This window comes from Panthera onca, chromosome D4 (assembly GCF_046562875.1).
Source record: "Panthera onca isolate mPanOnc1 chromosome D4, mPanOnc1 haplotype 2, whole genome shotgun sequence".
Taxonomy (NCBI): Eukaryota; Metazoa; Chordata; class Mammalia; order Carnivora; family Felidae; genus Panthera; species Panthera onca.
The window spans coordinates 66,589,767-66,660,742 of NC_138351.1; the positions used below are offsets into that span (position 1 = coordinate 66,589,767).

Sequence of the window (70,976 nt, forward strand, 5' to 3'; positions counted from 1 at the left end):
ACAAAGAAGGTCATTATACAATGATAAAAAGTTCAACTCATCAAGCAAATATAAAAATTGTAAATATATATGCACCTGAAATCAGAGCACCTAAACATATTATTTAAATACCAGCAGATCTGAATGGAGAGATAAACAATAACACAATACTAAGGGACTTCAATACCCCACTTTCAACAATGGATAGATCATCTAGACAGGAAATCAACAAGGATACATTGGATTTGAGACATACTTGCAATTAAAAAGACTTAACAGACATATAAGGAACATTCCATTTAAGAGCAGCAGAATACACATTCTTCTCAAGTGCACACAGAATATTCTCCGGGATAGGTGATATGAAAGGCCACAAAACATGTCTTAGCATATTTAAGAGGACTCAAGTCACACCAAATATCTTTTATCACCACAATGGTATGAAACTAGAAATCAACAAGAGGAAAGCTAGGCAATTTACACATCTGGAAACTGAACAACATACACATTTTTGATCACTTTTGAGTGATCAAAAGGTCAAAGAAAAAATTTTTAAAAGTACCTTCAGACAAATGAAAATGGAAACACCACACACCAAAATCTAGGGGAAGCTAAAAAAAACAGTAATTAGAAGGAAGTTTATAGTGATAAATGCATATATTAAGAAAAAAGAAATATCTCAAATAACTTTACTTCTCAAGGAACTAGAAAAAGAAGAACAAACTCAGCCCAGAATTAGCAATAGTAAGGAAATAACAAAAATCATAGAGGAAATAAATTAGAGACCAGAAAAAATAGAATAAATGAAAAATACAATAGAAAAGACCAACTAAATCATGAAACTCCTAGAAGAAAACATAAGGGGAACGTTCCTTGACATTGGTCTTGGCAACTATTTTTTAGACATGACACCAAAAGCACAAGCAACAAAAGCAAAAAGTCAACAAGTGGGATTACATCAAATTAAAAATCTTCCACACAGCAAAAGAAATACTCAACAAAATGAAAAGGCAACCTATGAAATGGAGAAAATATATTTGAACTATATTAATATCCAAAATATATAAAGAAGTCATACAACTCAGTAACAAAAAAAAATCTGATTTTAAAATGGGCAGTGGAACTGAACAGACATTTTTCCAAAGAAGACATACAGGTGGCCAACAGGTACATTAAAAGATGCTCGAGCTACTGGGTGGCTCAGTTGATTAAGCGTCTGACTCTTAATACTAATCTCAGGGTTTTTGAGATTGAACCCCACAACAGGCTCTGCGCTGACAGTGCAGAGCCTGCTTGGGATTCTCCCCCTCTCTCTCTGCTCCTTCCCCACTCATACATGTGTGCATGTGTGTGCTCTCTCTCAAAATAAATAAGTAAACATTTATTTTAAAAAGATGCTCAGTATCATTAATCATCAGGAAAATGCAAATTAAAATCATAGTGTGATATCCCCTTACACCTGTTAGAATGGCTACCTTCAAAAAGATAGGATAACAAGTAAAGGTGTGGATATGGAGAAAAGAGAAACTTTGCGCACCATTGGTGGGAATGTAAATTGCTTCAGCTTTCAGGAAAACAATATGGAGGTTCCTTAAATAAAGAACTACCATAAGATCCAGCTTTTCTACTTCTGGAATATATCCAAGATTTAAGAAAATATATCTGCATCCCCATGCTCATTACAGCATTATTCACAAGAGCCAAGAAACAACTTAGGTGTCTATCAAACCAATAAATGGATAAAGAAAATGTGGTACATATATAAAATGGAAAATTACTCAGCCATGAAAAAGTAGGACATCTTGCCATTTGGGACAACATGGATAGACCTTGGGGGTATTATGGTAAGTGAAATATGTTAGACATAGAAATACAAATACTGTACAATATCACTTATTTGTGGAATCTAAAAAGGCCAAACTCATAAAAACAGAGAGTAGCTGCTGGTTACCAGCAGCTGTAGGGTAGAGGAATTGGAGAAATGTTGGCCAAGCGGTATACACTTGCAGTTAGAAGATTAGTAAATTCTGGGGATCTAACGCACAGCATTGTGATCAGTTAACAAAACTGCATTATACACTTAAAAGTTGCCAAGAGACTAGATCTTGAATGTTCTCACAACACACACACACACACACACACACACACACACACACACACGCACACACGCACACACGCACAGACACACAGATAATTATGTGCTATGATGGAGGTTAGCTAACATTATGGTAGTATTCATATTATAACATAAAAGTGTATCAAATCAACTCAGTGTACATCTTCAGCTTACACAATATTATATGTCAATTAGATATCAATAAAAATGTGAATAACACATAAAACATAGATTTCAAGCTTTTCAGGCAGAAGGGACAGAGAAAGAGGTTAGGGAAAGAGGACTCAAGTTCTTCTCCTTTCAGGATCCTCTTTTTCTTAAGTGGTTCTTCAATGAAAAGTACTACTCTGAACAATAACTATAAATATTAAAGTGGCATAATTTCATAGTATACAAAATATAGAGCAGAATTGAGGAACTAAATGTTATGGTAAAATTGCCCATCTGCCTACAAGTATATATTCTAAGCATCCATCATGCTCAAGGTTCATCTTGAGATGGTGCTGTGATATTTTCTGCCATTAAGTAGTTTTCAATCCCTTTAGGGAAACTTGTTGCATACACATATCATAGGCAATAAGTAATATCTTCTTGCTCCTCACTCAATCTTTAGAATGAAAATAATAGTGTGTGTCTCATAATATTATAGTAATAATTAGATAAATTAAATACATGTAAAGTACAGAGAAAATGCCCCTCCCCTGCACTCAGTTGGCATTATCTATTATTATCTGGCAGTACATGTCAGATACCTGAACAGTATAACTTACAGGATTTAGAGTGAATTAAAGAAGAAATATGTAGTTTAAGGAGAAATTACCAATTTGAAAAAATAGGCTTATCTCAAAAGGAGTTTTCACAGAAAAACATTGAGAAATAAAGATTAATTTCTGGGACAAAAGCTGAGTCTGAATACAAACCTTGGTTATTAAAGTCAAAGAGGAATTGTTTTTGATAAAAGGTTACTTTCTGTTCCATATGCTTCAACTCGAACTTGAATCTAGAGAGAAAATAAAGCTCAGTTTCAATTTTTTATTGACATTTAACTATCAGTTTAAATTGTTTACATTCTTTTAACCTAAATTTCCTTCCTCATTGAAGAGTGGGAATAGAACACTCTAAGTCATGGTAGTATCCTGGGAAGCACATTAGATATTTGAAAATATAATGCAAATGAAGATGCTTTATGCTATTAATCATGGGAAGTTTTCATATAAGATGAGAAAAGAAAAAACAATACTTATTAAAGACTATTTTTCTGTTTTAGTCTTAAAATCTTCAAATATTGTGGTAATGTAGATGGTGAGATACAGTTCCTATTCGAGTTGCATGACAACAAGAATATACCAGTTACATGATGTAATTGGATCTAACTACATTTTCCCTGGAGTATGGGAAAGTTTTTAATCCTCCTAACATGTTTACATTCCTGACATTAGTTTGTTGCAAATATTGGACCCTTCCATAGCTTGCCCCCAAAAGAATTTAAATTGCCTTGCTGAGCTAATGGCTGGTCTTTGGGAAGATATTTCTGGAAATCAAAATGCAGAGACACACTTAGATAAGTACAAAGGCTGGCCTTAAGAATCTATGGGTCATTTTAGTTATTTTTTCTGATATTGAACTAGAAGTGGCCTGAGAGTGAGAATATTTTATAGATTTTTTTAAACGTTTTATTTATTTTTGAGACAGAGAGAGACAGAGCATGAACGGGGCAGGGGCAGAGAGAGAGGGAGACACAGAATCAGAAGCAGGCTCCAGGCTCTGAGCCATCAGCCCAGAGCCCGACGCGGGGCTCGAACTCACAGACGGCGAGATCATCACCTGAGCTGAAATCGGATGCTTAACGACTGAGCCACCCAGGCGCTCCGAGAATATTTTAAATAAACTCATCTATCAATTTTATCAGAGAATAAACTACTGGTATGTCAAAACTTGAAGAAAATAATTACAGCATCCTGTTTGCTATCTAAATCTCACTAATGTCTCCTCACTTTATCCTGAAAATTGTTACATAAACTAGTGAGCATTACTTGAGGCTGTAAAGCAAAGCAGCTATTAAGGAAGAAGACTGAACTCAGATCAAGAGAGGAAGCCACTCCTCAAGCTTAGAGGTACATATATAAATGACATTATATTCCAACTTCTCTTGTAAATATTGTTTTCAAATTATTGGTAAGATATCAATTTTATATGCTTTAACTGGATATATCTAATTTTTCCATCTGTCAAGCTTTCATCATTTAGTGTCATATGGCTTTCCATTAAATTTGAGACCATTGCTGAATAATTTTCACAACAAAGCTCTTAGGTAGGAATTGGCCTCATTTAAAGAAGGAAAAAAGGAGGTTCCAAATCTAGGCACTCTAAAATAAAATTCAGTCTTCTTTTGCCTCTTCAAAAACATTTGTTCTTCCTTCCTGCCCTTTCTTCTCCACAGCAGATAGAATGAGAACGTTAGATTCCTCCATTGGGTGTTAAGACAGCATTGCAGAACAGGTGCACTGCACCAAGCAATTTGAGTATTATTATTGGACCTATAATCTGCTGAAAAAATTATTTCTCTGTCCCAAATGTGTGGAATTTCAATGCAATTATTTGACCATCTTCCATAGTTGCTATGACTACCATATTTTAAAAAATATTTTAAAATAGTTGAGATATCATATCACCTGTATTTCAAAATAATTGTTGAATTCAAAATAATTAAGACAAAAAATATGATTCCTGGGGTGCCTGGGTGGCTCAGTCAGTTAAGCATCTGACTTTAGCTCAGGTCATAATCTCACAGCTGAGTTTGAGCCCTGCAAAGGGCTCTCTGCTGTCAGCGCAGAGACCACTTCGGATCCTCTGTCCTCCTCTATCTGCCCCTCCCCAGCTCACGTGTACTCTCCCTCACTCTCTCAAAAATGAATAAACATTTAAAAATGCATGTGATTCCTATATCTCACTCTGTATAAATAAATGTACACCACCTCTTCCATTAACCCTTTCTGGAAAATCCTTGGGTCAGGATCACTGTAATCAGCACCTCTTTATCCTAATGCCCCTAAGTCCCAACAGTGAGCTTTGACTTGAGAATAAAGTGTGTGGGCGCAAAAATCTGCCACTGCCCTTTATCTCTGTCTTGTTTTGATTACTACTGATTTGGATTAATCTTGGCAAAAAATAATGTCCCAGAAAAAAAGAATCTGAGCATCTGTTCCATCTATTCCTACACTGTGCTAAGTACTTCAATTTGTAGCAGAAATTCAGCCTGTGAATCAAATCTGTGGTTGTCATATTCTCAATGTGTCTGTCATTCTGCTTGGATTCCAAGTTTACTTAAATTAGCCTCTCTCTAATTAGCACTAAAACCAATAAGATTAACATAGAACACATTTCCGTGTCTGAGATAATACAGTGTTTCTGAGAGTCTGAGCTTTATAGCCAGACAATGCTTGCTTCCTACACATAGTTAATTAGATACAGAACACTAATTAAGTCATATACCTTCTCTCAGTATTGTTTTCCTGTTTCTAAAATGAAAAGGCAATAGCTTAGGAAAATTCTTTTGAAGCTTCAAAATTATAAAATCATAAAAGAAAAAAATTAAGTTGTTTAACAAATACTGAAATATTTTTTATAAAGAACTATCCTTTAGCTTTGCGAAAAATAGATGTTATAATGATTTCATTTGCTCACCATCATGCCATCACCACCAGCCCTAGTTATATTGCCTAGCACACACAAGGCTACTGCTATTTTTGTGTTGAATGAATTAGTGAATAAGCATTTGGATATTACATTCAGCTTGCAAAGTGCTTTCACTATATCATATCATTGGATTATCTCATTAAATGTATGAAAAAACATAGAATCTGAAAAGTAGTGTAGCACTCACCTACCTAGCATGTGAATTGGGTGTCCTAAGAATGTAATTTTGAGTCTCATTCTCTTTTAATTGCAACTAATTATGACCCAAGGAAGAATCAAATGTGTTTTAAGTTCCTACTCTATAACATAAACTTAGCACATGTGATCAGTTAAACTCAGACAATGCTGCCCCAATATATGTGAGCATACAGTTGCTGAAAGAAGTTAGAAAATTAGCATAATGTCACAGAGTTCATAAGAGATGCAGCTAAGATTTCTTTCAGCTCATGTACATTTGACTACCATTGCTTACAGTGTCCAACATATCCTGGGGCAACTAAGGGAAAACTGAAGACAAAGCGAATATGTCCTTTTTCACCCAGTGAAATACTTTAATAAATCACTTCTCTTGGAAGAGAAATTTTCTAAGGGTGGGGAAGAAATCTCTTTTTAAAAAAAGACATGAATAGCAGAAGGGACGGGTTCCTCTGACCCCCAGGAAATCAATCTTTTGACTTATTAACTGGGATGTTTTACTTTTCCTCTGGGTATCTGTTGAAGTGCCCTTCATACTCAGAAATGGAAAAAAAAAAACCAACCTGGAAAACCCAGGCAGAATGAGGCAGTTGTTATTATTTTTGTTAGTTTAATAACTAAAACAATTGGTTAAGACCTGGTTGTGAAAGACCCAACAGAGCATTGGTTTCACCTCAAAGGGAGTGTAGATACACTTTAATTTTCACAGACTATTATAGGACCAAGCTAAGAACCTGGAGGAAATGGCAGGATTGTGTTTTTGCCAAGGGAAATAAAACTTTATAATACCAACTTGACCTAAAATGAACTCTTATGTTTCTAATTCCAAAAGAAGATTTATTTTGAGTCAGGTTCTCTATAAGCTGAAGGAGAGGAGACAATCAATGATCGCCTTGAAAAACAATGATTACAAACCTACAAACCACACAGGTCACAGTTCAATATTAGTAAGAAAGTACATGATCCTGAAGAATGCCTCTAATTAAACTTTTTTTCTGTGTTTTCATCCTTAACATCCCCTGGACAAAATTCCAAAGGTTCCTAATTGCCTGGAGAATAGATTTTAATTCCTTAATGCTACATTTAATATACCACACAAAATGGCAAATCTTCCTTCCTTTTAAAAATATTTTTCTGACTACTGTACCATGATACATTGTTTTCTTGCCTAGAAGCCCCACTGACACATTTTGCCTCATCCTGTTACCTAAGACTCTTTCCCCTCGGCTCAACAAGGCCAAATTCAAGTGACAAGATATCCCTAGCTCTTTCTCAGATGATCTCCCCTTCTTTGAAATCTGTTTGTACTTTCTTTTGTCGTTTGAATAAAACATGTATAATGATTCAGGCTTCCCCCAAGGAAAACTGCTGGTTTCCTACCAACAGACCTCACTACATTGCCATACTGTGGTGGTGTGGTGTGGTGTGGTGTGGTTTTATCAAGGTCCACATTCTGTTCTTTTCCCCCGTACACTCAAAATTGATTGGTTAGAACAGGATGAGTCTGTATCTCATTCACAGGGGTTGATTCACATTAATTCACAGGTACTATTATGAAGCAGAGTACTACACTTTACAATGAGACATAGAATGGTGGGGTGCCTGGATGGCTCAGTCAGTTGAGTGTCCCACTCTTGATTTTGCCTCAGGTCATGATCCCAGAGTCGTGGAATGGAGCCTTGCGTGGGGTTGGGGGTGCTCAATGTGGAGTCTGCTTAAGATTCTCTTTCTCTCTCCCTCTGCTCCTTTTCCCAGCTAACATGTACACTCATTCTCTCTCTCTCAAATAATAATAATATTATAATAATAAAGAAATAGAATAGCCAATTCTTTTGGAGAGCAGCCACCTAATTCCTCTGCTTAGTCCACTTATTCCTTCTACACAGTGACCTGGATGCCCTGTTTCTCAGTATAATCAGAAGGGAAACACTGAGGGGCGCCTGGATGACTGTCTCATGGTTCATGAGTTTGAGCCCCCATTGGGCTCCACACTGAGTAAACCAACCAACCAACCAACCAACCAACCAACCAACCAACCAATAAATAAGCTTAACAAAAAAGAAGAGCAACACTGAACCAAATCAAGGGAGTTATTTATATGAATAGCATATTTAGTGGAATCAGGCTAATACAAACTCCACATTCATTTATCTCTACATTAAGGATAACCTTTCCAATAGGACCACAAGACTTGGAACCATTTTATGCCTGACTTTTCTTTAGCTAGATTTAAAATGTTATTTTGCAAAATGTCTGATCTAACTAAACTTTAACCCATTTTTTTCTTCTAAATGCCTTATTTTTTTCCTCCAATCCATTGTATGTTGTTTTTTATGGAGTCAGAAGTCAATTTTCCTTTGTTCTTACATTTATGATAGTCCACTATAGTAAAACTACATTAAATTTTTTTGTCTTAATTCTTTTTTGAGACAGAAAGAGGGAAAGAGGAGGGGAGAGAGGCAGAGAGAGAGAGAGAGAGAGAGAGAGAGAGAGAATCTTAAGCAGGCTCCACACCCAGCATGGAGCCCAACATGGGGCTTGATCTCATGACCATGAGATCATAACCTGAGCCATAATCAAGTCAGATGTTTAGCTGACTGAGCCACCCAGGTGCCCCTAAAACTATATTTTTATCAGAGCTCCTTCACTAGCATATGTCCTATGTTGCTCTCTATGATTTTTATGTGTTTTTATTTGTTTCCTTTTAAACTTAGACTTTAGTTACTCATACTCCTTTGTATTTATTTTATATTCCTCCGTACATTATTTCCAGTCTTTACAAAGCCTCCTACATCTCCCATAATCACTGATTCTACTAAGCACTTATGTGTTTGATTTGTCCCTAAAAATACATGTACCTTGTAAGGTACGTATTTTAAATTTCTATGTAAATTTTATTGTGTTATAAGTCACAGTATTGCTTACTTTTTAAACACTTCTTCCAGGATCTATTTATGTTGCTGTATGGACGTCTAGTTAATTTGCTTCTCATTTCTGCAAAGTGCTCCATATGGCATGCTCTCATGTGGTAGAATCATTACTCTGATGATGGGCGTCCAGTTTGCCTCCAAACTCCTTTTGTCACAAACCATGCAATGCTGAGCATCGTCATGCTTGTGTCCTTATAGTCCTGGGCAAAAACGTATCTGGGTCATCTTCCCAGGACTAGAATCACTGAGTCCTACCCTATTTTAATAGAACCAGAGAGTTTTCAGTATACCAGTGTACACTCCCATCAGAATTCTACCTCCCCACCTCTTGCCAACTTTTAGTATCATCTACTTTGGTAATGAACATGAACGATATTGCATGGCTGTTTTAATGAGCATTTTTCAGATTTGTGAAGCATGAGATTTCTCCATATATTCATCAGTCACTTAGGAAATCTCTTCCATAAATGACTAATTCATGTCATTTCACCAATTTTCCATTGGTTTAAAGCTTTATCTTTTGGGTTAACAAAAGAGGTTTTTATTTTTGTGTTTTTTTCTTTTTTTCCCCTTTTTGTATATTCCATCAAGAGGGTTACTTGTCAGACAAGTTAGTAGTGTATTCAGTTAGATAGCGTAACTATCTTCTGCAGTCTGTTAACTTTATCTCTGAGGTCCTTCATTGGATTAAGTCTACCAAGTTTTGCTTCATAGTTTATGCTACTTGGATTTTGTTTTAAAAGTGTTTTTCCTCCACTATAAGTTTACAAAGATTCTCTATATTTGCCTTTTATTAATTTTGTAATTTCCCTTTTTCACATTTAAATTGTTAATTCATCTGGTTTCCACTTTTACATATGGTAATCCCAGGATCTAATTTTTATCTTTTATCCATATCTAAAGGTATTTCCCTAATATGATCTACTAAGCCATCCCTTCTTGACTACTTTGGGTTGACAGTTTTATGATTTATCAAATTCCCATATACTAGTGTCTGTATCTGAGATTTCTTTTCCAACGGACTACTTAAATGTCCTTGATCCATTATCATAATATTTTTATTACTGTACCTTTGCAGTATGTTTCAAATATGGACGCTCCCCTTATTTTTCGTTATAAAATGAACTGTGTTTTTATTCTTCCATATAAATTTTAGGATGAATACTCCCATTCCTCAAAAAATTTCAAATACAAATTTCAAAAATTTTGTATATATTTAATTGAGTGTAGAGACTAATTTGGGAGAAAATGGCAGCCTTAAATTTTTATTCCATATATTAACATGCTATACTTTTTCAATTACTTACATCTGTTATGCTCTTTATTATAATTTTTAGATCATTTCTGTAAAGGTCCTGTGCATGCTTTATTAGGTCAAAACCCAGATGTTTTATATTTTTTGTTAATCTTATTATATTTATTTTTATTATATTTGCTAATCATTCATTATTACCATAAAGAGTACTACTAATTTTTCCATTGATCTTACTTTCAGAAGTCTAATTTTTCTCATTAGTTCTTATAAATTTTTTAGTATCATTTTGTTGCTACTTCTTTTTTTAATTTAATTTATTTATTTTGAGAGAGAGGGCAGGGGAGGATCAGAGAGAGAGGGTGAAAGTGAATCCCAAGCAGGCTCCTCACTGTCAGGGCAGAGCTGGACATGGGACTCGAACTCGCAAACTGTGAGATCATGAGCTGAGCAGAAATCAAGGATGGGATGCTTAACTGACTGAGCCACTCAGGCACTCCTTTTTGTTGCTACTTCTGCTATTTTCTTGCCTTACTATTTTGACTAGGACTATCAAGTCCATGTAAGAGTGGGAATCTTTTATCTTATTACAGATAATGAAAATGTATAATAAACTGCCTTAATTTTTTTTTTTTAATTTTTTTTTTTCAACGTTTTTTATTTATTTTTGCGACAGAGAGAGACAGAGCATGAACGGGGGAGGGGCAGAGAGAGAGGGAGACACAGAATCTGAAACAGGCTCCAGGCTCCGAGCCATCAGCCCAGAGCCCGACGCGGGGCTCGAACTCACGGACCGCGAGATCGTGACCTGGCTGAAGTCGGACGCTTAACCGACTGCGCCACCCAGGCGCCCCTGCCTTAATTATTAGTGACTAATTTTTATAGGTTCTTGGCATATAGTTTTCTTTCAAGATTAAGAAGTTATCCTATGTTTGTGGAACTTCAAATAGTTAATATGAAATTATGAATTGACCTCCACCAAATTTATTTCCTGCATCTCTTGAAATAATTAATTTTAATTTTCTTTCATCTATTTATATCATGATTTACTTGTGATGTTTACCAAATGTTTAAGGAAGGAAAATCTATATATCATACAATAATAATCCCTCCTTCCATGGATTGTTATGAATAAAAGCATTTAGATATGTATCTGACATTGAGTAATCAATACATAAATTCCTATTTTATTATTATCATTTCTAATAAAACTATTAAATGCAGATTATTATTATATCTAAGTCATTACATAGGTGATTTTAAAACTATGCCCTTTGGAATCCTCTTAAATTTTTTTTTCTTTAATGTTTAGTTTTGAGAGAGACAGAGAAAGAGAGAGAGAGACAGAGTGTGAGTGGGGGAACAGCAGAGAGAGAGGGAGACACAGAATCCGAAGCAGGCTCCAGGCTCTGAGCTGTCAGAACAGTTCAAACCCCAAACCATGAGATCATGACCTAATGAGGGGCTTGAACCCACCAACCGTGAGATCATGACATGAGCCGAAGTCGGTTGCTTAACTAACTGAGCCACCCAGGTGCCCCTGGAATCCTCTTAAGCCAAACTGAAGGAAGAAATGTAGATAAGGAACTAAATGAATAGTACTCTGTCTTCTCTGGCAAACCAGTATAACTTCAATTAGAGAAAATTTCTTGTTTGCTTTACATATTATGCTTCTGTATAAATTTGATTTGCTAAAAAATAATGGCTACGTATCACTGGTTTAGTTAAATGTGCACATTTTGAATGAAAGCACTATTATTACAGTTGATCCCTAAGTGATAGTCCTTGCATGAGGTGAAAATAAACAAATTAAGAGGAATCTACAATCTACATTATATTTACTCATGATAAAAATGGCTTTGTAAGCACTTTTAATTTCTCTTTCTTTAAGAAATTTTTTAAATATTTATTTTATTTTTAGGAGAGAGAGAGCAGGGGAGGGCCAGAGGGAGAGTAAGACAGAGGTTTTGGAGCAGGTTCTGTGTGGACAGCAGAGAGCCGGATGTGGGGCTTGAATTCATGAACTGTGAGATCATGACCTGAACTGAATTTGAATGCTTAACCGACTGAGCGACCCAGTCGCCCTCAATTTCTTTCTATTAAAGAAAACCATTTATTTAAACACATACTTCATTATCATATTAAGGTAGATACTGTAGCAATATAAAGATACGTCCCTCCAATGAGACGGCTGTGCTCAAGGAGGCTATGTGCAGATAGGTAATACTACTTATTACCACCAGCAGCCAAAATGAGGTCTAAAAAGGGATATGATTATATAGGACCACATTATGACTTTGACTGGCCCTTTCTTCCATGAAATAATATTAAAAATTGTATTTTACATCTGCTTTCATATAAAGATAAATATACTAATATTATGTACTAAAGCTTAAAAACTCAGTTTTATTCAGATTTTAAAAGAAATAAAAACATTTTCATAGGCTTCTAACAGTATGATAGGCCTACTATGCCTACCGGATACATTGGTCCTGCAGCCATGAGTCAAGAATTCAAATACATATACAATCCCATCAGGTATTATAAGTGGTTAAGATCAACTGAGAATAACATATTTACTGGCAACTAATATTCACCTCCAGTGACAAGCAGGTAAGGGAGATAGGAGGGTAATCTGGTGTCATGGAGAACATGCTTCAAATAAGAATGGGCAAGTTGTAATTGAGCTCCATCATGGTAATAGGTGTAATGTTTTTAAATATTATAATTTATTTGAAGACAGGCTGAAAATGTAGATTTTTTTATACCATATCTTCTGCATGTAAAATATTGACCTCTAATTCAAAACTTAAAACACTGCAGAAAAGACTGTCAATCAAACTACATCTCTCTACTGCATCCAGACTATAGACACTAAATTGGTGTGCAGTCAGTATGTTAAGAGGCAGAACTAGTTGGAACAGCCATAAACTGGTTTGGGATCCAAATGTCCTATAATCAAATGTACTCTCTCTTAACCCTGAGATGATCAGGTTAGGATTCTGCTCTAGTGGCCTGAGTTTAGAGTGAGAAAGCTGCCCCAGAGTTATATTGTTATACCCAAATATAGAACTGCAGTGACACAGAATATGATTCTTAAAAGAGGTAGCTCTTGCAGATACTATATTAACAAATTTCTATCCTATCATCCATAGAGTGCTATTGGAGAAGGGATATATGTAATATGGAAAGGACCAATGATTCCATGCTGACAGAATTTGTCCTTGTTGGGCTTTCTGCCCACCCAAAGCTCCAGACAGTTTTCTTTGTGCTAGTTTTGTGGATGTACCTGATGATCCTTCTGGGAAATGGAATCCTTATCTCAGTAATCATCTGTGATTCTCATTTGCACACCCCCATGTATTTCTTCCTCTGTAATCTTTCCTTCCTGGACATTTGTTACACAAGCTCCTCTGTCCCACTAATTCTTGACAGTTTTCTGACAGGAAGGAAAAGGGTTTCCTTCTCTGGGTGCATGGTGCAAATGTTTCTCTCCTTTGCCATGGGGGCCACAGAGTGTGTGCTTCTAGGCATGATGGCACTCGACCGCTATGTAGCCATCTGCTACCCACTGAGATACTCTGTCATCATGAGTAAAAATGCCTACCTGCCCATGGCAGCTGGATCCTGGGTCACTGGGCTTGTGGACTCAGTGGTGCAGACATCTCTCGCAATGCAGTTACCATTCTGTACTAGTAATGTCATTAACCATTTTGTCTGTGAAATTCTAGCTATCCTAAAACTGGCTTGTGCTGATATTTCAACCAATGTGATCAGCATGGCAGGGTCAAATCTGATTGTTCTGGTTATTCCACTGCTAGTAATTTCTATCTCTTACATTTTTATTGTCACCACTATATTGAGGATCCCCTCCACCGAAGGAAAACGTAAGGCCTTCTCCACCTGCTCCGCCCACCTAACAGTAGTGATTATATTCTATGGAACTATCTTCTTCATGTACGCAAAGCCCAAGTCTAAAAGTTCTGTTGATGCTGATAATCAAGACATCATTGAGGCCCTCATCTCTCTCTTCTATGGAGTAATGGCCCCCATGCTCAATCCTCTCATCTATAGTCTGAGGAACAAGGATGTAAAGGCTGCAGTGAAGAACATGGTGGGTAGAAAAAACTCTGATGGAATCTGAGTACAGATTTACACTATGTGACTCAGTACCCAAAGCTGCTGCAGACACAAAATTTGAAAAGAGAACATTACTATGTGAAAACAAATTTACCATGTGGCATTCAAAATCATCTGACAGAAATATTTTGGTGGATGTTGTTACTATTAGCTTTTCGTTTTAACTGCAGAAATAAAACATGCTTGTGGTTTTAAAAAATACTATTATGTAAATGCAAAATGCGAAAATCTCTTAGGAATCTCCAGCAAAATACAGTCACTCTTAAATGTTTAGAAAATAACACAGGCAAAAGGTAGACTAAAATCGCTTGACATTAATATAACACTGTGTTAACTAACTGGAATTAAAGTAAAAAATTAAAGAAAAAACAATACTGAAACAGAAATATGTAATAAAGAAGTAAACATTCAGTAAAAAAAAAAAGCGTACTAAAAATATTCTGTAACCTAAAATAAGTACACTTTTAATAATTATGCAAAAGGAATATTAATTGGCACATGGCATATTATATATTGATTTTTAATTTACTCATTTGTTACTGTCTGTGTCCATTATATAAGCTCACTGAGAGTAAAAACTTGTCTGTTTATTACCCCGTAGCCTCCCAAAGACCAGAATAGAGCCTGGCACATAACAGATGCCCAATATATACAGTTACTTATTTTAATAAATAAATGAACTGTATCTTGTGTAAGAGTAGAAATGTGTATCTGTCATATCTGACGTAACAAAGGTTATTCAAAAATGAAGCTGATTCAATGTAATATTTTCTAAATAAACTATATTGGCTTTGTTAAAATATTACCTTTTATTTTCTATGTGATGTGTATTATAATGTAGAGGAAGAGGTTTTTTTAACTAGCTACCATAACTTTTCTGGATTTGGTACATAATGAGTCTAAAGTAACTAATAGAGTCCCTTGGGAATGCATCCTAAGTTTTAACAGAATAAAATAGAGGTGATGTAGTAGCATAGTTCCTCTTGGACTTTGATAAGAGACCAGGTTGCAATGAGAACTTCTTTCCTACTCTGCATTGGATCACATAGTTCCCAAGCAGTAGGAGAACTAGACAGAACTGGTAATTAACAAAAGTTTCAATAAAAAGATAAGACATAGCAAAAGGAAAGGAGTCAAGTCGCTCAACAAAAGTTTCAATAAAAAGATAAGACATAGCAAAAGGAAAGGAGTTAAGTCGCTCAATAAACTACAGAGCTATAGAGTTTTGGTGTTGAAAAGACAAAGACGGCCCAAAACTGAGATGATCTCTATTGACTGAAGAGTGCAGCCATGTGGGGCAGTGCCAGTGTGAGTACAGAAGCCCCATTTCCATTGAAGCAATTGAGTGAGATATGTCAATAGAAGAAAGCACTCCTTTTATCTAGTCCTTTGAAGAGTCTATGGGATTTGAAATATAGAACACAAATCTAAAGTAAGACTATAGCTACTTTTAAATTCTGAGAGTAAGCCCATAATGTCTTCCTTTCCTGTTAATGGGTAATTAATGTTACTTCAGAAGATTAATTCATTCATAGTGCTAAATAGTGCCTGGAATATCCTAAACATCCAACAAGCATTAGTTGTTTTATTATTACTAGTGTTGAGTGAACTTTAATAGGTCAGAAAGCTTTGAGCAAGTGCAAATTTTTCATCCTTATTTTTTATGGAGGAATTTTAATGCCATTAAACCATTGTCTCTCAACTTCAAATCCACTTTTCTATGCTCTGTTTTGTGAATTAGGACTGGGTCACTGAAAATCACTTTCTCCTCTGCTAGCTAGCTTTTTTTTTTCTTTTTACATAGGCTCCACGCTGAGCATGGAGACCAATGCAAGGATTGAATTCACAACCCTGAGATCAAGACCTGAGCTGAACTAAAGAGTCCGATGCTTAACTGACTGAGCCAACCCAGAGCCCCTGCTAGCTAGTTTCTGTTAAATTCTTGCTAAAGAGTTACTGGAGAATGGGAGGCTGGCTGATGATAAGGGCCTTGAGTTTCCCTACTCTTTTCTTCTTCCTGTCAGCATCATTCCAGATAGGGTTCTTCACCATGACAATGGCAGCTCCTTAGCTGCTTCCAATATTGGTTTCAGTTTTCATTTCTTCTCTATAACCCAGAATCAGCAGCCTACGAGTGCCACCTCCTCAGAGGTTTGAATCTGTCACTCAGCTTTTACTTTCAGTAAATGAATACTCATGAGTGAAGTGTTCAGCCTAGGTATCTTTAAGAGCAGTAAAATATGCAATTCTCTGATTGAGAAATGTAGTGAATTAGAGCATAAATAGTGTATTTGGTCAGACTATGATTCCCATACACAAATAAATAACAGAAGGTACTGGGCAAGACATTTGTATTTCTTCTGCAGTTGCTTTCTTGTTTCTAAAATGTAGATTACTATGAAGGTCTCTTTAGTATATTCTAAAATAACATAGTAAAAGTCATATACTCATATGAAAGGAGAACATTGAGTGGTTCACCAACCCTAAATACTTGTGAGAAAGGATAAACTTAGAACTTTGAGAAAAATAAAAGTATAACTTTTTTTTCCCCACTAATACATATCTAGCACCCATCTAAGCTTTATGTCTGGCATAGTACACTATTTCTATAAACTTATTAAATTAATGCAGAAGTAAGTAAATATCAGAATGAAAAAAAAACAATTTCAAGAGGACACATATAGTTTCCAAATTCTTTATCAAGATCATACTATTGGGTCCTCAGGATAACTCTTTAATGATCTAATATTTCTCCAACTGTACAGAAGAAAGATATTAGATCCAGAAATGTAGAAATATCTGCAGCCACAACCAGAATGTGAGAGAGAAGTCTTTGATTTGAACAACTGAATTAACAAGCCTAACAAGCCACCTACAATGGCATACACATTCTTCTAAAGCACATATAGAACATATACAAAATTTGATATTTTATTAGACCAAAAGTAAAAATCAACAAATTTCAAAGAAATTATATTGAAAAGTCTATATTCTGGAAAGACCCCAAATCTGTATCAACTAATGAATGGATAAATAAGATATATATATATATATATATATATATATATATATATATATATATATATATAAAATATAAATATATATAATGGAATACTACCCAGCCATCAGAAAGAATAAAATTTTGCCATTTGCAACAACATGGATGCAACTAGAGTGTATTATGCTAAGTGAAATAAGTCAGTCAGAAAGAAAAACATGATTTCACTCATATGTGGAATTTAAGAAACAAAATAAATGAGCAAAGGGGAAAGTAAGAGAGGCAAAACCTCTTCCACCTCGCCCACAGCAACTTCTTATTCAACACGTCTCCGGAGGCAAGGGAAACAAAAGCAAAAATGAACTACTGGGACCTCATCAAAATAAAAAGCTTCCACACAGCGAAGGAAACAATCAGCAACACTAAAAGGCAACCGACAGAATGGGAGAAGATATTTGCAAATGACATAACAGATAAAGGGTTAGTATCCAAAATCTGTAAAGAACTTATCAAACTCAACACCCAAAACAACAAATAATCCAGTGACGAAATGGGCAAAAGACATGAATAGACACTTCTCCAAAGAAGACATCCAGATGGCCAACCAACACATGAAAAAATGCTCCACATCACTCATCATCAGGGAAATACAAATCAAAACCATAATCAGATACCACCTTACACCTGTCAGAATGGCTAACATTAACAACTCAGGCAACAACAAGTGTTGGCGAAGATGCAGAGAAAGAGGATCTCTTTTGCATTGTTGGTGGGAATGGAAGCTCGTGCAGCCACTCTGGAAAAGAGTATGGAAGTTCCTCAAAAAACTAAAAATGGAACTACCCTACGACCCAGCAATTGCACTACTAGGCATTTATCCACGGATACAGGTGTGCTGTTTCGAAGGGACAAATGCACCCCCATGTTTATAGCAGCACTATCAACAATAATCAAAGTAAGGAAAGAGCCCAAGTGTCCATCGATGGATGAATGGATAAAGAAGATGTGGTGTATATATATATACATGGAGTATTTCTCGGCAATCAAAAAGAATGAAATCTTGCCATTTGCAACTACGTGGGTGGAACTGGAGGGTATTATGCTAAGTGAAATTAGTCAGTCAGAGAAAGACAAAAATCATATGACTTCACTCATATGAGGACTTTAAGAGACAAAACAGATGAACATAAGGGAAGGGAAACAAAAATAATATAAAAGCAGGGAGGGAGACAAAACAGAAGAGACTCATAAATATGGAGAACAAAATGAGGGTTACTGGTGGGGGGGTTGTGGAGGGGGGATGGGCTAAATGGGTAAGGGGCACTAAGGAATCTACTCCTGAAATCATTGTTGCACTATATGCTAACTAATTTGGATGTACATTTTAAAAAATAAAAAATAAAATAAATAATAAAATAAAATTTATCAGATATAAAAAGAGCAGGTTTTTTGAGGGAAAGGTTTATACTTAAATTCTTATAGGAAACTTGGCTAGAGAAAGTAGGAAACAAAAAGAAAAGGAAGATAAGGACATGGAACAATGTAAGCAATTTTTAATGCAAAGTCAATGTGCAAGGCATTGTGCTATATATCCACAGGTTATTATTTCTTACTAAATATTCACAATAATCTTGAAAGATATATCTTCTTGCTCTTAATTTATAGATGAAAAGACTAAGACACACAGAAGTTAAGATCATACAGATGCGAAGTGGGAAAACTAGTTTTCAACCACAGTCTCGATTATAAAGACATATATTTTCTTATTTCCTACTAGTCATAAGGGAAATATCTTGAAGTTCAGTTGCTTCTGAATGAGGAAAATTAATTCAAAGATATTAGAGAGCAAGAAGGGTAAGATATTCTAATTGGATTTAGCCTTAGAATTTCCCCAAAGTTGTTAGCTGTATATATAGGTGAATTCAGCAGGTTATGGTGATCAAGCTTTTGATGATTGTGCCAAAGGCAATGAATAAGAGTGGATAATATTTTGACTTTGTCTTGAGCCCAGTATTGCATCATCCTCCTTAGGAACTCAATGATCCCCATACTTACAGGTAACAGATGATATCACCAGGAACCAAGTGTATTAACCAACCAGAAAACTGCTGAAGAAACCTAAGGTCATGAGTTTTCAGTGTGATGCACTTCAGGGAAGATGAATTTTTAGGGCGTAAGAATTTTCAGTTTATCAAAAGAGGAAGAAACTAATAGACAGCATATGGAATATGCAAACTATTTAGCTTGGAATCTCACCTCCACATCCACCTTACTAATCCTTTAGCCTATGCAAGTAGTTTAACTTCTCTGAACCTCAGTGTCTTTCATTTGTCTTAAAGATTAAACGTACCAGCTTATTTACCCACATTTTACAGAGCTTTCTCACTCTAGAAAAAAGGGTCTTAGTTTGAAAAACCAAGGAGCCAGAGGAATAGGGAGAAGTTCAACTATAACCAGGAATGTGTAGTCCAAGAAAAATTACACAAATTTCCTAGGTCATATAGCTCGGAAGTGGCACAGTGGGGATTAGAGCACAGCTAAACAGACCACAAATTTCATACATTTTTCATCACTCCATCATGTATCTCAGTGTTTCTGGCTGCCAGAAGACCTTCCTATCTATCTCTTTAGAAAATACCAAAGGACACAATTTCCAGCACTATATGACCTCTAATTATGCAAAACATGGGGGATCCAAAGAGGCCAACCGACCTAGGAAGACCTTGTTTCTGTTTTACTTGTTATCTCATAGCCTGGTAATCTCTTCCCATGGGAATATAAAACACAGTCTGATATTTACACCTGAGCAAGAAACTACATCTCAGAGGACATCATTAAGAGTTGACTGACCTACTTCTATCTTATATCAAGGTACAAATAGGTTACATAGGGATGGGATCCCATGTGTTTGCAACAGTCTAAAGTCAAGCTTGTTAAAGTAAGCTTGCAACTTTTTAACAACACTCTTCTGTCCACAGGTTTTCTGGAGGGAATCTGGGACTGTTCCTAGGAGATTCATTTCTCCTCTTTAGTTACAACTAAACAGTAAAGAAAAGAGTATATGAGATCATCATGTGGAAAATTCTAAAAGTGGATTCATCTTATTCGGTGAAGAGAAAGCAGTTCTCTTTGCACTGCCATCAAGAAATCATCAATAAAATATAAGTAAACAAGGTAAAGAATACATATTCTGATAAAAACATTGAATAGAGAGTCAGAAGTGATAAACTTCTAGTAGGAAGGGGATATTAAAGCAGATGCTTTTTGTTTAGTCACATAGAATTAAGGAGATTTGCCACAGTCTTCACTCCCTCATATAGCTTTAGACCCCACTTGCTTTACTCAAGTACAATCATTGCAAAGCCATGAAGAAATTTGAGTTTGTGACTCCCGAGAGACATGAAATCATATACATAGTTCACTTTCATCCTGGTAAATTAAGGGCCCATATTATTAATGTTATGATTTTTTTAATATGAAATTTATTGTCAAATTGGTTTCCATACAACACCCAGTGCTCATCCCAACAGGTGCCCTCCTCAATACCCATCACCCACCCACCTCTCCCTCCCACCCCCATCAACCCTCAGTTTGTTCTCAGTTTTTTTTAAATTTTTTTTAACGTTTATTTATTTTTGAGACAGAGAGAGACAGAGCATGAACGGGGGAGGGGCAGAGAGAGAGGGAGACACAGAATCAGAAGCAGGCTCCAGGCTCTGAGCCATCAGCCCAGAGCCCGACCCGGGGCTCGAACTCACGGACCGCGAGATTGTGACCTGAGCTGAAGTCAGACGCTTAACCGACTGAGCCACCCAGGCGCCCCATCAGTTTTTAAGAGAATACCATGGGGGAGGGGAAGGAAAAAAAAGAAGAAAAAAAAAAAGGTTAGAGAGGGAGGGAGCCAAAACATAAGGAACTCTTAATGTTATGATTTTAAAATAGAATGATCTAACTTTTGAAACAAAGAGTACTTTTTCAGAGTCACATAAATCCAGGAAAACCATAGGACAGGGCACTAAAATAGAGAATCTTGAAGCACCTAAAGTAGGATTCAGTAAGTATTAAGAATTTTTTCTAACTCAGAATTTATATAATCTATAATAACATTTAAATATAGCAGAAGTTAAGTGCTCAGCTCAGAACCAGTAAGATGATAAATGGCAAATAAACAAAGAATGATAAATAAAAAACCATACTAATCAGCACAACTTTGTAACAGGACTGCTCATCACATCAATTCAGAATCACTGAGAAACAATCATGACCACCCCCAAAGAGCAACCTGTTCCCTTAGTGTTCTTTTGGGAGTTACAAAAACAAACTAGTTGTTCATCTGCAACTAGATATGTGAAATCTATTATAGAAATTTTAATATGCAGAATACATTTTTTAAAGATTTTTAATATGCAGAATCCAAGATTTTTAAGAGTAGCTATATGACAGATATCGGTGAGATCATCCACTGACAGAATATTTGTACTGAATATAACACAACTGTATTAATATTACATAGTACCCAACAAATAAAAATATATCAGCATCTGTCTTTTTGGTATCTGGTAGCCCTGGACACAGGAATCTGCAGTGAGAAGAGAATTGGCCATGCTCACCTGCCAACTCTTGTGCTCCAGTCATACCCTGCTCTCACCCACTCCCACTACACACAAAGCTCCAGAAGGAATAAAATGTGCTACCTGGCTACAATTGGAGCACTCAAATATGAACATGGGAATGACAGCCCTGACCCTTGAACGTATGAGTCCTACTTCTTCCAAATGTCTTACATGTAATTTTACAGGAAACCGTGCTGCATGTGAAAGTAGAGAATGTGTAGTCAGATTTTAAGATCTTCTGTCTTTTTGAGACAAATCTCACTGTCTAGAAACTAGTCCTCACAAGATATCCAGTTGTGGCCATTTCAAAGTTTGAGAATGAATGTAAAACTAAGCCCTGAAAAGAGATGATACTCATTAAAAATATTTAATAAGTAAGGAAGGCATAGGCAACAATTAATCAGAACAGAAATCCAGCTGGAATGTATATTAAGCTATAAGAAGAGTGGAAGTTTGATGTGCATCACATTTTAAGAAGATCCACCATGCTATCTGGAAAATATGTTGAAGAAAGGCAGAGTGAAAGCTGCAAGGCCAGTTAGGAACCGTGGCAGAAATGTCATTTTAAGCAGGAGGTCATGACTTGTCTGAGCTCTACATTACTCATATTTGTGTCTCCCACAGCTTTTTCATCTGCCAATGTGCCTGTTGAGTTAAATTGACTTGAATACACTTATCAAGAAAAATATGCCTCCTCTAATTTAGATGAAGTTATCAGAAATCATTTGTCAAGATTTTGTGTAATCAAATTCAATAAGTTATACAATTTTGTCTCACACAAGCAATCTGTATTTTCCCCAACTCATCAAAAAATAGACTCCATTCTTTGGTGGCAGTGATTCACTTTGATGCTCTAGCTTCATATTGAAGCAGAATGATTACATGCCTGTTTTATTTACGAAAACCAATAGAGAGTGACTACTTGTAGCATCAACATTTGGCAAACTATACTCAGATTCACCAACTCATAATCAAACACAAGTTAACTATCTTCTATGGAGTATCTATTAAATACCAAAAAACATGATATGTAGTTTTTATCACATAACAGCCTTACAAGGTAGTTATAATACTCACTTTACAATTCAAGTTATCTTACTCAAGGTCAACAAAGTACAAGCCAGGAAACTGAGGTCCTAACACATATGTATCCAACTCCAGAGCAAAATGCTTTCTATAATAGAAAAATTCATATTTAAATATTCAACATAATTTAAATAGCAAGCACTTTTATTGAGTACCTACTATGCATCCATAACTATGTTAAATTCTTCAAATGCATTGACTCACTAATTCTCAGAATAACAACATTCTGAGAGTTTTAACTCCTAACAATATTAGGAGTTTTTAAGATCCTCATTGTACAGACATGGAACATAGGGCTAGAGAGGTATAGCAACCTCACTAGGGTCATTGAGGTAGTGCTTAACAAACTGGACTGTCCATAACTCCAGAATCCAGTGTTCTCAAGCACTTTACTCTGTCTCCTAAATGACATAAAAAATGACATAAAATGCTTTGCTCCTACAGAGTCAGCCAAAACCAGTAACCAGAACATAATACATTAGAGATACCTTTATTTACCACAAAGAGCCTCATAATCCTAAAATAATCTCTTTAGTACTACATGTTCTTAAGTATTTTATTTTTTTTTTTTCAACTTTTTTTTATTTATTTTTGGGACAGAGAGAGACAGAGCATGAACGGGGGAGGGGCAGAGAGAGAGGGAGACACAGAATCGGAAGCAGGCTCCAGGCTCTGAGCCGTCAGCCCAGAGCCCGACGCGGGGCTCGAACTCGCGGACCGCGAGATCGTGACCTGGCTGAAGTCGGACGCTTAACCGACTGCGCCACCCAGGCGCCCCTGTTCTTAAGTATTTTAATCAAACACACAGGGAATGGCTGAAGGAAGGAACAAAGAATTGTAACCTGGTGCAAGAAAGACTCAGAGGGAGGCAGCTCAAGATGGTGGCATAGGAAGATCCTGAACTCATCTCCTCCCATGGACACTAAAAACCTATAACTACATATGAAATAACTCCCTCTGAAAAAGACCTGAAAGCTGAAAACTGAAAACTGAATATCTTTTCCACAACAAAGAATAAAAGGTTAAATCAAGATTGGAGAGACAGAGATGTAGTGGCACCAAAAATCTCACCACCACCCTGTCCCTGTGTTAATGACCCACAATCAGGAGGGATATTACAAAGTTTCTCCCTGAGAAGCAAGGGGTTTGTGCCTCACATCAGGCACCTTAACTCTTGGTACCTGCAAAAGAGAAATGAGCCCCCACAACATCTGGCCTTGAAAACAAGTGGGGCTTACATCCAGGGGTACCATAGGGCCATATAGGGAACTGATACTGCTCTTAAAAAGCTTATCCACAGACTCATTCACCCCAGGACCCAGCACAAAAGCAACAGCTAGAAAATTACCTAGACCATATGTGAAGGAGATTCATTTACTAATCTTAAAGTGTCTGCCAGAGGGGCAGGAGCCTGTTAGAACTCACTCAGGAACAATGGCACTAGTGGGCATATTTTTGCATTCCCCCTCTACCATGCTAGCACTAGTCTTACAGGTACAATTTTTGTGCTTTCCCTCTACCCAGCTAGTGCTGGTGGGTGGGCTCTGCCCCTAGGCCAGCCCAATGCCGGGCCAGAGAAGAAAACCAAGTACTTGTCTCCCATGCTTCCTCCCACAGCTCTAATAAAACCAGTGGATGTGCATAGCCCACAGAGGGAACACCCTTTCTGTGCCTGACTCTGGTGACACAGGATTGCATTTCTGGGCCCCATGGGTCTGAAACAACTGGAGAGACAGTTCTTGGCAGGTTATCACCTCCAGAGCACTGCACAGACAGAATACCAAAACACATTCCCAATCTTCCTGTGGAAAAAAAAGGCCCATTTACTTGTCCTGAAGCTTCAGCCTAAAGAGAAGGCTTCAGGATGACCACATATCTAGAGGGTACAGAAGTACTCTCAGGGAACATAGGCCAGGGAATTCCATCTTTGCATTCTCCCTTGGCCTCACTATAGCTTGCCAGTACCTCCCAGAAAAGAGCTCATATACCTGTCTGGAAACTGTCTCCAGATTACCTGGTCTGAAGGCCAGCAGAGTTTATAAATTTTGTTTCATAGTACTGTATTTATTGCTACCTGTGGGTCTAGATTTAAATCAGCCTGAAACTAGTTGCTGACTGAGATCTTTCCCTCTGGAACAATAAGAGGACTTAGCACTCAGCAAGAATATCTATCAAGAATAAATCACTTTGCTTAGACATTCACAAAAGTTTGAGAGTCAACCAAAGCTAGGGCAAGGTTACACAATGTTTCACCTCCTATACATGGCCACTCCTTTAAAACTGGGAGAGATAGCTATTTTGCCTAATCCATAGAAACAAAGAGAGTCAAGCAAGATGAGGAGAGAGAGGAATATGTTCCAAATGAAAAAGCAAGATAAAACCCCAGAAACAAACTGTAATGAAATAGAGATAAGTAATTACTTGATAAAGAATTCAAAATAATGATCATAAAGATGATCACCAAACTCAGAGAATGGATGAACATGATGAGAACTTCAACAAAGAGACAGAGAATCTAAGAAAGTACCAAACAGAAGTCACAGAGCCTAAAGAATGCAATAACTGAACTGAAAAATACACTGGAGATTTTCAACACCAGACTAGATAAAGGAGAAGAAGGAATCAGTGATCTAGAAGACAAGGAAGTGGAACTACCTCAAAAAAGCAGAAAAAGAAAAAGGTTCTAAGAAGTAAACATGGGTCAACATCGAACAGAATATCATTCTCATTACAGAGGTACCAAAAGGAGAAGGGGGGAAGAAAATGTATTTGAAGAAATAATTCTGAAAACTTCCCTAATTCGAGAAGGAAACAGATATCCAGATCCAAGAAGCCCAGAGAGTTCCAAACAAACATAAATCCAAAGAGACCCACACCAAAACACATAATTAAATGTGAAGATTTAAAGATAAAGAGAGAATCTTAAAAAAAGGAAGAGAAAAACAACTTGTTACATACAAGGGAATCCCCATTACAGTATCACCATATTTCTCAACAGAAACTTTGAGGGCCAGAAGGGAGTGGCATGATGTATTCAAAGTGCTGAAGGGGAAAAAAATCCAACCAAGAATACTGTACCTATCAAGGTACAGTAGAATGTACCTGGTACAGAATACTGTACCTATCAAGGTTATCATTCAGAATTTAGGGAAAGACAAAGTGCTTTCCAGACAAACAAAAGCTAAAGCAGTTTATCACCACTAAACTGGGCCAACAAGAATTGTGACAGGCATTCCTTTAAGCTGTAAAGAAAGGAAACTAATGCCACATGGTAACCACAAAGTAAAAGCAACAGTAGATACACAAAAGGAATGAGACAGGTCTCTTATCATCACACTATAGAAAATCCTCAAACCAAAAGGGAAGAAAACAAGAAAAGAAAAGCACAGAGAAGAATGACAAAACACTAGAATGTTAACAAAATGGCAAGAAGTACATACCTAACAAAAATTAAATGTGAATAATTTAAATGTAAAGTTAAATTCTCCAATCAAAAAAGGTAAATTGGATGAATGATTAAATAAATAAGACCTGTCTATATGCTGCCTATAAGATACTCATTTCAGATATAATGGTACACACACACTGGAAGTGAAGGGATGGAAAAAGATGTTTCATGCAAATGGAAGCCAGTGGAAAGCTGAGATAACTCTGCTTATATCAGATAAAACAGACTTTAAAAAATTTTTTTTATTCTTTATTTATTTTTGAGAAAGAGAGAGACAGAGTGGAAACAGGAGAGGAACAGAGGGGTCGGTGGGGGGGGACACAGAATCTGAAGCAGGCTCCAGGCTCCGAGCTGTCAGCACAGAACCCAGCACAGGGCTTGAATTCACGAACTGCGAGATCACGACTTGAGCCAAAGTCAGACACTTAACTGATTGAGCCACCCAGGCACCCCAGATAAAATAGACTTTTAATACAAAGACTAATAAAAGACAAAAATAGGCATTATATAATGATAATGGGGTCAATCCAGCAAGAATATATAGCATTTGTAAATATCTATGTACCCAACATAGGAACACCTAAATATAAAAAGCAAATATTAAGAGACCTAATGGGAGAGATTGACAGTAATAGAAAAAATAATACTAAAATTTGTGTGGAACCACAAAAGATTCCAAATAGCCAAAGCAATCTTAAGAAATAACAAAGGTGGAGGCATCATGCACCTTAATTTCAAACTGTACTACTAAACTGTAGTAATCAAAAAACTATGTTATTGGCATAAAAACTGGCATGCAGATCAATGGAACAAGTATAGAAAGCCCAAAATTAAACCCACACATATATGGTCAATTAGTTCACAACAAAGGTGGCAAGAATACACAATGGGGAACGGACAGTCCTTTTAATTAACGGTGTTGGGAAAATTAGAAAGCTAAATGCAAAAGAATAAAAATAGACCACTATCTTACACCATACACAAAAATCAATTCAAAATAGATTAAGGACTTGAGTGAAAGGCCAGAAACCATGAAACTCCTAGAAGCAAACATATGCAGTAAGCTCCTTGACATTGATCTTGGTAATATATACTTTTTAATCTGACTCCAAAGGAAATGGCAACAAAAGCAAAATTAAACAAATGGGACTACATCAAACTAAAAAGCTTCTGCACAGTGAAGAAAACCATCAACAAAATTAAAAGGCAACCTACTGAATGGGAGAGGATATTTGCTTCTCCAATATATCCAATAAATAATATAACCAATAAGGGATTAACATCCAAAATATTTTTAAAAACTCATACAACTCAATATCAAAATAACATCTAATAAAAAATGGGCAGAGGACTTGAATAGACATTTTTCCAAAGAAGACATACAGATGAACAACAGGTACATGAAAAATGCTCAACATCACTAATCATCAGAAAAATGCAAGTGAAAACCACAATGAGATATTATCTTACACCTGTGAGAATGGCTATCATCAAAAGGACAAGAAATGACAAATGTTAAGTGAGGATATGGAGAGAAGGAAATCTTGTGCACAGTTGGTGCAGCCACTATGGCAAACAGTATCGAAGTTCCTCAAAAAATTAATAGAACTACCATATATATGATAAGGCAATTCCACTTCTGGGTACTTATCCAAAGAAAACAAAACCTCTAATTCACAATGATATATGCACCTCTAGTTTCAGTGAAGCATTATTTACAACAGTCAACCTATATCAATAGAAGAATGAATAAAGATACATATACACACATATACACACAAATATACATACAATAGTATACTACTCAGCCATAAAAAAATGAAATTTTGCCATTTGTGACAGCATGAATGGACCTTGAGGGTTTTATGCTAAGTGAAATAAATCAGACAAAGAAAGGCAAATACTGCATAATTTCACTTCTATGTGGAATCCAAAAACAAAACAAAACAAATGAACAAACAAAACAATATTCATAGATACATAAATCATATTGAGTGATGCCAGAGGGATGGGGAGAAGGGGGTGAAATAAGTGGAGATCAAGAGGTACAAAATTCAAGTTACAAAATAAACAAGTCATGGGGATGTAATGTACAGTATGGTGGCTACAGCCAATAACATTGTATTGAAATTTTGAAAGATGCTAAGAAAGTAAATCTTAAAAGTTCCCTTCACAAGGAAAAAAGAACTAACTTTGTATGATGTGAGCTAGTAACTAGATTTATTGTGGTAATAATTTTGCATTGTATACAAATGTCAAATAATTATGGGGTTTTTTTTGCCTGAAAATAATGTTTATGTCAATTACACTTCAATAAAGAGAAAAAGACTCAGAAATAGCAATCTAAAAAAAAAAATTAAAAAGCTGTCATGAAAAAGAAGCATATGCTTTTTGTAGTTCCACTAGGAAAGATGAGAGTTTATTACAGAGAGTTATATATACAGTTAAATGTAAAGAAATTTCTGATGATGAGGACTGCCCCAAAACAAGCTGTGTGGCATCATAAAATGCTCTAACCATCACCGGGTTTGGGGGTAGAAGATGATTATCAACCATACTGTACATGTGTCTTTGTCATCTCATATGGCTTAGAACTAAGTTAATGTAAAGATGATTTCCAGTTCTATGATCCAATTCTAAATGAATTTTACTGTTTCTCTAGAATGACTGTATTAGAGTAGCATTTAATTATCTTTACCTCCCCTTTCATAATTCATTAATCATAATTCACCATGAAAGTTATTGAGATTAATCTAAAAATTAATAAAATATAAGCATTCCTTTTGGAATGTTACAATTATTATTGTGGCATTGTTTATAGAAGTAAAAATGAAACCAAGAAAAATGCCCATTATTTGAGAATAGATTAAGTAAATCTTGAAATGTAAATATAACAGACTACTATGTAGCCATTATAAAACATGTTACCCAATGTTAAGCATAAGAGGATGTAAATTACAGATAAAGGCAGAAACTTTAAGATATATAATATGCTTCTCATGTTTATCTTTGAAATGTTTGAACCTATATTTCTGAACCTATATTTTTCTATCAGCTATGTCCAAGTTCATCTCAATGTTGTTATAGTGCCAGGTCCATAATAGGTGCCCAGAAAATACTTCATGAGTGAATTAGGAGGGGAAAGGTATGAGAAATTTTTAATATTCTGGAAAAATAATATTTAAAAAATATAAATATTTTCCATGCATTAAACATAAATAACATAGTTATATAAATAAGACAAAAAAATGAAGTCATAGAAGAAAATTTCATTCATATTTTTTTAGGGATCATATGAAAATCTTACCTCAGTGAAAATTAAAATAAGAAGTCAAAAATAAGAAGGAAAACCACAAGTTCGAAAAAATTTGCAAAAAATGTAAAGAAGAAAATGTTAATCTTAAGTGTTCATAGTTAAGAGGTAAGCTATCAAAATACCAACATAGTTAAGAAAATTGTGTGGATGGACAACAAAAGAGAAAATATAAGCAATAAATAAACATAAAAGAAATGCTCAATCTAACTGGCAATCACAAAAATGAGAAGCTAAAAGTCATGTTTTATACAAGCAGAAAAGAATAAACACCTTCTCTGGTTCTATAAAATACACAAAAAATTATCTGTGCAAATACTTCAGTGGCATTTTTGGCATATGCACTAAAAATTCTCTCAATTCTCACACTTTCATTCTATAGTCTTAATCTCTAGAGATGTAACATAAATTCTGAGTTTTCAGTAGAAGGAAAAATAGACTAGATAGCCTAATACATAGACATCAGTGGTCATTACATCAAGATCTCATAAAATATGAGACAAATTAAAATATTCAATACTATTAAAACTGTACCTATATTATAGTAATTCCACTTAATTATTCTTCAAATCTAATAAAGGAATATTGCAGAGACTATGAAAAATCACAAAAATATTGCTATAAAGTGGCAAAAACTAAAATGTATACTATGATTATACTGGTATAAAGAAAAAATGTGTAGTGCAAGGTCTAGAACTAACAAAAATCTGAAAATAAAAAATGTTTAAAGAGGTGGAATGACTATATAGGAGTCTATTAAGATTGACCTCGTATTATTTGTGGAATAAAATGAAAAACAAATTCTTGGGTAAAGGTGAACTCTTCTGAGATATTTTGGACATATTCTGATTCCAACCTCAGCTTCTGTAGAAGCCATCAAATACAGCCATATTCAATGAATATTCCAAGAAATGTATGGTTGGGAAAGTTTTTTTTTTAAGTGAAGATAATTGGGTCTTTAGAATGTGCAGAAGTCTGGGACCTTCATCTCTAGAGAATCCTAAAATACTGATTCACAACCTGAGGGATTAAATAGTTTATAAAAATAAGTGCTAAATTGACTTCCAAGAGAAGCTGAATCTCTCGAGTAAGCATCAACTTTAGGACAAATACTGGGAAACCAGAGTTGCATCATGGATCCTTATTTTTAATATGTTTTCTTTCCTTGATATGTTCTTATTAAAATTCATGTACAGATGAATTGTTTGATTGTAGCATTCTTCTCACATTTCTTTTTAGGAAGGAGAACAACCAACTTTCAAAGTGAGAATCTTCTGGTCTAATCTGAAAAATGCAAATGGAATTCAAATTCCTGGAAATGTTTTCTATTACGAATGGAATGGTGAGATGACTTTAAAACACAGTTGGGAGGTAAAATAAAAAGTTCTGCTAAAATCATTTCCAAATGAAAACATTCTATCAATAAATATAAGGATTTTTTTGTTGTTGAGGTGATCATTGCTGGTGGGACTTTGAAAATATGTATATATATGTAACGGAAAAAAATTAATTCAGGCATCATCTTCAAGAGCAGGATATTATTTAAATTTCTTTAAAAATCCCAAAATAGCACATAGATAAGACTAGTGAAGAAGAAAAAGTTTCCTGTAATGTAACAGACCCTTATAAATAATGGGTGAAAAGCTACTGTATTCAAGTATATAGTTCACTAAAATCTTAAGTAAAAATTATCTGGAGAAAGAGCACATAATAATTTATATATTAATCACACATAAACTATGCTCAATAAGGGTTTGAGGAAACTTGTAATTAAAGGTGTTTATGGTAAAAACAGGATTAGAAACAAAACGTATGTAACATGGTGTTGTAGTAATTATAAGTGTTAATTTGAACTTGTAGGGGTCCAAGACAAAAGAATATTAATTTTTCCCCATTTATGTAACAAATAAATTCTACCACCCTAGACCTTAATTGTCCACACCAGACAAGTAGAAAGGAATTTTTGGTTGTTTATTTTTCATTTTAATTCATTTTTGTGGTTAGTGTCTTCATAAGTGGAAGACAATAAATAGCCTTCAATGTTTTCCAAAGATGCCAATATATTTTTATGTGTATTTTTATCAGTTGGATGTTTGAAAGTCAAGTGCATCATATTAAATAGTGGTTTTATAAGAAGAAATTTTATCAATAAGTGAATGTAGTATAGTGCTAAAAATGGGCTACCATAAAGATGAAGCTTTAAATCATAGTTCTGGTATTTACCAACTATATGATATTGAAAACCAGGTGTTGTATGGAAGTATTGAATCACTAAATTATACACCCGACACTAATATTACACTGTTAACTAACCAGAATTTAAATAAAAACTTTATTTTTTTAAATGCTTATTTATTTTTGAGAGAAAGAGAGAGCACAAACAGGGGAGGGGCAGAGAGAGAAGGAGACAAAGGATCCCAAGCAAGCTCCAGGATCTGAGCTGTCAGCACAGAGGGCTTGAACTCACAGACTGCAAGATCATGACCTGAGCTGAAATCAGATGTTCAACCGACTGAACAATGCAGACACCCTTTAGGTAAAAACTTCTAAAAAAAGATAGTAATCATTGAACTTAACCTTTGAAATTTCAAAGTAATTTCCTCATTGGTAAAATTCATAATAACGTGTGGGTTATTTGGAAGATTAAATGATAAAAATTGTATGAAGTGTCTCATACTAGGACATCACATGCCAATTTCTTTTCTCTTTGTAAGTAAAAGTAATACATCTTTCCTTGTGGCATATTAGTTGAAGATTAGCATTTATAAAATCTATAAATTGAGAGTTAGCAGGCCCATTCATTTTTGTACAGTATCAACTCTCTAAATTGATATCTTTAGAAGAGCTGGAGAAGATTATAGGATTAGTTCCTCTAGTGAGAATTTACAGTACAGATAGTATGTGTTTTTCATTGAAAAATCTTAGTACTTTAACTATTAGATCTTCAAGTAGCTAAGTCAGTAAAACAAAATAAAAGATTATAGAAAGTTAGAAATTTTCCTTCTAGAAAGTTAGAGAGCTTAACTTCTGGCTTGGATAAAAAGTCAGACTTTCCTTAGGTCTATTACAACACTAATACAGTGCCCAGATGTAGTCCCAGGGCATTGAACCACAGAGTGGTTAATTTTTATAAAACACCAGGAGTTGGGAGAGGGGGATTAGAGGTTGGCTAGGATCCAGGCCAGTTCAGATTCTTTTCAAATAGGAATGTCAACTTCTAGACAATAATTCTGTGCTAGGCATCAGTAGCCTGTAATCTCCTTTGATAACACATGATTAAGTCAAGAACTCAAGTCCCTTATCTTGGTGTACCTCCTAAAAACAAACAAACAAAAACCACTGTTATTTGGAAGCTTTTGAGAGTAGGGATTATAAATGCTTTCTGTTCACGAGAAACAGTGGGTTCCTACCAATAACTGGATAGGACACATCAGTACAGCTCAGCTTCAATGTGTGGTTTCTAGACATTTAATACCTGTACTACCTAAATTATTTTAACATTCTTTATTCTGAGTTAGTTTTCTAAAATAACTGGACACCTGCTTTAGTGTTTTTCTCTTATTTAATAATATGCTTTCTTTATGTATATCTATTTTAAAAATTTGAGTAATTCAGAAAAGTAGAAGAAAGAACTCTAAGGTAACCATTAATGTTTTGGGTAGTTCTTTCTAGTCTTTCTATTCTGTCTACGCTATCTTGGTTTAGGTTTTAGTTTTGAAAATAAAAAAGCCGTTGTTTTCTTTCTGTTTCACTTAATCATTTTAATATAATTTAAACATTACTTTTACTTTAATACGAATTTGTCACAAATGTTAAATTGATAAGTGCATAATAAGTGCATCAAATTAGTATACGATAATTATTTAACAATTCCCTTAGCATAAGTTAAGAATGAAAAACTGTCTCAAAAGATAGTTTCCAAAAAGCAAAGATTTAGTAAAAATGGAATTATCTAATATGCATTTTGCATGGAAAGTGATTTATTAGAAATTATCAAGAATCTTAAAATTTTTCATTCACTTGTTCCCAGGAATCCATTTTTGTGAAGTAAGCTAAAATGAAGAAAAGGTTTGTCACAATGCTATTAAACAAGTGTTTATTGATTGCTTTCTAAAAGTTACACTAGCATTACAACAGTAATGAAAGTAATTTCCTCTATACTGTCCATTATCCTTCCCACCACCCCCATTTGAAAGCATTAAACCAAATTGGTGGTTTGTCTTATAAATGTTTGCAAGTGAAAAATTTTTTATAGCACCTATCTCTGAACTGTCAGGACACCAGATGCATACCATCATTATTTGATACAAGTAATTTCCAAATGGAATCAACTTTTAGGAGATGTTCCTAGAAAAGAAAAGAGAGGGTATTTGACCTAATTCACATCTTTCCTGAAACAACAGACCCTAGATAAATGATGTTCCTCTATCAGAATTTTATTTTCAGATTCAGAGTAGGTTGATACTATGTATCTACAGTCAATCACATTCCAATCGTAATACTAAATAGAAATATATCCTTCCTGACCCAACCCTTCTTACCCTCTTTGTAATGTATGTCTGCAAATTATGGTACAGCTTGAATTGGATGAGAACCTCTTTTCCATAGCCAATAGACGTATAAACACTGTATTATGCTAATATGTTTCACTATTGTAAACTGAAGTTGCTATAGAAAGCAGCATAGCCTGTTGGCAAATGATTATCACAGAAATGGCAGAGCCTATATCAGAAACAGGTTCTTGTTTAATTTTTTTAATGTTTATTTATTTTGACAGAGAGAAAGTATGGGGGAAGGGGCAGAGAGAGAGGAGAGACAGGATCCCAAACAGGCTCTTCGCTGTCAGCACAGAGCCTGACACAGGGCTCGATGTCACGAACTGTGAGATCATGACCAGAGCTGAAACCAAGAGAGGGCACTTAACTAAGAGACACTAAGGCACCCCACACAGCCTTGTTTAAAAACACTAACTAAAGGGGCACCTGGGTGGCTCAGTCAGTTGAGACTCAGACTCTTGATGTTGGCTCAGGTCATTATCTCATGATTCATAGATGGAGCCCCATGTCAGGCTCTGTGCTAATAGTGTAGAGGGTGCTTGGGATTCTCTCTCTCTCTGTCTCTCTGCCCCTATGTCACTTATCCCCCTCCCGCCCCGCCCATCACTCAAAAAAAAAAAAAAAAAAAAAAAAAGCCCTAACTAGAAACTCATCCATTGGATCAGTCTTTTCTTTTCCTCTAGGGATGTTTTCAAGTTAGGTAGAATACCTTAAGAATGAAAGGTGTTGTCAAAATTATCTTATTTGATTTAATTACTATAAAAAAGTCAGCTACTAATATCTACTCTTTACATTTTTTTCAAATTAAAGTTATTTGCTCCATGCTCTATGATGCACAACTAAGATGCGTGAGCTGATCTCAAATTCATATTTTGGAAAATATTGACCCTAATTTCAAATTCAACAAATGGAAGAGAAAGTACTTTAACATGGACAGAAACAAAACAAAACAAAACAAAACAAAAGTAGGAACTTCTGCTCACAATTTGGTTGCTTGTATATATAAAATCTAAAAAACATAAAACTAATTTCAAAACACTCACACAGAAGCCTCAACTCCAAGTCTCACAGAATGGTCAGTTTTGCATTGTCTACTATTTAATTACAATCCAACATACAACAGAGGCATTAGTGGCACTCTGCAATAGCATTGGAGAGAAATGGTCTAAAAGGCTTACTATTCATGTGAGTTCTGCAGACAGCAGCGGCAGCAGCATCTGGGAACATGTTAATAAATGCAGATCTTAGAATCCAATTCAGACCCACTGATTTAGAATCCTTTAAGAGACTGTCCCATGTGATTTGTCTGTATACTAAAATTTGGAGGCACTCCACTAGACAGGTGGTTTTCTACCATACTGAATATTAGGATAATCTAAAGAACATATTTAAAAAGATGCCTGAGGGGCGCCTGGGTGGCTCAGTCGGTTGAGCGTCCGACTTCGTCTCAGGTCATGATCTCGCCATCCGTGAGTTTGAGCCCCGCATCTGGCCCTGTGCTAACCGCTCAGAGCCTGGAGCCTGTTTCAGATTCTGTGTCTCCCTCTCTCTCTGACCCTCCCCCATTCATGCTCTGTCTCTCTCTGTCTCAAAAATAAATAAACGTTAAAAAATTGTTTAAAAAAATAAAAAATAAAAAGATGCCTGATTCTCACTCCTTAGGAAATTCACATAATTTGGAGAGGGCAACAGCATGCTGTTCAGAAAGGGCAGGTGAGGGGCACCTGGATGGCTGAGTTGGTTAAGCTTCTGAGTTCGGCTCAGGTCATGATCTCACAGCTTGTGTGTTTGAGCCCCCAGTCTGGCTCTTTCCTGTTACCACAAAGCCCACTTTGGATCCTCTGTCTCCTTCTCTCTGAGAGTACTTCTCTGCTAGTGCTTTGTGTCTCTCAAAAATAAATAAACATTAAAAAAATAAAAATAAAAGGGGTGGGTGATATAAAGTCAGAAAATGCAGACTGGAATAGTGGCTCACACTGTGTTTTATATATATTTTACCTCTATGAATTTCACTTTCCTCACATTATTATAGTGATGATGAAATGAGTAATATGTGTAAGTGTATTTGTAAATTACAAGACTCTAAACCAATGTTATTGTTAATGACTGCTATGAAATAAAATCAAGTACATAGTTATTTTGAACAGGTTAAGCACACTGTCTCCAAAATGATGATATTCAAAGTGGGGTCTGTGGGTCCAAAGAACAGGAAGTAACAGATGTTTGTTAGATGCAAATAATTCTTTCCTGCCTCAGAACTGTGTATCATAATCCCAGCAAATGGAATACAAAAGCCTATAATTTTTAATAAGCTATCAATGTGATTTTTACACATCTTCAATCCCTTCCCTTAAGAGCCAGAAGAGAAATTCAAACAGCTAACCTCAGAGTTCTTAGCACCACTCCAGCTATTGTGGGCACACACTTGGTGCCCCTCCTCCAGTGATCTCTCACTGCACATGGTAATATGCACTGATGCGTTATGCTCACATGAAGTTTTCTCTTCTGGATTACTCCAGGTATAAAAAAGTAAAATGGACAGGATGAACTGGACAGAGATTGAGTTCATTCTGCAGGGACTTTCTGAGTACCCCAAAGTGGAAAAACTCCTTTTCGTCATGTGCTTGATGATGTACCTGGTGATCCTGCTAGGGAACAGCACCTTGATCATACTAACTCTCCTAGATTCCCGCCTCCATATGCCCATGTACTTCTTCCTTGGTAATCTTTCCTTCCTAAATATTTGTTACACGCCCTCCTTTATCCCCTTAATGTTAATTCACTTCCTATCACAGAAGAAAACCATCTCCTTCCTTAGATGTGTTGTTCAGATGTCTGTCTCCTACACTATGGGGTCCACCGAGTGTGTGCTTCTAGCAGTGATGGCATATGACCGTTACGTGGCCATCTGTAACCCTCTGAGATACCCCATCATCATGAGCAAGGCACTTTGTATTCAGATGGCAGCCCTCTCCTGGGGACTGGGCTTTCTCAATTCACTGACAGAAACTATACTTGCAATACAGTTGCCCTTCTGTGGAAAAAATGCCATTAACCACTTTGTGAAATATTGGCCTTTGTCAAGCTGGCTTGTGCACATAATACTTTGATTGAGATTGCTATAATGTTAGGCAATGTAATATTTTTGTTTATTCCATTATTGTAAATTTGTATCCCCTACATTTTCATCCTTTCTACTGTACTAAGAATCAATTCAGCAGAAGGAAGAAAAAAGGCCTTCTGTACCTGTTCAGCCCACTTAACAGTAGTGACCTTGTTTTATGGGACAATCCTCTTCATATACATGAAGCCAAAGTCCAAAGACTCTGCTGTTGACAAATTGATTGCTCTATGGAGTAGTCACTCCCATGCCAATGATATGCCTATCATCTATAGCCTGGGGAACACAGAGGTGTTGGAGCTGTGAGAAAAATGATGAGTAGACAGTGGCTCTGGAGGAAAGGATGAAAAACTTACATCTTTGAGTTCATGCACAAAATAAGCTCATAGATTTGAGGCAAAAGTTTTTCATATAAACAAAACAAAAGAAATAAAGATTGTAGGTAGAATTACAGAATTTAGGAGTTGGAAAGCAATTTCAAGACAATAATATAACTTTACCTTTCATGAAAATGTTGTTACAAAATGTAAAGACAACCAGTATAAGAAGTGAGCGTAAACTTTGAGAAATAAGAAAAAAATGATATTAAGCTTTTCCAAGAAAATCTAGTACAGATCATCTTTTTTTTTTTTTTTTAATTTTTTTTCAACGTTTTTTATTTATTTTTGGGACAGAGAGAGACAGAGCATGAACGGGGGAGGGGCAGAGAGAGAGGGAGACACAGAATCAGAAGCAAGCTCCAGGCTCCGAGCCATCAGCCCAGAGCCTGACGCGGGGCTCGAACTCAGGGACCGCGAGATCGTGACCTGGCTGAAGTCGGACGCTTAACCGACTGCGCCACCCAGGCGCCCCCAGATCATCTTTAATTGATGGTGTTATATCCTAATAAACCCATTGAAAGTTGAGAATATCACAAGCCAACAAAGCCTTTAATACACCTAATCTACTGAACATCAGAGCTTAGCCTAGCCTAACTTGAATATGCTCAGAACACTTACATTAGCCTATAATTGGTCAAAAATATCTCATACAAAGCCTGTTGACAATAGAGTATTGAATACTTCATATAACTTATTGAGTACTGTACTGAAACTGAAAAACAGAATGGTTGTTTGGGTACGGGATGGTTTGAGTGTTATCAGCTCTTTACTCTCATGATCATGTGTCTCAGACTGGAAGCTGGGGTCACTGCCATTTCCTAGCGCAACAAAAGAGTAGCATACCACATGTTACTAGCCCACAAAAAGATCACAATTCAAATTTTAAAGTAAGGTTTCTACTGAATGCATATAATTTTCACATCATTGTGAAGTCGACATATCCTAAGTCAAACCATTTTAATGTATGGACCACCTGTATGTATGTCTACTGAACAAGTAAAACATGTATTTTTCAGTTCCCTTTCAAGAGAACTACTTGATTTTCCTGTTTGTTTGTCTGTTTGTTTATTACTGATTTTTGTTTTACCCAAGGATTTGACCTGAGTCTAACCTAATCTTTCAGGTACATATTTCCCCTTCTTCTTTCCCTCCTTTTTCTCCCATGTTTGCACATGCTGTGCTACATTCACTATTACCTCTCCAATTATATCATGTTCTTTCACACCTAAAGACAACAGCTACTTCATCCCCATCATCACATTTCTCTTTCTATGGTAACAGCCCAGAAATCTCATTAAACACAACTCAAGTGTTAGATCTTCTACAAATCCTTCCAAAGTTTACTGGGCTAGTTATTCCATTCTCTATGCTGCGCTGAGTTTTATCTCTGTTATGGCTATTTTCCTTTTATACTATAAACATTTGTTAAATTCTGAAATCCCCCCATGTCAGAACTCACTGTTCTCTGTATAAAGTTGAATGTCAAATATATTTAAAACAGTAGGCACGGGGTGCCTGAGTGGCTCAGTCATTTAAGCGTGCAACTGTTGGTTTCGGCTCAGGCCAAGATCTCGTGGTTCTTGAGTCAAGCCCCACATTTGGTTCTGTGTTGATGGTGTGTACAGAGATTCTCTCTCTCTCTCTCTTTCTCTCTCTATGTCTGCTCCTTCTCTCTCTCTCTCTCTCAAAATAAATAAATAAAACATGTAATAAAAATTACTTTAAAATGTCTTTAAAATAAAACAGTAGCCAGTATTTAACTACTGAATTAACATTTCTTTTAAAATGTTTGTTTGTTTGTTTGTTTACTTACAGAAGGAGCAGGGGAGGGGCAGAGAAAAGGAGAGAAATATTTCCAAGAAGGCTCTATGCTGTCAGCAGAGTCTGACCTGTGGCTCAGTCCATAAACCATAATATCATGACTTAAGCAAAGATCAAAAGTCAGACGCTTAACTGATGGAGGCACCCAGGGTCCCCAACATTTTCAAAGAAGAATAAAATATAGTCCAAGTCCTTGATATAATACAGAAAGATAAGAGAACTTGAATTTATGCATTATTTCATTGACTAAACAACATATCCAACAGCTTTGGGTAAAATATCAGCTAATATTAAATGTATGGACAGGGGGTTCCGGAAGATGGCGGCGTAGGAGGACTCGGGGCTCACAGCACGTCCTGCCGATCACTTAGATTCCACCTACTCCTGCCTAAAGAACCCAGAAAACCGCCAGAGGATTAGCAGAAGGGAGTCTCCGAAGTCAAGCGCAGACTAGAGGCCCACGGAAGAGGGTAGGAAGGGCGGCGAGGCGGTGCGCGCTCCACGGACTGGCGGGAGGGAGCCGGGGCGGAGGGGCGGCTCGCCGGCCAAGCAGAGCCCCCGAGTCTGGCTGGCAAAAGCGGAGGGGCCGGACAGACTGTGTTCCGACAGCAAGCGCGACTTAGCGTCTGGGAGGTCATAAGTGAACAGCTCTGCTCGGAAAGCGGGAAGGCTGGAGGACAAAGGGAGGGAGAGCTGCTGAGCCCCTGGACGGCAGAGCTCAGCTTGGCGGGGAACAAAGGCGCCAGCGCCATCTCCCCCGCCCATCCCCCAGCCAAAATCCCAAAGGGAACCAGTTCCTGCCAGGGAACTTGCTCTCGCAGCGCAAACACCCAACTCTGTGCTTCTGCGGAGCCAAACCTCCGGCAGCGGATCTGACTCCCTCCCGCTGCCACAGGGCCCCTCCTGAAGTGGATCACCTAAGGAGAAGCGAGCTAAGCCTACCCCTCCAGCCCCCGTGCACCTTGCCTACCCACCCCAGCTAATACGCCAGATCCCCAGCAACACAAGCCTGGCAGTGTGCAAGTAGCCCAGACGGGACACGCCACCCCACAGTGAATCCCGCCCCTAGGAGAGGGGAAGAGAAGGCACACACCAGTCTGACTGTGGCCCCAGCAGTGGGCTGGGGGCAGACATCGGGTGGGACTGCGGCCCCGCCCACTAACTCCAGTTATACACCACAGCACAGGGGAAGTGCACTGCAGGTCCTCACCACGCCAGGGACTCTCCAAAATGACCAAACGGAAGAATTCCCCTCAGAAGAATCTCCAGGAAATAACAACAGCTAATGAACTGATCAAAAAGGATTTAAATAATATAACAGAAAGTGAATTTAGAATAATAGTCATAAAATTAATCGCTGGGCTTGAAAACAGTATACAGGACAGCAGAGAATCTCTTGCCACAAAGATCGAGGGACTAAGGAACAGCCACGAGGAGCTGAAAAACGCTTTAAACGAAATGCAAAACAAAATGGAAACCACGATGGCTCGGCTTGAAGAGGCAGAGGAGAGAATAGGTGAACTAGAAGATAAAGTTATGGAGAAAGAGGAAGCTGAAAGAAAGAGAGATAAAAAAAATCCAGGAGTATGAGGGGAAAATTAGAGAACTAAGTGATACACTAAAAAAAAATAATATACGCATAATTGGTATCCCAGAGGAGGAAGAGAGAGGGAAAGGTGCTGAAGGTGTACTTGAAGAAGTCATAGCTGAGAACTTCCCTGATCTGGGGAAGGAAAAAGGCATTGAAATCCAAGAGGTACAGAGAACTCCCTTCAGACGTAACTTGAATCGATCTTCTGCACGACATATCATAGTGAAACTGGCAAAATACAAGGATAAAGAGAAAATTCTGAAAGCAGCAAGGGATAAACGTGCCCTCACATATAAAGGGAGACCTATAAGACTCGTGACTGATCTCTCCTTTGAAACTTGGCAGGCCAGAAAGGCTTGGCACGATATCTACAGTGTGCTAAACAGAAAAAATATGCAGCCGAGAATCCTTTATCCAGCAAGTCTGTCATTTAGAATAGAAGGAGAGATAAAGGTCTTCCCAAACAAACAAAAACTGAAGGAATTTGTCACCACGAAACAGCCCTACAAGAGATCCTAAGGGGGATCCTGTGAGACAAAGTACCAGAGACATCACTACAAGCATAAAACATACAGACATCACAATGACTCTAAACCCATATCTTTCTATAATAACACTGAATGTAAATGGATTAAATGCGCCAACTAAAAGACATAGGGTATCAGAATGGATAAAAAAACAAGACCCATCTATTTGCTGTCTACAAGAGACTCATTTTAGATCTGAGGACACCTTTAGATTGAGAGTGAGGGGATGGAGAACTATTTATCATGCTCCCGGAAGCCAAAAGAAAGCTGGAGTAGCCATACTTATATCAGACAAACTAGACTTTAAATTAAAGGCTGTAACAAGAGATGAAGAAGGGCATTATATAATAATCACAGGGTCTATCCACCAGGAAGAGCTAACTATTATAAATGTCTATGCGCCAAATACCCGAGCCCCCAGATATATAAAACAATTACTCATAAACATAAGCAACCTCATTGATAAGAATGTGGTCATTGCAGGGGACTTTAACACCCCACTTACAGAAATGGATAGATCATCTAGACACACAGTCAATAAAGAAACAAGGGCCCTGAATGATACATTGGATCAGATGGACTTGACAGATATATTTAGAACTCTGCATCCCAAAGCAACAGAATATACTTTCTTCTCGAGTGCACATGGAACATTCTCCAAGATAGATCATATACTGGGTCACAAAACAGCCCTTCATAAGTTTACAAGAATTGAAATTATACCATGCATACTTTCAGACCACAATGCTATGAAGCTTGAAATCAACCACAGGAAAAAGTCTGGAAAACCTCCAAAAGCATGGAGGTTAAAGAACACCCTACTAACGAATGAGTGGGTCAACCAGGCAATTAGAGAAGAAATTAAAACATATATGGAAACAAACGAAAATGAAAATACAACAATCCAAACGCTCTGGGATGCAGCGAAGGCAGTCCTGAGAGGAAAATACATTGCAATCCAGGCCTATCTCAAGAAACAAGAAAAATCCCAAATACAAAATCTAACAGCACACCTAAAGGAAATAGAAGCAGAACAGCAAAGGCAGCCTAAACCCAGCAGAAGAAGAGAAATCATAAAGATCAGAGCAGAAATAAACAATATAGAATCTAAAAAAACTGTAGAGCAGATCAACGAAACCAAGAGTTGGTTTTTTGAAAAAATAAACAAAATTGACAAACCTCTAGCCAGGCTTCTCAAAAAGAAAAGGGAGATGACCCAAATAGATAAAATCATGAATGGAAATGGAATGATTACAACCAATCCCTCAGAGATACAAACAATTATCAGGGAATACTATGAAAAATTATATGCCAGCAAATTGGACAACCTGGAAGAAATGGACAAATTTCTAAACACCCACACTCTTCCAAAACTCAATCAGGAGGAAATAGAAAGCTTGAACAGACCCATAACCAGCGAAGAAATTGAATCGGTTATCAAAAATCTCCCAACAAATAAGAGTCCAGGACCAGATGGCTTCCCAGGGGAGTTCTACCAGACATTTAAAGCAGAGATAATACCTATCCTTCTCAAGCTATTCCAAGAAATAGAAAGGGAAGGAAAACTTCCAGACTCATTCTATGAAGCCAGTATTACTTTGATTCCTAAACCAGACAGAGACCCAGTAAAAAAAGAGAACTACAGGCCAATATCCCTGATGAATATGGATGCAAAAATTCTTAATAAGATACTAGCAAATCGAATTCAACAGCATATAAAAAGAATTATTCACCATGATCAAGTGGGATTCATTCCTGGGATGCAGGGCTGGTTCAACATTCGCAAATCGATCAACGTGATACATCACATTAACAAAAAAAAAGAGAAGAACCATATGATCCTGTCAATCGATGCAGAAAAGGCCTTTGACAAAATCCAGCACCCTTTCTTAATAAAAACCCTTGAGAAAGTCGGGATAGAAGGAACATACTTAAAGATCATAAAGGCCATTTATGAAAAGCCCACAGCTAACATCATCCTCAACGGGGAAAAACTGAGAGCTTTTTCCCTGAGATCAGGAACACGACAGGGATGCCCACTGTCACCGCTGCTGTTTAATATAGTGCTGGAAGTTCTAGCATCAGCAATCAGACAACAAAAGGAAATCAAAGGCATCAAAATTGGCAAAGATGAAGTCAAGCTTTCGCTTTTTGCAGATGACATGATATTATACATGGAAAATCCGATAGACTCCACCAAAAGTCTGCTAGAACTGATACATGAATTCAGCAAAGTTGCAGGATACAAAATCAATGTGCAGAAATCAGTTGCATTCTTATACACTAACAATGAAGCAACAGAAAGACAAATGAAGAAACTGATCCCATTCACAATTGCACCAAGAAGCATAAAATACCTAGGAATAAATCTAACCAAAGATGTAAAAGATCTGTATGCTGAAAACTATAGAAAGCTTATGCAGGTAATTGAAGAAGATATAAAGAAATGGAAAGACATTCCCTGCTCATGGATTGGAAGAATAAATATTGTCAAAATGTCAATACTACCCAAAGCTATCTACACATTCAATGCAATCCCAATCCAAATTGCACCAGCATTCTTCTCGAAACTAGAACAAGCAATCCTAAAATTCATATGGAACCACAAAAGGCCCCGAATAGCCAAAGTAATTTTGAAGAAGAAGACCAAAGCAGGAGGCATCACAATCCCAGACTTTAGCCTCTACTACAAAGCTGTCATCATCAAGACAGCATGGTATTGGCACAAAAACAGACACATAGACCAATGGAATAGAATAGAAACCCCAGAACTAGACCCACAAACGTATGGCCAACTCATCTTTGACAAAGCAGGAAAGAACATCCAATGGAAAAAAGACAGTCTCTTTAACAAATGGTGCTGGGAGAACTGGACAGCAACATGCAGAAGGTTGAAACTAGACCACTTTCTCACACCATTCACAAAAATAAACTCAAAATGGATAAAGGACCTGAATGTGAGACAGGAAACCATCAAAACCTTAGAGGAGAAAGCAGGAAAAGACCTCTCTGACCTCAGCCGTAGCAATCTCTTACTCGGCACATCCCCAAAGGCAAGGGAATTAAAAGCAAAAGTGAATTACTGGGACCTTATGAAGATAAAAAGCTTCTGCACAGCAAAGGAAACAACCAACAAAACTAAAAGGCAACCAACGGAATGGGAAAAGATATTTGCAAATGACACATCGGACAAAGGGCTAGTATCCAAAATCTATAAAGAGCTCATCAAACTCCACACCCGAAAAACAAATAACCCAGTGAAGAAATGGGCAGAAAACATGAATAGACACTTCTCTAAAGAAGACATCCGGATGGCCAACAGGCACATGAAAAGATGTTCAACGTCGCTCCTTATCAGGGAAATACAAATCAAAACCACACTCAGATACCACCTCACGCCAGTCAGAGTGGCCAAAATGAAGAAATCAGGAGACTATAGATGCTGGAGAGGATGTGGAGAAACAGGAACCCTCTTGCACTGTTGGTGGGAATGCAAATTGGTGCAGCCGCTCTGGAAAGCAGTGTGGAGGTTCCTCAGAAAATTAAAAATAGACCTACCCTATGACCCAGCAATAGCACTGCTAGGAATTTATCCAAGGGATACAGGAGTACTGATGCATAGGGGCACCTGTACCCCAATGTTTATAGCGGCACTCTCAACAATAGCCAAATTATGGAAAGAGCCTAAATGTCCATCAACTGATGAATGGATAAAGAAATTGTGGTTTATATACACAATGGAATACTACGTGGCAATGAGAAAAAATGAAATATGGCCTTTTGTAGCAACATGGATGGAACTGGAGAGTGTGATGCTAAGTGAAATAAGCCATACAGAGAAAGACAGATACCATATGGTTTCACTCTTATGTGGATCCTGAGAAACATAACAGAAACCCATGGGGGAGGGGAAGGAAGAAAAAAAAAAAAAAAAAAAAAAAAAAAGAGGTTAGAGTGGGAGAGAGCCAAAGCATAAGAGACTGTTAAAAACTGAGAACAAACTGAGGGTTGATGGGGGGTGGGAGGGAGGGCAGGGTGGGTGATGGGTATTGAGGAGGGCACCTTTTGGGATGAGCACTGGGTGTTGTATGGAAACCAATTTGACAGTAAATTTCATATATTAAAAAATAAAAAAATAAATAAAAAATAAAAAATAAAAAAAAAAAGAAAGTAGAAAAGAATGATACTTGAATACCTCATAGGTAGAGATGAGCAAACAGTTATAAAAATAATATTATACTAGAACCAAAAAGTTTATTATGCGGCTACCTAGACAGAGGACAATCGCCATTACATATTTAAATAGACTCCAAGTAAACTATTCTTAAGTAATATTTTTTCTTATTCATCTCACAGGGCGTTTTCCTATATTACAGATCTCTCAAAAACTGAAAGAAGGCTTTTGGATAGACTTATCCTTTCCACTTTTTTTCCCTGTTTTATGAACTTTAGTTTTGCTGGTAAATTTTTTCAAGCTCATTTGGGTTTTCTAATTTCATGAAATAAGACTTAATTCCTTAATATTTCACCTTTTTCTCTATTGCTAGCTCTAATTAATGCTCTTAAAATACTTTGTTTCCTAAAAACTTAGATTTTGATATGAAATGTTCTTTTCATTGCCTTCTAAGTAATTATTTTGCCTTTTCCCCTTTAAACCATGAGTTTCCCAGGTGTATACTTCTTGAATAACTAATCATTAGATATATGTAGTAGAATGTTGCTATTTCCAATTTTATTTTATTATGATACAAGAACATACCTATAATTCTCTAGTTATGGAGACTTTGGCAGCCAATTACTTGATCCATGTTGTAAATGTTAACAAAAAAAAAAACATAAAATCTCTTTGAGAGAGACATATAGATTTATACAGATATAATTATATAGTTTTATATAGATACACAATACATGCACACATGTATACATATAATCAAGTTTATTTAATATATTATTCAAACCTTTGAAATAATTATATCCTGTCATCCATAATTAATCAATTCTATATAAATAATTGTAAGCATGTTCTGCCTATATATGTAAGATTTTTATATACTTAACTTTTGTGTTGTTTATGGCAGATGATGTTTATAAATTGTGAATATTATTAATCAACCTGTCTTTCCCATGTTTTGTACTTTAAATTCCAGCTTTATGATATTGCTATTACATGCTTTTGCCTGGTATTTGTGCATCCCTTTTTCTCAACTTTTCTTTCTCACTTTGTTAAGTATACTATTTATAAGTAATGTATATCTGGGTTTAATTTTTTTATATTTTATTTTTTTATTTTGATATATAATATTTGGATCAATAAAAGATAACCCAGATAGGAATTCAGGAATAAATTTATTTATTTTTTTAATGTTATTTATTGTCAAGTTAGCAAACATACAGTGTATACACTGTACTCTCGGCTTCAGGAGTAGACTCCCATGATTCATCGTTTACATACAACACCCAGTGCTCATCCCTTCACCCATTTTCCCCTCCCCTCACTTCCCCCATGGACCCTCTGTTTGTTCTCTGTATTTAAGAGTCTCTTATGGTTTGACTCCCTCTCGTTTGTAACTACTTTTTAATCTCCTTTTACAGTTTCTGTCTTTTATGAGAGTATCCAGTCCATTCACTTTAAAATACAATTTTTAATGTACTTCATTTTTTCTTTCCATATACTTTGTTTTCATAACCTACTTATTTTACATTATTGTGTCCTCTTTTTTTCCCACTTCCTTATTTTTGCTGGTTATCATTCACTATTTGTTTTCATTAACTTGAACACTCTACTCACTTCTGCCCTTCCATAAGTGGATACCTTCTCTTTCTCTGCTGTCATAATTTGACTTAGAGGATCCAATCATTTGCTCATAATGATTATTTTTTTCCATTAGAGTGCTATCTAATCTCCTAAGCTATCCCTCAAACACTAAATGAAGACAGAACTACAAGAATACTTTTATTCCTCCATTCCTCTCCTCAAATTCCCAAATGCCAATGTGATAACGTAGAAGTGTTTATAATTTCCTTACAATGTGCCTTTTTGAGAATTTTTCCTCAGCCCTTCCATTATACGTACTGGACAGTCTTCATCAATGTATTTACCTCTCTATATCCACTCATTGATCATCATTGGTTCCTCTCTCTTCTATTTCTCTTCTATTCTCTTCAGGACCACATTTTAATTTATATTTGGGTTTGGTTAAGGTGTATTTGCAGAATTTTCCTCAGATGAGAATGTGAATAATAGATTACCTAAATTTTTATAGATTATCAAAGATCTTCATTTTTTAAATTGCAAACAAAAATGCATGATTTTTTACGAAATTCTACATTTCAGAATATACTCTAAAAATAATATAATTATAAAATAAATAATATAAATATACAACAAATATATGTATAACATGTAATATATATCTTTAAAAAATATATATTAGTAATATACATACACATGGAGAGATAAACTGTGGTTGCTGTTAATTGACATCTTTATGTTATTTGGTACAATAAAGTCTATATATAATAATAATTATATATATAAATATAAATATACAAACATTACATAAATATTAAATAAATATAAATAAATATACACTGAAAAAAGTTTTTAAGAAACTCAGTGACCAAAATCACAGAGAGCTTACAGAGAATTTTCCTAATATCTCTCACCATGACCCGTTCTTTTGCTGTCTGATATCTCATAGGGACAAGGCTTGGTTTCATCTCTAATGACTTGACTCCTAAAGGCAGAGAGACAGGAACTCCTATATTCTCAGGGTACACACTAATTAGCACATCCTCTGTAGAGGACAATTTGGCAATATTTATCAAAATCACAAAAGCATACATGTAACCTTTGACTGCAAATTTACTTTTATCACCAGTTATGTTGGCACATGTGTAAACTGATTTACAGACAAATTGATTCATTAATATACTATCTGTATTAGCAGATGCGGAAACAATTAACATTTCTAGGCAAAGGGGACATAGAAATAATGGAATACTATTCTGCTGTCAAAAAGAATATGGAGCTTTTTGTGCATTGATGTGGAAATATCTAAGAAATATCAATGGGAAAAGTAATGTTCATAATGGTATATATGACCCATTGATATTTGTGTAAAAAATATTATACATCTATGTGTGATATATATACACATACATTTTCTCTAGAAAAAGAAGAGTAGTTATCTGCAGAAAAGGAAATGGATAGTTTATTAACAGGAGTGGAAGATAGGCTACTTACTGTCCATCTGGCAGTACTTTAAAAAATTTTCACTTTATAAATATATTGCTTATTCATAAAATAAACACAGTTAAGCTTTTAGATTCACAGCCTCTCTCACTTTTCTGAAGGTATACTACATCAAACCACCCAATGCCATAGGACAAAACCCTGTAGGTTTGAAAATTGTTCTAACTTGTTCAGCATTACACACTAAATCATAATGGAAGACTAATAGGTACTTTAAATTTAATCATATTTCAATACTCAAGACACTTTACATAGTTTCATTAGGATTTTCAGGCCCATAACTGTCTCATGTTCCACTATCAAGGTGTAAACTATTCTTTGACAAGGTTAAGGGTCTATCCTTCTATCCTATGTCATTTCCTTTCCACTAATTGCATAATTGCTTTTATGAGCCAGTAAAATTCCTGGACCAAAATTACAGCTCAATAAATGCCGGCTGTTTTTCTTGTTCCATTCTCAGGTCTTTTGTCCACCTAACCTTATGAGGTACTTTGCTCTGAATCAAGGGTCCATCTTCTCATTTTCAGGCCATAATTAATCTCCTTGGGATCACCCAAAGCCAAATCTGATTTTCTTGTCCTAAACTCCTATTTGCCCTACCTTTTAATATTCTTTAACTTTTTATAAAATTTGTATCTTATAGAATTTTTCATATTTTATGGGTTAGGTTTCAAACCACTTGAGACCCCCAAAGGGTAATAGGTACATCAGATTTTTCCATTTTTCCAATTCTCAATTAATCAGGATTTTGTGATTTGGAAAACATAAATTTCCTGAAAATTTTGGGAAGGAATTACTATACAAAAACACTTCTATACTATCATTTAACAAAAGTTAGTGAAATACCTTCTTTCCATCCAGTGTATTCTAATATTTGTAACTAATCCCTGATTGCTACATAAGGCATATGAGGCTCTCTACACTTAGGTCTGTTTGGTTTCATGTTCCACCAACCCCCATATGCCTCCCTATTTATATTCTTGTGGTGCTGTGTTATTTTTATTTTTATGCCTTCATCATGCCATTTCTTGTTTCATACCATGGTGTTATTTTTTCTTCTTCCTGGATGTCCTTCCTCATATTACTTACCTCTCAAAATGTCACTCACAAATTAAGAATCAGTTCATATATCACCTCTCTTAGCAGGTACGCCTTGATCCTGAGTTACTTGTCACTTATACTTCCATAGCACACTAAGCCATCATTTTAATTAACTAATTAATTAATTAATTAATTAATTAATTTTTTGAGGGAGAGAGTAGGGGAGGAGTAAAGGGAAAGGGAGATAGAGAAGCTCAAGCAGGTCCCATGCCCAGCACAGTGCCACCAAGCACCCCTAAACTACCTAGGTTACGATGCATGGCAGATTGTTTTGCCTAATCTTCTATTTGCAGCCAATTGTACAAAATTTTCCATGAGGTTGATGAGTATCTGAAGGTATCACCACTGAGGAACAATAATGTCACAGGCCTTGTGGTCTGGAAAATATTGATGGCAAAGGTACTATTTCAAATGGTTTCAAAAACTTCTATACAGTACAGACAAATATGATTGATTACCAAGGGAATGTATTTTGTATGTGCTAGTTCAAAAGAAAGATAAAAATAAATATTTGAGACCATGGAAGATTTCATTTGCCCTTCAAGCCAAGGTGAAAACACTGCCCTAAGATGAAGACCCAGGAAATTATCTAAAGAATTTTCTCCAGGCTCAGGAAGGCAATTTAAATATTTCTTGCTCTAAAGGACTTATACACTTTTCTAAGCCATAGCTTTAAATTGCTTCAGGAGAAAGACATTCAAAACTTTTGAAAACTTCAAGAATAATCCCCTAAAGGCTTAATTATATTACATTTATACTGTATTACAAATAGCCAATCCAGAGTCTTGAGGATGTGTCTTATCCCATTCTTTTTATCATATACTGCTGAAATGCTTAATCCAAATATATCCCAGGGGCCTTGTCCATACCTCTGTTCAACCTACCATATCTTACTGATAATATAGTAGAAAGACCTCTTGGTAATGTATAGCTACATTACCTCTTGGTTATTAACAGTAAAAGTAAAAACTTATAAATTTCTAGGCACTGTTAAAAGAATTGTGTATGTATTAATTCGCATTTATTAAATCAGTGAGAGAAGAGAAAAAGTGTTTATTGTACAAAATAATCTAAAACTTACTGAAGCTGAAAATCAGAATTTACTCATACATATGTGAATATGAATGGCATTTTGAAATTCACAAGAAATGCAGAAATTCTGCAAGCATACAGTGAAACCTGGAAGCCATCAAGCTATTCAGTTTTCTTACTGTAACCCTACCATCTAATTTGTAACTCAATCCCACTCTGTACTGTAAGCATCTCCAAAGAATTCACCTGAACAGATATACCTATTCCCCAACTAATTGGCATAAAACCACCACCTATCTAACTTAAACAATTAGGAGGTAATGGTGAAAATATGTATAGAATTCCAGGTGCTCTCAGCCAACTTCTACTTCTGAAGACACTGCTCTCCTTTCCTCGAACTGCTTCACCCAAACAATGAATACAATTTGTTCACCACAAAACCACTAGCCCAGGTAAAACAGACTTTGACTACAGTTGTAATCACAAGGGGGAAAATCACAGAACTGAACAGTAAAAAAGTTAAAACTGAGAATCCAACATCATTGTTTCTGAAGTTCATTGACCTGACCACAAGGAATTCTTGGACGTATCTTCATATTTGTCTGCCACCATGTGACTGAGCTTCCTTCCCTAAAAGCTGAGCTCTTGACCCATTTTTTCCTTTCTTCTCCTCAAATCATAATGGATCCTCACAATCCCATATCCAACATTACTTAATTGAAGCACCAAAGTAAGTCATCTCAGAACAATGTTTCAAGCAAACAGTGTTGTTCTTTTACATTTTGTAACAGAAAGGGTTATTTACTATCTTTTTAATCTATCTCATTAAAGCTAGGACATGGGTCATAATTTTATAAACCCAAATGGCTCAATAAAGTGCCACCCACAAAAAATATTTAAAAAAATGAAACTATACTTATCTTTTCTGTCATCACCTAGAAGGTACAAAACTTCCTAATGAGTGGGCTTGCAGGGCAACTCAGCCTCAATGTGTAATCTCCATTCCTAAAGAAATTGCTTTAATTATTTAAATAGAGATTTTATTTTTTACTATCCATTAAATTTTCTAACATAATTTTAAGCATACCTCAATTTTTTCCTCTTTTTAAAATTATATTTTCGGTTTTACATATGTATCCATAGTTATTTGAGAAACTAGAACAATTAGGAAAAAGTACCTTGGTTAATTTTTCAAATGTACCTTTCCAGAGTCTATCACACATAAGTTTTCCTAGTTAGGTTTTGGCTTTGCAATGAAAAAAACTAGTTTTTGTTTTTCTTTCATGTAACAATGTTAACATAACGATTTTTGCACTAATACAAATTCTTCAAAAATATTATTTAATGGTTGTACAATAGTCCATCAAATGATGTACTATGATGACTTCATAATTCCCCCTCATCAAAATAGAAAAGTATGGAAAACTACTACAAAAGGTAGCAGGCAGGAAGATGGCAGTATAGTAGGAGGACACTAGACCCATCTCATCCCACAAACACAACTAGATAACTATCAAATCATCCTAAATAACCCAGAATCAACCTAAACACTGCCAGAACAATCTCCACAACTAAAAGGAGAGAAGAGGCCACCTCAAAGAAGGTAGCAAGTAGAGAGACCTGGTTTGGGGGAGAAAAGGATCCAGGGTGTTGCAGAGGGGAGGGAGCCATCCTCATGGAGAAAGGCTAGAGAGAGAAAAGCACACAGGGAAACACGTAAGGAGAAAGTTTCCCCAAAGACATTGGCTGGGAAAACTAGAGGGGCCGAATTTCATGAGTTCTTACATCCAATGGGCCTTAAAGCCTAGAGTTTGAAGGTCAGCAGGCTTGGCTAGGATAGAGCCCAGAGGGTACTGCAATGCTCCTGGAGAGAAGGCAGGAAAACAATCCAGGAACAGATGGCATGGAAACAGCAATCTGAACAAAGTCTGGCACACACAGTGAGGAGATTATTCACTCTTCTAGGAGTGTGTCCCTGAGTGGCTGTGTTCATGATGATACCTGCTTTTCAGAAGAAGGAAAAGCAGATTAGTTAGCCTAATACATAGATACCAATGGTCATTATACCAAAATCTCATGAATTTGAGACAAATTAAACTATCCAATACTATTAAAATTATAGGCTAGATTACACTAATTCCACTTGATTAAAGACTCTTCAAATGTTAAAAAGGAATATTATAAAGACTAAAAAAATCACAAAAACATTGCTATAAAGTGGCAAATACTAATTAAACATATACTATGATTATACTGGTATAAAGAAAAAATGTGTAGTGCATGGTCTAGAACTAACAAAAATATGAAAGATAAAAAGACTTTAAAGAGGTGGAATGACTATTTAGGAGTATTTTAGGATTGACCTGGTATTATCTGTGGAATAAAAAAAATTTTTTTGGTGAAAGGTTAACTCTTCTGAGACCTTTTGGACATATTCTGATTCCAACCCCAGCTTCTGTAGAAGCCATCAAATACAGTCATATTCAATGAATACTCCAAGAAATGTATGGCTGGGGAAGATTCTCTTTAAGTGAAGATAATTGGGTCTTTAGAATGTGCGGGTGTCAGGGATTTTGATCTCTAGAGAATCCTGTTTCTGATTCACAACCACAGGGATTGAAGAAGTTTGTAAAAATAAGTGCTAAATTAACTTCCAAGTGAAACTGAATCTCTCGAGTAAGCATCAACTTTAGCACAAATACTGGGAAACCAGAGTTGCATCATGGGTCCTTATTTTTAATATGTTTTCTTTCCTTGACACGTTCTTGGGAAAATTCATGTGCAGACCAATTGCCTGCTTGTAGCAATTCTTTCTCACATTTCTTTTTAGGAAGGAGAACAAACATCTTTTAAAGTGTGAATACTCTGCTCTCATCTGAAATGCAAATGGAATTCAAATCCCTGGAAATGTTTTCTATTACTTAATAGAATGGAATGGTGAGAATGACTTTTAAACACAGTCAGAAGGTAAGATAAAGAGAAAAGCTTTACTAAAATCATTTCCAAATGAAAACATCGATAAATGTGAGGATTTTTTTTGTTATTGAGGTGATCATTGCTGTTGGGATTTTGAAAATATGAATATATATATATATATATACATACACATATATATATATATATATATATATATATATGTATATATGTAAAGGAAAAAATACAAAAATCTAAGCATCATTTTTAAGAGCAGGATATTATTTAAATTTCTCTAAAAATCCCAAAATAACACACAGAAGAGATGGGTGAGGAAGAAAAAGTTTCCTGTAATACAATAGACCCTCATAAATAATGGGTGAAAAGCTACTGTATTCAGGTATATAGTTCACTAAAATCTTAAGTAAAAATTATATGGAGAAAGAGCCCACAATAATTTATATATTAATCATAAACTATGCTCAATAAGGGTTTGAAGAAACTGGTAATTAAAGGTGTTTATAGTAAAAACAGGTTTACAAACAAAACATGTATAACAGGGGGCTGAAGTAATTATAGGTGTTAATTTGGCTATAGGGGTCCAAGGCAAAAGAAGAAATATTAATTCTTTTTATTTCCCATTTATGTAACAAATCAATTCTACCACCCTACATCTTAATTGTCCACACTAGACCATTAGAAAGGATTTTTGGCTATTTTTTTTAAATTTTAATTCATTTTTGTGGATAGTGTCTTCATAAGTGGAAGACAATAAATTCCTTCAATGCTTTCCAAGGATTGCGATATATTTTATGTGTATTTTTATCATTTGGATGCTTGAAAGTTAAGTATGTCACATTAAACAGTGATTTTATAAGAAGAAATTTTATCAATAAGTAAATGTACTATAGTGCTAAAAATGGGCTTGGGAATCATGAAGATAAGGATTTAAATCATACTTCTGGTATTTAACAACTATAAGATATTGAAAACAGGGTGCTGTATGGAAGTATTGAATACCTAAATTGCACAGCCAAAACTAGTATTATACTATATGTTAACTCACTAGAATTTAAATAAGAACTTTAAAAGAAGACAATGATCATGGTACTTAACCTTTGAAATTTCAAACTAATTTCCTCATTGGTAAAATCCATAATAACATTTGGCTTATTTTGAAGATTAAATGATAAAAATTATATGAAGGGCCTCATACTAGGACATCACAGGCAACTTCTCTTCTCTGTAAGCTAAAATAATATATCTTTCACGTGGCATATTAGTTGAATATTAGAGTTTATAAAATCTATATTGAGAGTTAGCAGGTCCATTCATTTTTGCACAGTATCAGTTGTCTTAGTTGATATCTTTAGAAGAGCTGGAGAGGATGATGGGATTGTTTCCTCTAATGAGAATTTAGAGTACAGATAGTATGTGTTTTTCATTGAAAAATCTTAGTACTTTAACTATTAGGTCTTCAAGTAGCTAAGTCAATAAAACAAAATGAAAAAAAATTATAGAAAGTTAAAAAGTTTCCTTCTAGAAAGTTAGAGGGCTTGACTTCTGGCTTGGATAAAAAGTCACAGACTTTCCTTAGGTCTCTTACAACACTAAAATAGTGCCCAGATGAAGTCCAAAGGCATTGAACCACAGAGTGGTTAATTCTTATAAAACACCAGGAGTTGGGAGAGGGGGATTAGAGGTTGGCTAGGATCCAGGCCAGTTCAGATCCTTTTCAAATAGGAATGTCATCTTCTAAACAGTAATTCTGTGCTAGGCATCAACAGCCTGCACTCTCCTTTGATAACACATGATTAAGTCAAGAACTCAAGTCCCTTATCTTGGTGTAGCTCCTAAAAACACAAAACACTCTTCTTTGGAAGCTTTTGAGAGTAGGGATTATAAATGCTCTCTGTCTACCAGTAACAGTGGGTTCCTTCTAATAATCTTATAGGACACACCAGTACAGCTCAGCCTCAATGTGTAGTTTCTAGGCACTTGAGGCAATAATTGTACTACTTAAATTATTTTAACATTCTTTATTCTGAGTTAGTCTTCCTAAAATAACTGGACACTTGCTTTAGTGTTTTTCTCTTTTTTAATAATATGCCTTCTTTATCTTTATCTATTTTAAAAACTGGGGTAATTCAGAAGAATATGAGAAAGGTCTCTAAGGTAACCATTAATGTTTTTGGTATTCCTTTCCAATCTTTCTATGGTGTCTAGGCTATCTTGGTTTAGGTTTTAGTTTTACAAAAAAGAAGAAAAATGCTGTAGTTTTGTTTCTGTTTCCAACTTAATCATTTGCACATAATTTAAACATCCTTTTTGTTGTAATACAAAGTTGTCACATTGTCATATTAATAAGTTCATAATGGACCATCAAATTAGTGCGCCATGATTATTTAACAATTCCCCTGCCATGAGCTAAGAATGAAAAACTGTTTCAAAAATAATATACAGTAATGGCAAAGATTTAGTAAAAAAGGAATTATTTATTATACATTTAGCATGGAAAGTGATTTGCTAAAAACTATCCAGAATCTGGGGCACCTGGGTGGCTCAGTCGGTTAAGGGGCCGACTTCAGCTCAGGTCATGATCTCGCGGTCTGTGAGTTCGAGCCCTGCGTCGGGCTCTGGGCTGATGGCTCAGAGCCTGCAGCCTGCTTCCAATTCTGTGTCTCCCTCTCTCTCTGCCCCTCCCCCGTTCATGCTCTGTCTCACTCTGTCTCAAAAATAAAAATAAAACGTTAAAAAAATTAAAAAGAAAAAAACTATCCAGAATCTTAAAAGTTTTCATTCACTTATTCCCAGGAAACTATTTTAGTGAAGTAAGCTAAAATGAAGAAAAGATTTGTCACAATGCTATTAAACAAGAGTGTTTGTCGATTGCTTCCTAAAAGTTACACTAGCATTACAAGAGTAATGAAAGTAATTTCCTCTATACAGTCTATTATCCTCCTCCCCCGACCATTTGAAAGCATTAAAGCACAGTGTTGGTTTCTCTTATGTTTGTAAGTGAAAATTTTTTTACAGCAACCATCTCTGAACTGTCAGGATACCAGATGTATACCATCATTATTTGCTACAAGTAATTTCCAAATAGAAATCAACTTTTAGGAGATGTTCCTAGAAAAGAAAGGAGAGGGTATTTGATGTGATTCACATGTCCCCTGAAGTAACAGATCCCAGACAACTGATACTCCTTCAAAGCCTCTATCAAAATTTTATTTTCAGATTAAGAGTAGGGTGATATATGCATCTACAATCATATTCCAGTCTTAATACCAAATAGAAGTATATCCTATCTTACCCAACCCTTCCTACCCTCTTTGTAATGTATGCCTGCAAAGCCTGGTCAGCTTGAAATGGATGAGAACCCTCTTTTCCATAGCTAATAGATGTATAAACATCGTATTATGCTGATGAATATGTTTCACCATTGTATACTGGAGTTGTCATAGAAAGCAACATAACCTGTTGTCAAATGACTATCACAGAGAGAAATGCCAAAACCTATATCAGAAACAAAACCTTGTTTAATTTTTTAATGTTTATTTATTTTGAGAGAGAAAGAATGGGGGGGGGGAAGGGAAGAGAGAGAGGAGAGAGAGAATCCCAAACAGGATCTCTGCTAACAGTGCAGATGGACGCAGGGCTCAATCCCAGGAACTGTAAGATCATGACCAGAGCCAAAAGCAAGAGGAAGGCGCTTGACCAACCGAGACACTCAGGTGCCCCATACAGGCTTGTTTAAAGATATTAACTAGAAGAGCACCTAGGTGGCTCAGCTGGTTGAGCCTCCAACTCTTGATTTCGGCTCATTATCTCACAGGTCATGAGATCGAGCCCCTGATCATGCACTGCGCTCTCTCTCTCTCACCCAAAATAAATAAAAAAAAACATTAAAAAAAAAAAAACTAACTACAAACTCATCCATTGGATCAGTCTTTTTCTTTTCCTCAGGGTGTTTTTAAGTTAGGTAAAACCCTTGAGAATGAAGAGGTGTTTTCAAAATTATGTTCTTTGATTTAATAACTATAAAAAGGTCAGCTACTAATATCTACTCTTTAAATTTTTTCAAATTAAAGTTATTTGCCCCATGCTCTATGATGCACAACTCAGATGCTTGAGCTGATCTCAAATTCCTTTTTTGGAAAATATTGGCCCTAATCGTAAATTCCACAAATGGAAGAGAAAGGACTTTAATATGGACAGAAACAAACAACAGGCTCTTCTGTATGTAGTTTGACTGCTTGTATATCTAAAATCTAAAGAACACAAAACTGAGTGCAATACACTCACACAGATGTCTCAACTCCAAGTGTCACAGAATGTTCAGTTTTGCATTGTCTACTATTTGATTACAGTCCTACATACAAGGGAAGCAGTAGTGGCATTCTGCAATAGCATTGGAGAGAAATGGTCTAAAAGGCCTTGCTATTCATGTGAGTTCTAGAGACAGCAACAGCAGCAGCATCTGAGAACAAGTTAATAAATTCAGATCTTAGAATCAATTCAGACCCACTGAGTTAGAATCCTTTACAAATTTCCCCCATGTGATTTGTCTGTATATTAAAATTTGGAGGTACTCCACTAGACAGGCGGTTTTCTTCCACATTGAACATAAGCATCATCTGCAGAACATTATTTAAAAAGATGTCTGATCACCACTCTTTAGACAATTTACATAATTCTGAGAGGGCAAGAGCATGTTGTTTAAAAAGGGCAGGTGAGTGGTGCCATGGTGACTCAGTCTTTTAAGCATCTGACTTCGGCTCTGGTCATCATCTCCTGGTTCCTGGATTCAAGACCCACATCTGGCTCTCTGCTGTCAGCACAGAGCCGCTTTGGATCCTCCAAATCCCTCTCTCTCTCTGCCCCTCCCCACAAGTGCTGTCTCTCAAAAATAAATAAAATTTTAAGAAATTAAAAATAAACAAAAAGGGCGGGTGAAATACAGTCAGTAAATGCAGACTGAATAGTGGCTCACCACTGTGTTTTTGTATACATTTTACCTCTATGAATTTCACTTTCCTCAGAGAATTATAGTGATGATAAAATGAGTAATATGTGTAAATATATGTAAATTATAAAACCATAAACCAATGGGATTGTTAATGACTGCCATGAAATAAAATCAAATAGACAGTTATTTTTAACAGATTAAGCATAAGCTTTCCAAAATGATGATATGCCAAGTGGGTCCAAAGAACAGGAAATAATAGATGTTTGTTAAAGATGCAAATAGTTCTTCCCTGCCTCAGAACTGTGTATCACAAATTCAGGAAATGGAATACAAAAGCCTATATTTTTAAAGAGCTGTCAATGTAATTATTACACATCTTCAATCCCTTCCCTTATGAGCCAGAAGAGAAATTCAAACAGCTAACCTCAGAGCTCTTAGCACCACTCCAGCTATTGTGGGCACACACTTGGTGCCCCTCCTCCAGTGATATCTGCACATGGTAATATGCACTGACGCATAATGCTCACATGGAGTTTTCTCTTCTGGATTACTCCAGGTATAAAAAAGTAAAATGGACAGGACGAACTGGACAGAGATTGAGTTCATTCTGCAGGGACTTTCTGAGTACCCCAAAGTGGAAAAACTCCTTTTCGTCATGTGCTTGATGATGTACCTGGTGATCCTGCTGGGGAACAGCCCTTTGATCATACTAACTCTCCTGGACTCCCACCTCCATACGCCCATGTACTTCTTCCTTGGTAATCTTTCCTTCCTAGATATTTGTTACACATCCTCCTTTATCCCCTCAATGTTGATTCACTTCCTATCACAGAAAAAAACCATCTCCTTCCTTAGATGTGTTGTTCAGATGTCTGTCTCCTACACTATGGGGTCCACCGAGTGCGTACTTCTAGCAGTGATGGCATATGACCGTTACGTGGCCATCTGTAACCCTCTGAGATACCCCATCATCATGAGCAAGGCACTTTGCATTCAGATGGCAGCCCTCTCCTGGGGACTGGGCTTTCTCAATTCACTGACAGAAACTATACTTGCAATACAGTTGCCCTTCTGTGGAAAAAATGTCATTAACCACTTTGTTTGTGAAATATTGGCCTTTGTCCAACTGGCTTGCGCAGATATTTCCTTGAATGAGATTGCTATAATGTTGGGCAATGTAATATTTTTGTATATTCCATTATTGTTAATTTGTATCTCCTACATTTTCATCCTTTCTACTGTACTAAGAATCAATTCAGCAGAAGGAAGAAAAAAGGCCTTTTCTACCTGTTCAGCCCACTTAACAGTAGTGACTGTGTTTTATGGGACAATCCTCTTCATGTATATGAAGCCAAAGTCCAAAGACTCTGCTGTTGACAAACTGATTGCTCTGTTCTATGGAGTAGTCACTCCCATGCTCAATCCTATCATCTATAGCCTGAGGAATACAGAGGTGCTTGGAGCTATGAGAAAATTGATGAGGAGACACTGGTTCTGGAGAAAAGGATGAAAAACTTATACCTTTGAGTTCATGCACAAAATAAGCTCATAGATTTGAGACAAAAGTTTTTCATATAAAGAGAACAATAATGATTGTATGTCAAATTACAGAATTTAGGAGTTGGAAGAAATTTGAAGACAATAACTTCACCTTTTATGAAAATGACTGTTATAAAAATGTAGACACTACTGGCATAAGAAGTGAGTAAACTTTAAGAAATAAGAAAAAAATGAAATTAAGCTTTTCCAAGAAAATCCAGTATGTCTTCTTCAACTGATGGGGTTATATCCAGATAAACCCATTGAAAGTTGAAAATATCATAAGTCAAAAATGCCTGTAGGGGTGCCTGGGTGTTTCCATTAATTGAGCGTCTGATTCGGCTCAGGTCATGATCTCATGGCTCGTGAGTCTGAGCCTTGCATCAGATTCCATGCTGATAGCTCAGACCCAGAAGCCTGCTTCAGATTCTTTGTCTCCCTCTCTCTCTGCCCCTTCCCCACTCATGTTCTCTCTCTCTCTCTGTGTCTCTCTCTGTGGCTTTCTCTCCTCTTCCTTCTCTCTCTCTCTCAAAAACATTTAAAAAATTAGAAAAAGAAATGCATTTAATTTACTAATCTACTGGACATCAGAGCTTATCCTAGCTTAACTTGAACATGCTCAGAACACTTACATTACCCTATAATTGGTCAAAACTATCTCATACAAAGCCTGTTTACAATAAAACGTTGAATGTTTCATTTAATTTATTGAGTACTGTACTGTATGCAACTGAGAAACAGAACTCTTACGATCATGTTGCTCAGACGGGAAGCTGAGCCACTGCTTACCACAGAAGAATATCATACCACATCTTACTAGCCCAGGAAAAGATCACAATTCAAATTTTAAAGTATGGTTTCTACTAATGCATATCATTTTCACATCATTGCAAAGTCAACATATCCTAAGTCAAACCATTTTAATGTATGACCATCTGTATGTATGTCTATTGAACAAGTAAAACACGTATTTTTCAGTTCCCTTTCAAGAGAACTACTTGAGTTTTTCTGTTTGTCTGTTTGTTTATTCCTGATTTTTGTTTTACCCAAGGACTTGACCTGGCCCCAACCTAACCTGGCCCCTACGTATTTCCCCTTCTTCCCTCCCTCCTCATATTTCTCCCATGTTTGAACAAGCTGTGCTACATTCACTGTTACTTCTTCAATTATATATCATGTTGTTTACACCTAAAGACAACAGCATATGCTACTTCATCTCCAGCATCACATTTCTCTTTCTATGGTAACAGCTTGCAATCTCATTAAACACAATTCAAGTGTTAGATCTTCTACAAATCCTTTGAAACTTTACTGGGTTAGTTATTCCCTCCTGTATGCTGTCCTGAATTTTATCTCTGTTACGGCTATTTTCCTTTTATACTATAATCATTTGTTCGTTTCTGAAATTTACCCAATGGCAGAACTCACTGTTCTCTGTATGAAGTCTAATGTAAAATAAATTCTAATAGTAGGCAGTAATTAATTACTGAATTAACATTTTTAAAGAATAGTAAAATGTAGTCCAAGTAGTTGATATAATACAGGGAGATAAGAGAACTTGAATTTATGTATTATTTCATTGAACTAAACAACATATCCAAAAGCTTTGGGTAAAATAGCAGCTAATATTAAATGTATGGACATACAAGGGCAGATAAAAGAATGATAAATATACTGAAGGGTCATTTTGGCTGGGTAAGGCAGAAATAATATCAGTGTATAATTATTCTGTAATAAGCAATTGCTGGGAAAAATATATCAATTGGATAAACCCTTCTTAAGGAATACTGACAATTTCACTCTTTCAGAAGCAATAGTCATTTTAAATATTTCCTTTCAAAGAAATCCCCTTGAAATTGCTAGCAAATAATAATTGTACTTTTATTTTTTATGTGATTACCTAACATCTATTTGTACGTAATACAGGTGAGCTGCCTGGTACAGTCCCACAGCCTGAGATGGATGAGGAGAGTGGCTCTGCTCAAGGGCCACCCACTTCAACAACCCAAAAGAGTTCAGAAAGGAATCCCTGCTTGTTCTGCCCAGCAGGATGTTTGGGGGTCTGATGGAACAAGTAAAAGGTCAACATGAAAGGGAGGCCCAGTTCAGGTAGTCAGAACCCAGTAGAATCAAGAGGACACCCATACAGGGAATGATTCAGCTCAGACTGTCAGAGAAAAAGTGAAAGGCAGAAAAAGAGATAACTTGGGGTATTTTATGCTTATATCCCTAGATATAATGATATATATGGTTATAGCCCTAGATATCCCTAGATACCACCAAAGTGATAGGCTAGACTTGTAACAACTCATAGATGTTTCTCAAACATTGAAATCACAGAAAAATTCAAAAAAATTTTAATGTTTACTTATCTCATACAAAGAGAGAGAGAGAGAAGGAAGAGAAGAGAGGGAGCAAGTAGGGGAGGAGCAGAGAGAAAGAGGGAGACACAGAATCCAAAGCAGGCTCAAGGCTCTGAGCTGTCAGCACAAAGCCTGACACAGGGCTCGAACTCACAAACCAGAGATCATGACCTGAGCCAAAGTTGGGTGTTTCACTGTCTGAGTCACCCAGGTACACCAAAATCACAGCAAATTCAAACTACCTGGAGCTAGAATCTACCCAGACAAAAAAAAAAAAAAAAAGATCAAAAACTAACTCTATCAAAGGATAGAGTCCATCATCCTAGCTGATTGACAAGCGGTCTTTTGGAATTAGCCAGTATGAACTTTTAAATAATTATTATAAGTATATCAAATAAACTATTCCCATTTCATAGACAAGGAAATTAGATTCGATGTTTAAGAAATTGCCTAAATTCAGGATGCCTGGATGGCTCCATTGGCTAAACGTCCAACTTCTGATTTCAGCTCAGGTTCATGGGTCAATCCCCACACATCCTGGCCTGGGCGGGGTGGCGGGGGCGGGGAGACTGTCAGTACAAAGCCTGCTTGTGATTCTCTCTCTCTCCCTGGCTCTTTGCTCCTCACCTGATCACGCGGTGTTCACACACACTCTCAAAATAAATAAACATTAAACAAAAATGAAATTGGCTAAGATCACTAAGTTTATATACAAACCAAAAAAAATGTAATTCTTTTTTTTAATTTAAATTAAGTTAGTTAACATATAGTATAGTATTGGTTTCATGGATAGAATTTAGTGATTCATCACTTACATATAACATCCTGTGCTCATCCCAACAAGTGCCCTCCTTAATGCCCATCACCCATTGAGCCCATCCCCTTACCTACCTCCCTGCTAGCAACCCTCAGTTTGTTCTCTGTGTTTAAGAGTCTTTTATGGTTTGTGTCCCTCTCTGTTTTTATCTTATTTTGCCTTCCTTCCCCTCTGTTCATCTGTTCGGTTTCTTAAATTCCACATGAATGAAATCATATGATATCTGCCTTTCTTCCCCTGACTTATTTTGCTTTTAACACACACCAGTTCCATCCATGTTGTTGCAAATGGTAAGATTTCATTCTTTCTGATCGAGTAATATTTCATTATATGTATTGTGTGTGTGTGTGTGTGTGTGTATATATATATATATATATATATATATATATATATATATATACATGCCACATCTTCTTTATCCATTCAATTCATCAGTTGGTGGACATTTGGGATCTTTTCATAATTTATTGTTGATAGTGCTGCTATAAACATTGGGGTGCATGTGCCCCTTTGAATCAGCATTTCTGTATACTTTGGATAATTTACTCTATATCCCAAGTGTACTATTCTTTCACCTTTACCACAGCTCTGACCAATAACAGGAAAATATAACCAACCATTTTATACACAGTTGTCCTAAATTATTCCCTAGAGAGTCCAACCATCAGTGCACAGTCAATTAGTCAACCAACTTACGTCCCTATCTTTGTGAAGTCATCATTCTTAGGCTTCTCCTCTCATCCAATCAATGGCTGCATCAGAGTTCTTTACTTAGACCAATGGACCAATTATCCTGATGAATGTTTATTCATATCTGAGATCAAATCCAGCCCTACAACCCTGTAATTCCCATATTCATCCTATCTTCTTCATCCCATTGCTTTCTGGATTCAAGGGATCACAACAATTTCATTGACTTTGGTGAGAGCTTCATGATAAAGAGCAAATGAGTTTTGCACACTGACCTCACATTTAGTCATCTGGTCCAGAAAGGACATACAAATGTCACAAATACGGATGAGTGTACATTTTTTAATTCCTTGTATATTGTGGTTTATATAATAAGATATATTCATGTATTTCCATATTGCACATGATTTTAGTGGGTTTGGAGTACTGTATACTTTATAATATAAATATAAATATTTATAATATAAATATAATATAAATATTTATAATATAAATATAATATAATCATGTATAAAATAAATATAAATTATGTCATGTATTTTGTTTCTAAATGCTTATGGCTTCATTTATACCCATGGATTTATGCATCAAGGTGTCAGCAGAAACACAATCAAAAAGGGAAGGTCCTTGTAGTTTCACTGAAACATCCTGCAGCTTCTTTGAATTTACAAAATAATGTCAACACTCAAAGACCAACAACAAACTGCTAAACTGTCTGTTATTTTTTCCAGACAGGCACTCCTCTACCCCATTTCTATTCAGTATGTATTTGTGCAGAACTTCTCCATTTGTATATAGACATTCAAATCACACACATCTACCTGCATGCACAAATATTTCCACACACACATGTAAAACATAGTCACACTTTGTAGAATATGCAATCACTTCCAAAAATTTTAGCAATGCTGAAAAAGAGGTTGTACTAGTTTCCTAACGCTACCATAACAAAATAGCAGAGACTTGATTGCCTCAACAACAGAAATTGACTTGCTCATAGTTCTGGAGGATAGAAGACCAAGATTAAAGTGTTGGCAGATTTGATTTCTTCTGAGGCCTCTACCTGGCTTTCAGATAGCCGCTTTCTTGCTATGTCCTTGCTTCTGTGTGTGAGCAACCCTCTGTACCCATGTGTGTCTAAATTTCTTATTTTCTCAAAATGACACAACTCCAATTGTATGAGGGCCCACACTGACAGCCCTCATTTTAACTTAATCACCTCTATAAAGGCCATATCTCCAAATGTAGATACATTCTGAGGTACTGGGGATTAGAGCTTCAACATAAGTTTTGCAGGGACACAACTCAGCCTAAAACAGAGGTTAATAATAAATTATCTAAAAAGTCTACTATAGTTTTTACATTTGTATATTACATGCACATAATTTTGAATACTAACAATACACCAACTTAATGTTTAAAGCTATACTTACATTCTATCACCCAAAACAAAATATTGAAATTTGTCACCATGAGCCCTTTTTATGTAAGATTTCAGATATGCTTATGTAAGATATGTCTACATTATCTTAGAGCTTCAGCAGTCAGTCAAGGAGGAAACTTAGGAAATCACACATCTTATTTAAAATGAGTGTCTTCCCCTCTTAGTCCAATGTTCTGGTGCGTATTGAACACATCAATACATCCCTTAGATTAATGTTATGATTTGCTATGGGGGATTAAAAAAGCACACAGAGGGTTCCTAATCAGCAATTTTTTCACAGCTGCTTTTACCTCTTTGTTCCGTAAACTATAAATGATAGGATTCAACATGGGGGTTAATCCAGCATATACCAAAGCCATAAATTTGTCTATTTCCTGTGAATCTACAGCGGAGGGCTTCAGGTACATGGAGAGAGCTGTCCCATAGAACAAAACCACCACAGTCAGGTGGGCTGCGCATGTTGAAAAGGCTTTGCTTCCACCATCCACTGAGCTGATTCTCAGGATGTTGGAGAGAATGAATGCGTAAGAGACACAAATGAGGAGCATCGGCATAGGAAGAAGAAGTACGCTGATCACCAGCATGATTAACTGCACCCTGGAAGTATCCACACAAACTAGTTTCAAGACAGCCAGAATTTCACAAGTGAAGTGATTGATGATGCTACTTCCACAGAGAGACAGCTGCAGCACAGATACTGTTTCCACCAGGGCGGTGAGGCAGCCTGTCATCCAGGAGCCAGCGGCAATCTGCACACAAGCCCTCTTGTTCATGATGATGGGGTATCTCAGAGGGTTGCAGATGGCCACATACCGGTCATACGCCATCGTGGACAGGAGCACACACTCAGTGGAGCCCATGGCAAGAGAAAAGTACATCTAAGTGGCACATCCTGAGAATGAGATGGTGTTTTTCCCTGAAACAAAGTTTGTCAGCATTGGAGTGAGAGCAGAAGAGGTATACCAGATGTCTAAAAGGAGAGGTTGCTGAGGAAGAATACATGGGTTTGTGTAGGTGGGAATCCAGGATGGTGATGGAGATCAGAATGATATTACCCAGCAAGGTGATCAGGTACATCAGCAAACACAGCACAAATGTGATGACTTCAGCTTTGGGGTAATGAGTAAATCCCAGGAAAATAAAATTGGAAATGACTGTCAAGTTTGCCTTGACCATTTTATGCCTCTTTGTTTATCTGTAGTAGTGAATAAAAATATACATTGTACATATATGAAAATTAAATTCTACCATCTTTCAAGGGGATTAGTTAGGGGTACTTTACAAGGATCATTATTCTGGCAATACCATGCTAATTATTCACTCATTCACTCATTTGTTGAATATAGTACAAGTCACTGAAGATCTCTTTGAATTACCTAAAAAGCTACTCTTGGGCAGCTCAGAATAAAATATCACGCATTCAAGTAAAGAAATAAATACAATTAACATCATATAAATACACCCTCGGGTACCATGAGAACACAGAGGGTAAGAATCTGAGCTCTGTGTTAGGAACACTGGTCAGTGAGACATTGTGACACTTAGTTTAATCAAAAAAGGCATTAGACCTGGGCCACATGGGTGGCTCAGTGGTTGAGCATCAAACCTGGATTTGGCTCAGGTCATGATCCCATGGTCAAGCCCCGCACAGGTTCAGTTCAAGCCCCATGTCAGGCTCCACACTGGCAGTGCGGAGACTGCTTGGGATTCTCTCTCATTCCCTCACTCTCTCATCTCTCATCTGCTCACATTCTCTCTCTCTCAAAATGAATAAACAAACTTTAGAAAAAATGCGTTATACCTAATCGAGTTAAGGACCACAGGAGGTTTGCTGGGGAAAGAAAAAAAAAATTGTAAAACGTTACAGGGAGAAAGGATTTAGCTGCATTTCATGAACCTGCTAATTATGTGTTGTAACACATGGATATGCGGTACACTATAAATAGAAGATAAACCTGTGTCCAATCACTATCGCACTACCTGATTTCAATTTCCAAGAAGGCATTTTTGAATATGGAATCACCCTGAGCCCACGCTTTCTTAGAAACAAACTGATTTTCAAAGTTCAGGATTTTATAATGCAATTCTAATTACTTGTGATGTATCTCACAATTAGTCGCATATGGGAACATGTTTAAAAACCACTGTCCTATAAGTAGAGTTCAAATGCAATCAATCACACACACTCAAGCCTCACATCCTCATCATTGCCTACTTCTCCAACCTCATCTTCCAACACTCCAGCTCCAGACTCTGGTCTGAAACAACAACCAGCTTGTAATTTCTCATACTTATCATGCCATTTTATATTTTTACGTCTATAACCAACAGTTCATCTACATGCTGTTACCTTTCTCACCAACTCTAATCTTGTTTTTCATGAATATTTATCCAGTCATCAAAACTGTAGGCCACTGTCTCAAGTACAGCTTCGTTCTTTATGTATACCCACATTACTCAAGTATATTACACTGAACAATAGCCATATGTGCACATCCCATTGTCTCCCACCCCTGGTACAACTGAGCTTCTCCAGATCTTGTTCCCCATAATACTAGCAAAGAATAACTTACATTCAAGATTTTTAATAACACACCACTCCCTTGAACATGGGCAATGTTTGGTACATATTCAAATAAGCACATTTTCACTATTGGTCTCTGTGCCAACATAAAAGCCTAAGATTTCTCAACTGCTCATTTAGATCTGCACCCTTATCTGTAACATTAAAGAAACTAGTTCATTTAAGAAACAAAGACGATGAGCTCTTAGCTTTAAATATTTGACATAGAGTGAGGTGGGGAAGGCAATGACCATTTGTACTCTTAGGAGAGGTTGAGGTATTCCCCAATCATCTTCTGTAGGGTTTTAGACCACTGTCCTCTGAGTGTAAGAATTGGACTCTAAATCCAACCATGCTACTTACTGGTGTGCATAATCAGGCAAATCACTTGGCCTCTTTGAAATCAGTTTGTTTGGTTTTTTTTTTTTTTTTTTTTGTAATCTATACAGGAAGATGACAACTCCTAGATTAACTTATTTTAAAATTATTTTTCCACCACCCAATTCCATGGCCTCTCTAATATTTCAGAACATCACAAAACGTTTATGATTTCATCATCTCCCTGCTTTTCTTTCAGAGCTATACCTGCCTATGCTAACTCAGTGCTGGTTCACACTGGCTCAGATAAAAAACTTAGTACTTCTTCATAATCTATTAAAATTTCAACCTCCAATCCATAGGTGAATAGGAAACACCTGACTGATTATTTCCAGAAAGGTAACTGTTAAAGGTTTCTGCTCTTTAAAGTTCATTTGGGTCAGCACACACCATGCTTCTACTGAGGGCTTCTCTAGTGGTCTTTCCCCACTCAGCACCCAGTTTTCCTACTCTAGCTCTTGCTCTTCTTGCTTTCTCTTCTTTCTTCACTACTGTCTGGTCTTTTCTTATAAACAAAATAATGATGTCTTTTTCTCATGCAGATTGGGTCCCTATTCTTTCCCTTATCCTTCCTTTACAATGCTTGTAAGAGTCTCACCTATCCTAAGTCATTTTATTGAGATACTTTCCCTAAAATGACTTCAGATGCCAGGGCTAAGACAACCAAATGTTTTCCAACAATCTCTTCCCTTTTCCTTCCCAAATGTCAGAGCCAGAACAAATCAGAGTTCTACCCCAACATTTGTATTTTAAAGTTGATGGATGCTTGAAGGAGTTTAATGACTTGTCTGAGATAAATGAGAAAATCAAAAGCAAATCGAAAACTTCCGTCCCACATTTTGGGCTCATTTCAACTCAATATTTTCCTTATCAACAAGTACTTCTTTTAAAAGTAAATATCTGGTCTCCTATTCTGGTCTCCTGGCCTAGCTGAGACCCGTGAATCAGTTTTATAAATCGGAGGATACAGAAAGAGATGGATAAGGTCTGCTCTCATTTACCTCAGCACATGTGATCAGTATCTTCCTCTTTGACTAATGTATGCTTCACTATTTAAAGTTGATCTCCAGCATGGTCTTGCTTGTGAATCTTTGTGCAGCGCTCAGAAAAGTAAAAGAATCTAATCGCTTCTCGGCCTTTTGGCTAAGATCAAGTGTAGAAAAGTAAAAGAATCTGACTTTGTAATTATGGTAATTCTCCATGAAAACTGTATTAGAGTGGGTTATGCAGAGGTATTTTTATTCAGAAATTGCAATGAAAAAGGATATGGATGCTCTTGGTTTGCAAAAAATCAAGCCAGATCTTTCCTCATTCACAAATGCTCAACATACAGAGCTTTTGGTAAAAATATAAAAATAACTGCCTAAGAAAAATAATGACAAAGATTTTTTTCTGCCAAAATCACCACCTATGCTCTGCTCTCTAAAACTTCCAAAGGGTTATCCCTGGATCTAAGACTACTAAAGTCTCTTGTTGCTATTAGGGACTTTCCAACTCCCTTAACAATTTAATGCTGTGATTCTGGAACATAAAGAAGTTAAACTTTCTAGTTCTCCAGGGTTTGATTCTCCAAGTTCCATGTACTAATTGGGAACCAAAAAAATGAGGTGAAAAAACTTTTAATTAATTCAAGTTATCTGGGCCAATAAGAGACCTGATTGCTGAGCAGCCTTTGTGCAAGTAGAATTGTAGGAGACTATTTGTGTATTGGAAAGTATCCTGATAAGTGCAAGTATGTGGCAAGGTCAAGATTTATTTTTTACTATGTGCACACTATTTGACTCAACATGAGTACTGCAAAGCTCCCTTCCCCACTGGATTGCATTGTTACTTTTGACATAAACTAATTGATATCTTGTTCTGTTCCACTAGTCTATTCTTCTTATCCTTGAACCAATACTACATTGTCTTTTTAGCTATAGCTCTATAAATCTTGATTTTGGTCCTCTAAATTATTTCTTCTTTATGGGTGGTTGGTTGGTGTTGGCATTTGTATATATATTTGGCTTATCAATTTTCACAATATACCTGCTGGAATTTTGACTGAGATAGCCTTGAACCTTCTAAATTTCAATTTAGAGAGAACTGACATCTTTATACTATTGTATCTTCTAATTCATTAACTAGGTATTTTTAAATTTCTCTCAATG

At 36.3% G+C, this 70,976-nt stretch overlaps 3 protein-coding genes, 1 long non-coding RNA gene, 1 other non-coding gene and 1 pseudogene across 5 annotated transcripts in view; 4 read left to right on the forward strand and 2 right to left on the reverse strand.

The window, feature by feature from the left end:
• Positions 1-3,097, reverse strand: part of LOC144614049 (uncharacterized) — a 9,761-nt gene extending 6,664 nt beyond the window's left edge. Inside the window, exon 1 of the long non-coding RNA XR_013551578.1 lies at positions 3,016-3,097. This is a non-coding gene — a long non-coding RNA (uncharacterized LOC144614049). The remainder of the gene's footprint in view (positions 1-3,015) is intronic.
• Positions 3,098-13,349: 10,252 nt separating this feature from the next.
• On the forward strand, positions 13,350-14,312 carry LOC132663813 (olfactory receptor 13C8). The gene has a single exon (XM_060610393.2). It carries the CDS (start codon positions 13,353-13,355, stop codon positions 14,310-14,312), a length of 960 nt encoding a protein of 319 aa, XP_060466376.1. The 5' UTR covers positions 13,350-13,352.
• A 22,529-nt stretch (positions 14,313-36,841) lies between these two features.
• Positions 36,842-37,790, forward strand: LOC132663812 (olfactory receptor 13D1-like; annotated as a pseudogene).
• A 21,798-nt stretch (positions 37,791-59,588) lies between these two features.
• On the forward strand, positions 59,589-60,542 carry LOC132675260 (olfactory receptor 13C7-like). The gene has a single exon (XM_060627667.3). The coding sequence runs from the start codon at positions 59,604-59,606 to the stop codon at positions 60,540-60,542; it is 939 nt and encodes a 312-aa protein (XP_060483650.3). The 5' UTR covers positions 59,589-59,603.
• A 5,558-nt stretch (positions 60,543-66,100) lies between these two features.
• On the reverse strand, positions 66,101-67,061 carry LOC132676355 (olfactory receptor 13F1-like). Its single transcript, XM_081791062.1, is given in 3 exon segments — positions 66,101-66,858; positions 66,861-66,881; positions 66,884-67,061. Coding segments are annotated over 3 exon segments (957 nt in total).
• A 2,888-nt stretch (positions 67,062-69,949) lies between these two features.
• Positions 69,950-70,137, forward strand: LOC144614198 (U2 spliceosomal RNA). Its single transcript, XR_013551851.2, has one exon. It is a non-coding gene; the product is annotated as a U2 spliceosomal RNA (small nuclear RNA).
• The last annotated feature ends 839 nt before the right edge of the window (positions 70,138-70,976 follow it).

Bases quoted from the DNA above. Each gene is read 5' to 3' on its own strand.
- LOC132675260 (XM_060627667.3), top strand. From the start codon at position 59,604: ATGGACAGGACGAACTGGACAGAGATTGAGTTCATTCTGCAGGGACTT.
- LOC132663813 (XM_060610393.2), top strand. From the start codon at position 13,353: ATGGAAAGGACCAATGATTCCATGCTGACAGAATTTGTCCTTGTTGGG.